At 38.6% G+C, this 72,089-nt stretch overlaps 1 protein-coding gene across 1 annotated transcript; it reads right to left on the bottom strand.

Annotated features, from left to right (window-relative positions):
* Positions 1-34,782: 34,782 nt before the first annotated feature.
* On the bottom strand, positions 34,783-53,083 carry MXRA5 (matrix remodeling associated 5; the record flags this gene model as incomplete). Its single annotated transcript, XM_080613901.1, has 7 exons — positions 34,783-36,694; positions 37,968-38,868; positions 39,488-44,506; positions 46,839-47,229; positions 47,564-47,693; positions 50,160-50,378; positions 52,917-53,083. The coding sequence occupies 7 exons, from the start codon at positions 53,081-53,083 to the stop codon at positions 34,783-34,785; spliced, it is 8,739 nt and encodes a 2,912-aa protein (XP_080470027.1).
* Positions 53,084-72,089: the final 19,006 nt, after the last annotated feature.

Genomic DNA, 72,089 nt, shown 5'->3' with positions numbered 1-72,089 from the left:
AGTCTGGATCAGTCAATGGCAGATAGTAGGCCTGTGTTTCCACCCTGGGACAGTCAGTTCCAAGTGTACTGGATGCCCCTTCAAGTAAAAGCAAACTGTGGTCTGTACTCTGCTGCCAAAGGAATTGAGAAGAATGCATTGGCAATATCAGTCGTGGCATCCCACTTGGCTGCCTTTGACTCCAGTTCACACTGAAGTTCTAGCATGTCTGGTACAGCAGCACTCAGTGGTGGTGTGACTTCATTCAAGCCATGATAGTCTACTGTTAGTCTCCACTCTCCATTAGACTTTCACACTGGTCATATGGGGCTATTAAAAGGTGAGCAGATGCTACTGATCACTCCTTGGCTCTCCAGTCTACGGATCAGCTTATGGATGGGAATAACGGAATCTTGGTTGGTGCGATACTGCCTCCGGTGCACTGTTGTGGTCGTGACTGGCACTTGTTGTTCTTTGACCTTCAGCAACCCCACAACAGAAGGATCCTCTGAGAGACCAGGCAAGGTGGACAGCTGCTTAATTTCCTCCATCTCCAAGGCAACAATACCAAAAGCCCATCGGTACACTTTTGGGTCTTTGAAGTACCCTCTCCTGAGATAGTTTATGTCAAGGATGCATGGAACCTCTGGATCAATCACAATGGGGTGATTTTGCCACTCCTTCTCAGTTAGGCTGATTTCAGCCTCCAGTACAGTCAGCTTTTGGGATCCTCCTGTCACTCCAGAAATATAAATGGGTTCTACCCCTCGATAGCTTAATGGCATCAGGGAGCACTGTGTACTGGTGTCTACTAGAACCTTATACTCCTGTGGGACTGATGTGCCAGGCCATCTGATCCATACAGTCTAGTAAACCTGATTTTCCTGCTCCTCCACCCGGCTGGAGGCAGAGCTCCTCTAATAGAGATTGCAAAATTCTTCACTTATTTCTTGTACAAATGGGTTAGAAATCCTTTTCACAGGAGCTGGAGTAAAATCAGCTCATCCACTTCCTCTGGGAAAATGCTCACCAAAAATGAAGCAGCAACTTTCTTGAGAGGATCCCTACTGACCGTTGTTTTAATTTTCAGTTCAGGCACCTGTTCCTCCAGAGCTGAGGTAGGTTTTCCATTTCACTTTCTCATGTCTTCTCCATGATCCCTCAGGTAAAACCATGATGGAAGGGGCAGGACTGTCTTCAGACTCTTGGAGATGACAACTCACTTCATCCGCTGTTGGTGGTGCTGCCTAACTCTAAGTCATTGATGGCAATGAGTGGGCATATGATGATGGTGCACTCCATGTAAATTTCTGCCACATGGGTCTTGTGCATTCAACTTCATCTGGATCGATGGGTGCATTCCTGGCATCCAACTTAAGACAAATCATCTCTAGAAGAGCTAATTCCTTCAGGTACTTGGTTTCAAGATATGAAATTTAAAAAGCCTAAGCACATAGTAAATTCTTATATTCTTTATATAAAATATATTATGATATGGAGTTTGTATGGCATATATTTGTAATAATTTATGATTTTTTAAAAGCAGTTTTGTGCTCTTTTTTACTTTCCTTGTTTAATTTGTTCATTAGCAGATCTGTCTGTTTTTACAAGGTCTCCTCATTTTGCAGCTGCAACTTAACTTACAGAAGTACTTCCCTAAATTTTAAAGAGAAAAACCCCAAAACACTGCCACAGATTAATTCAGATATGGAATTTTCCAGATGCCAACACCATCTCTTTCACCCCAGTGGCATCTGGGGTTAAATACTTTTGGACAAGAAAACTACCTTGCCTCAGTGTCTTTAATTATAGAGATGATAGGCTAATTTCCTAGTTGAGCAAAGTTTCCAGCAGGTATGCACTCCCAGGCTGGCTATTACAATTACCACCCTCACAATTTTCCTTTCATTACTGCTCTTGTGAACTAAGATCTTGATCAAGATCAACATTGGATATTAAATATCTCATCTGGTCACTGACTGACTGGCTAGTCCAGAGGGCCAGAAAATGAAAACTTTGGTCCCAGATCAACACTTATTACCTGACTTAGAGGCAAATGAAGAAGACACTCAACATCCTTTTGAGATGCGTGTGATGTTTTAGATGGTGTGACTGATGGAACATTTTTTGTACGGCCTCTGCAACTCACTGAAGTAATGCAAAAATATGATCTTTCTGTGCTGTGAGGTATAAATTAGATTAAAACCTTTATGGCAATGCTTCTATGGTAACGAAATTTGCTATTCCATAAAAAGGCATCTGCTGCTAACTAAATTTACTAACGTGCTACTTTATTAATGCACTGGTTATCCTAGTTAAGCATAATTGAAAACTCAGCAATCATCAGCAATCAAAGTATACCTCACGTATGAAGAACCTGGGACAAATATTTAAGAATAACTACTGCTGTTTGTTTGGTTGTTTTTTAGGTTTTTTGTTTTGTGTTGTTTTTTTTTTTTTTAATGCAATTTGTGCCATTCATGATGGTTACGCATTTGTTTTCTATCTCACTGATGCTTGAGCAATTTGCATTTAACGAGGTTGTTTGGAATACTGTGCTCCTTTGAAGCAAATGGGGCAATTAAAGTTGGACTGGTACATTGTTTCCAAACTGGAAATATTCCTGATCATGTAAGACAGTGCACTGTGGTTCTTAAAGTTTCCAAGCAACAAGAAGTAGACTGCCACAGGAATTTTCACTGCAGATGCAGGTCTTCTAAACAGGCAGAGACATGTACAGGACAGTGTAGCATGTACACTCTCAGTACCATGATATATTTTTATGAGGTATGTCCAGTTGCGTAAATATTTGAGTCCCACATACATCCTTTTAAATGAAATCTTATTAGTTTTAATTGTTCAAGTGAACTTCAGTAAAGTACACTGTGAACTTAATTTACTAGCCTTTAATATTTAATTCAATCTGGACTAAAAGTTTACAGTTTCCTGGAGAAAACAGGAATATGTTTTCTTTCAGATAAAACAAATATTTGTTGCAAAACGTTCCATTCAGATGAGAAAAGATTACCCCACGATTTTAGCTGGAAATGAATAATTCATTCCAACAGTGAGGAAAGCCTAGTGTTTCATTTACTACTGGTTTATGGTGATCTAATTTGGGAATTTTATTTTCTAACCCAGATGTTTCCTTTATTACACATCTCCACTTTGTTATGGACGGGGAAAAGCAGATGGGAAGGTGTCGCCCTATGTCCAGCATATGTTCAGAATTTAGTCTCTCTCGTTTGTCCATTGCTTACAGTTTTAAAGTCTCCAGATCTATTGTATATGCTACTAGGTCTCCCTTCCCCCTCTTGTCTTCTTCTCCTCCTACCAAAAGCAGAACCAACTAAGCAAAACCCTTCAAATCCCTATAAGACTATACACACAGTGACATGAAACACCAAGCCCACTTACTTACACAACTTGTGCTAGTGTAGTGTGCTGATGTTTGGGCTCATCTCATCCACATGTAAGTACCTAATGGAAGCACAGACGTTATGAAGTGAATCACCCTTTGCTGTCTCCCTCTCTAGGAGGGAATGAGTGAGGGGGTTTTGGCCCACCAAGATCTGCTTGGAAGAAACTCCTGTGTTGACTGAAGGGTGGTGCTTTGAGGTCTAGCAGGTTGAAGTGAATCTGGTCAGACAACTCTTTTGAGAAAATTTTGGAAAGGAAAGGGCTGCTAATAGTACCTTTCAGCTCTCCTTTCTATTCTCACTATGGTCGTAAATTAATAACTCAACAGAGCAGTGCTTATGTACAGCATAGAAGACAATAGAATGTGGACTTTTACATATGAGCACTTTCACTCGTCAGTATTAACAGATGCAAAGCCATACCTGAGTAAGAATGAGAGAGGCCAGAATTTTAAAATGGAAAAGTCTGGCCTCCTGCATTCTGACAGAAAATCCATCAGTCCTTCTGTTCTTGCAGGCAGGGCAGGGCAGAGCAGAATGAATTAATACCACAAGTCAAGCAATCCATGCCAACTTTTAAAAACATTAAAGAATGAACTTTTAAATTTTTTTATTGATAAAAGTTTCAAAATACTGATAAGGTTTCATTTCAGTATTACAACAAAAAATTTAAATATTTCCCCTCATATCTGATTTCCAGTGGATTAAAATGTCTGGCTGAAAAAGACTGAGAGGAAGAGTTCTTGAACGAAGTTGTGAAAAGGAGATTTAAATTTCACCTTTCAAAAATTTCATCAAAATTAGGACATTTCTCCTTTCATATAGGTATATATAATCTTTAACCTGTTTTCCATAATGAAAAAGGTTGATGGAACGTTATGTGTCCCTGTTTTTTTGAAACTAGATGCACAACAGTAATAGGCTTAGTCTGGGAGCAGTGTGTAGAGTGGAGAGGCATTATGCTGTGCATTAATCTAACTCCTCAATGACATTCCACTGTGCTGCTGCCTGTATTACCTGTTAAGTCTCTTTCTGCACTTCTGAAGACCCCATAGTGATGTTCTGAGATTGCTCTGTGTAACAAACACTACAGAACAAGGTTTTAAAGGGTGATGGATAAAGGAAAGGTTATAGTGCATTTTACAATGCCTTTCTGCTTTTACCCACACTTTTCTTTACATGTATCAGAGTTCTGGTGATAGTATTTCTATAATGGATTTGGGTCTTCCTCGATCAAATTCAAACACTCTTAATCAGGAAATTCAACTTAAACATAGTTTAGTCCAATGAACTAATCAGAAAAACTAATTAAATTTATTAATTTAATTTGTAAACTGTAGTCATTTTAGCTCTATTTTTGATGCTGTTTATGAAAGAAGTGGATTTAATGGGCCTGAAAAGGGGGCAATTTTTCTATACCTGTTTAGTAAAGCATCCACACTATCATCTGATAATGGGAATGTATGCACAGCTTTGTGGGCTCCTTAAGTAGGCTAAGGATGCCTATCATTCCCTGAGACATATTTGTTTGTTAAAGTGATTTGTTGCTGACAGATAGGGACTAAATGTGGCACTTTAGGTTAAAAACTATCTGAGGTTGAAAGTAAGGTACAATTCCTCATAATAGTATAGATTTTCAACCTGAGGACATTAAGGCTGTTCAGATCTGGATCTTTTGTTTTATTTTTCCACAACCCCAGAGGGCTGCTTTACATTAAAAAATAGTATGAAGATGGAAAAATGGCTACTTTTCAGGTGAATATTCTACTTACTTGACCAGGTCTGTGAGTTGGCAAGCAAGGCAGATATTTGATATCACTAAAAATGCTCACCGTGATACTTTAAGGCTGTACATACCTGCCTTCCCATCTTTTCTCCAACACAGAAAGAGAAAGAGATGGAGGAAGCTTCTCTGCCTTTGGGACTGTTACATTCTGGACAGCAAGTGCAGTTCATGGCTCTAGGGTAGGTGTCCAGGATCAGGTTCTAGGGGCATCTTGGACCCTGAAATACTTCAAGAGGTGGCTGGACCATAGGGACTGTAGACCATAAGCCCTAGCATTGTGGTTCTAAGGTAGTGGTGGCACTGAAGAAAGACAGAATTCTGATCCTGAGACTGTTTACCAACATCCAGTGCCACAGAGCACAGAAGATATTTTGGGTTGTAAAAAATGACATCTTCTAGTTGGGATTCACATCTCCAGAATTTGTACAGATGTCTTTGTACTGGCCCAGTCTTTCCTCACAGGCTTATCAAGAATGCAATTGGTGACCACAGCACTGCTTTTTTTGATTCCACACTTTGGAAGTGAGAATGTGGGAGATCCAAATGTGTACCTCCTTCTCTGTTTGGAGTCATCCTGGCACCAAAAAGTAATTTATGATTAGAAATTACCATTATCCCCATCTAGCCTTGAATCACTTCTTGTTAGTATGGATTACACAGATGTTGACTGGATTCAGAAGAAGAGGAGCAGTGAGTTGATGAGCCTGTTATGATGGGTGTCACCCAATAAGGACAGAGCAACGTTTCCGCACTTTCTCCTCTCAACGGATCCACAACTAACTCAGGCGTATTGTCATACACCACACTTTGTTTAATCATGCTTTTTTGAATCTGGTCTCCCAGTTATAGAAGATGGAGGAATGCATAATTTACGAATCTTGATAGAGCTTAGGCCTATTTACTGGGCACTTTTGGAGATATGTCGAGTCAGATACAAAACCATCCCAAAGAACAGATGACAATATGACAGCCTGTAGGCCTTAATCATCTGCTGGGCCAGGCAATCATTACAAGGAAATTTCAAGTATCTACATTCTCAACAGGGTACCCAAAGTAGTGATTGGACCTTTTTTTTTCCCAGTTTCCTTTGCAGTCCTGCCCACACACCATTTATATCTCCAAAAATCACATTGCAAACACTTGTCCTTGCAAACACTTTTGCTGCTGTGATACTGCTTATTTTACTAGCTTATTTAAAAAGCATCCCATTTGACCAAATTACTTGCTTTAACTCCCAAAGAACGACTAATTATTAACTTAATTTTTTCACTGGAAGGAAACCTTTGCTTATAACAAGGAGAGTTTTTCCATTATGTTACATCAACGCACTTAGTCTTGCTATTAGTGGGTAAACAGTTCCTTTTCTCATATGATGCTGGATCATTTCTCCTTTTTCTCTCACATGAGAGTTGTTCATTCCGGTACAAAAAAGAAGTCAGTTACAACTATAACATATATTTCTAATCTGTAATCCATTATCTTAGGCATAGGCGGTAAAGATTGACGTGTATTGTAAAGTTCTGTAGATTACTTTAAAGGAATTTTACCTCTGCTTCCACTACAGCACCAACTTAGTTGCATTTTTAGCATTCTCTTCTTCTAATTACAGCCTTTCATTGTCATAGAGTTAAAAGAAATATTTCACAACTATCTTCAGACGTACAAATTCACCCATCATAGCTGAAGATCCAGATTTATTTTTTGCATACAGTGAATTTGATAGGTCTGTTCAATGATCCATTTGCCTGATGTCATGGTTGGGCTAACTGCTATTGTTCTCAACCTTGCACAATTACAGTAGGTCCATTAAGGGGTCAGTGGACCACTGATATTAGCACAGCTAAGGCCCAGGCCCAGGAAATTTGTGAAGAAGCTATAACCATAACACCATCTTTTTAAAAGAATGAAGATAAATAGGCATGTGAATAATATCCATACGCATATTTTTACTTTATGTGTGTGGTTTTGTGATTAACTCCTCTATCTTAGAATACATGCATGCTATTTCTTTTTACATTAATCTGAAAAGTGATTAAAATTTCTGGCTTGCCATGTAATACACGATGCAGTGACATATGTAATTCATCACTAAATTAATAAACTTATTTTACTTTTCTTTTCAGAGTGATCTGTTTAGCATTTGTGAATTGATAGCACAGAACACTTGCTTTGAAGACATTTTTTGTGAAAAAGTAGTGATCATGTTTCTAGTCTACCAGTTAGCATAAGGAGTCAAACTATACTGACTAATGGTCCTGATCAGGAGTCTGCTGTGGGATTTTTCCTACCATTGGCTTTACTAGTCTTTGGAGCAAATCCATAAGAGTACACATACAAAAGGAAAGAATTTGGCTCAAGACACATAAACTGTTTAGGAACAAACTGTTGCTTTAAAAATTTTGTATTATTATTACTAGTATCGCTTACAGGATTTCTACTTACTTCTGAAAGCATAGTTTACACTTCTTGAGCTCTTGTACTCATTTATCTTTCACATCTGATCTCTTATATTGCTTACATGAGACAATAATTTTCCTGTTTAACTTCTATTAAAGGATAACTAAATCCTGAAGATGTGGTTTAGACTGAAAAACAGAGGGATACAATTAATAACAATTTATTCTTCCCTCCAAAGATATCATGTAAGTGAATGTTAAATAAAACTCTCAAGTCTGCATTTACATGTCATGTGCTTTCTCTCCATTCTAAGCTGTCTTTCTTTTTCTTTCTTTTGGTGCAATTTCTGGATCATTTTAAATGTAGAAACAGAAACATAATATCATAGAAGCATAGAATAGTTTGGGTTGGAATGGATCTTCAAAGGTCATCTAGTCCATCTTCAACTAGGTCAGGTTGCCCAGAACCACAGCCAGCCTGGCCTTGAATGTCTCCAGGGGTGGTGCATTTACTACCTCTCTGGGCAACCTGTGCCAGTGTTTTATCACCCTCATTGTAAAAAATGATTCTGCAAGTATTTCCAGACCAACTGGAGCAAGAAATGCCTAGACATCATCCTCCTCAAGCCCATTGGTTGTGAAATTTTCAGGATAGTTTTGCAGATGCATATGCATGGGTAAAGTAAATATAAATACATCCACATTTTTCCAGTGTCAATGTTTTCAGTTTTTGCAGTGGTGCTCTACTCAGACTGAAAGCCCTTCCCTTCCCCTTAAGCAGGTACTGCTCTCTTTTTGTTGAATATTATTAATGAAATCTGTCTAATGATCTGTAGTGATACTGGAGATATGACGAAAGTTGCTTTAACAAGTTAAAAGAAGGTCAAGAATATTTCAGATCTCTTACATGAAAATCTTGTGCACACCCCCTCTTTCCTTTTAGTTTGGGCACACATACTTTGGCTTTAACACATTGGCAAGTCTGCACTCATTAAATATAAGCATCCTTCAGATACAGCTACCTTTACTCCACAGATTGTCATCTAGACATAACAATTTTGTTGTTTCCCTCACTTTCAAATACAGGACAGACAAATTATAGTGCAGGAAAAATTCAAAGTCAATACCAGTTTTTGGAGTCTATTGCTTAGAAGACTAATATCCATGTGATCACTGATTAATCTATTTTCATTTCTTCCTTTTTGGCTGAGTAATATAAGTTCTTGTGATGAATAGCCATGACATCTGGTTTGAAATAAAACTTTCTAACCCACCTATTCCCCTAACAGTGAAGCTGGCAATAAACCTTAGATTATCATCTATGAATGAACACTGTCATGTTCAATACCCTGGACATAACATCTGAGCTTCCATGCAGCTCTGTGACTGCATGGAAGTGATACTTGTTGAATAGTTTTATTTTTGTGGTACATAAAAACTACCCTGGCAAGGACTGTGTTATGGCAGATGCTGTATACAATATAGGATTATGCTTTGAATATGCCCCTAAGGATCTTCTGTTTAGTATCTGGCCCTTATCCACCCTTAGATGCTTAGCCAACCAGAACCAAATGTAGAATTCATCTCCTTATTACTAAACCTCTCTCAAGTACTGGAATTGGGATGTATGCTTATTCATTGAGCAAAGATGCATGAGAAATGGAGTGCAAAATTAATTAATTAAAGCATGCTGTTGAACATGGAAAAAACCCTCAAACCTTCATAAATCCTCCTGAGGGACTGGAATTTAAAAAAAAAAAAATCTTTCTCAAACCTAATTCTTAACCTCTTAAAAAATAACAACAAGCGTCTATGCCTAAAGCTGTGGTTTGTACTTTAGGCCAATGGGAATATTCTGGATGTACTCAGATCTGAGTACATCTTCTTTAAAATAGATATTCTGGAAATAAAGTGGACTAAAAAAATCTAAAGAGTTAAAATGCATCTTGAGGAGACAAAGGGTGTTTCATTGTTACATATATTTACAGTATTCTTTAAAAATTGAGAATTGCTTGTCTTAAATACTTTTTACATTCCTCATCAAGGAGAAGGAGCATTGAGAAATGTCCTGAAACATGAAGCATAGAATGTATTCATAGAGAATTTTAAAATTTACAATCTGTATAACAATTCAAGCAATCTTGAATATATTTCTTTCTATTTATTGTTGATGTTCTGGCTGTTTTTTAAGGGAAAAAATACCTTTCAACTTGATGCCATCCAGATGTTGATTAAATAAACTCTAATATCTTGTTATTACTTTCATTTTATTTAAATTTACCCTAATTTAAATGACCCTCGGTGATACTGAATGTATGAAGTGCAGGAAATGCTTGCATCTTTTGTTACATGACTTCCAGAATGTAAACTAGCTGATGGAATGTGAAATAATTAATATAGCCAGGAGACTATCTGGGAGAGATATATGTGCTTCCCTTCCATCCTGAATTATCATATAAACCTATGATTCTAAGAATCACATATCTTCTCCTCTTTACATTTGCTTTAGCTAAGCACAGTGATTTGTTTTTATACTTAAACTTGGCAGAAATAAAAAATTAAACTCAAAATGGCTCCAAGGAAGAAACCATTTTAGGATGAAACATTTCAATAAAACACATGATTAAGGAAATACAACAAAAAGAGAGAAAAAATACAATGCGTTGGATTTCCAGTGGTGAAACAGTGTAAAACAAAAATTAAAAACCATTTCAAACTAATTAGATGCTGGGTGTGGCTTCAGCCTGTGCAGAGAGTTTTATTGTTCAGTAACATTTGTGAATAATCTGAGAAAATTTTGTTCCTACGAATGTTTTCAGACAGCAGATTCCAGATCTGTAAGTCATGGTTTTGTCTCAAAATGTGTTCCATTAAACAGGGAACCAAAATTTGCTGTAGATGGAGCATCTGTAGAGCTTGGCTCTACCAGTCAGAGATCCCTATCAAAATCCTGTGGCATGGCACTTGGAAAGCAAATATCAAAGGCCTAACTCAAAGGATGTCTATGTGTAAATTATGAAGTTTTAAGTTCAAACAGACAAGCAAAGATAATAATTGCTCATTAATTTCATTAATTACCTAACTTGTTTATAATAATAATTTCTGATAATTAATGAATTAATGTTAAATGCAAACATCATTGTGCTTATTTTTCTTTTCTCTTAATGTCTAGTCAGTTCAATGCTGCCAAAAGCATAATGCAATCACTGACTAGACTGGTTATCCTGTATATTAAAATCCATATGTCTGCACTTAGAAACATTTCACTTTAGAGTCTTCTGAGAAAATAATCTAAATACAGTTAACATAACCTAAAAAAATTAAAAGAATTTATTATTTAAAAAACATAGAATTGTAAAATGATGCAATGTATTGTTTTTCAAAGTACGCAGACATAAAAGAGTCAAACCATCTAAATTTTGCAAATATATGACCTATAATGCTGCTCATTCACTGCCTTTTGTAGCCCTGAATACTGATGGATATCAAGCAGGGTTCCTAAATAGAAATATCACATATCACCCCGGAGAACTAGCATAGTAGGGGATAACATTCTTAGCAAAAGAAAACAAAGCACATAATCAAAAAAACAAGAAAAAAAACCCAACAAAATATAAATCCACTACATCTGACACTTCAGGTAATTGCAGGTAATTTAATGAATGGGGATACCTAATCTCTCCTTCACCCTCAAGGGTGGAGTTTGCTTGCAGTATATAGCAGAACTGGTGGGGGATGAAATGTCTGAAATGTCTGCACAGTACTGGTCCCTATAGATTTGGATTCAGAGCCGAAACTGGGAATGTCTGAGGAGCTTAAATTGAGGATATCTGTTTTGTAAATGTTCTATTAAACTCAGGGTTTTTCAATTCAAACCATTCAACTGACATTGGGGGTGAGTGTTTCCTGCTCACTCTCATTTCTGAAAAGTTTTCTGTTCCAGTGTTTGCTGTTTTGTTGTTTTTGAAGTCCAGTTTTGTTGGTTTTGAAGCCTAGTTTCCCTCCACTCCTGAGAAAACAGAATTTTTTATTTATTTTTTTTCCCCTCTGTTAGAGAACTCCAACAAAGCTCTGTTAGAGTATCTGTTAGAGGTAAACCCTGCAACTTTGAAGGTAAATTTTGTGTAACCTGCCATACCTTTGGTATCTATTATAGAAATATTTGAAAAGCTGAAAAAAAAAAAAAAGGTCTTTTTTGTGTGTTGGCATTTCTGGACATTGGTGCTCCTTTTCATAAAAGTTCTGGACAAGACCCAGTAAAAGAGCAAACCATCTGTTGCCAGGAAGAGAGGAATTTTCCTTCTTAAAGTGTGATTTAAGAATATCTTGCATTCTAAGTGGTCAGTGATACTCTTCTTGAGCTACTTCCTCAAAAAATAGGGAAGTGGAAGTAAAATCAGAGAGAAGAAACAGACAAGTGATAATCGCCATGAGACGTGGCCTTACAACACCAGCTAAGACTCTCTGTTCAATGTTTACATCAGGCATTCATTCCCTATAAATTATGAAATGGCAGGAACATTTACTGTAATTTTTACTTCTTTTGGCAAGATTTGTTTTGAACAGTGCACACGTATCTTCCTAGCTTATGTGGGAAAAAAAAAGACCTGTGTTTGAAGATAGGTGTAAGCGATGATTCAAAAATAATAGCTATAATGTCTAAAACCTGAGTTTTAAGAAACATTTACTAGTCTGACTTGTGAAATGTGCTTCCATATCTTTCTTTTTTTTTTTTTTCCAGATAGCAACTCAAGTGAAGATAAAGGACAATGGAGACACGGTGATGATATCCATAACAACATTGCAATATAGACATTTTGGTAATAATTAGGGCAATGGAAAGAATTAGGGAATTAAAATTCCACTGGTCTAGTGGAAGGTGTCTCTGCCGATGGCAGGGGGTTGGAATTAGGTGATCTTCCAACTCAGACTATTCTATGATTCTATGAATTTTAGGGATTAATGTGAAATATGTATATAAACCCAAATCTTCTTGCAGTAATACATGGTTTTGTGTCATATCAATGCCATTGCAAGTGACTGACCCTAACTGAATTTATCTTTGGAATAGGAGGAAACTCTTTGTTTGGGTAATGAGGCACATAATAAGTCTTTTAACGTACAGAAAGAGGTTGCAACACTAAATGAGAAAAGTTCATATTTTTTACATCTTTACCACTGGTCATTCTGTTAAAATAAAGCTTATATTTTAAAATTACTGTGTAAATTGCTTCTTTAGGAAAGCAGAAACAAGAAATACTTGACAAATAATGGAAGATAAGCATGATGATAATTTGAAGTTCATGTTGCAGTGTTTACTTCTGTAGAGACTATTTGCTAAAACTGAGCCTGTGGTGAATTTTTTGAGAGAAAATTATTAAGCCCTGAAAACAGTGGTTGGAAATGCACAACAACTGGAAACAGAGAGATCATGACATTAATAACAGAGGAAGATGCACCAATGGAATATATTGTATGTAAAACCCATCAGGAATTGCAGTTCTTCATGGCTACACAGGTAAAGCAACAACTGCTCTGTGGCATGTGCCCAGGAGGTAGCTGCTGCAGGTGACAGGGTGCACGCCTTACAGCTTGTCTAGGGTGGAAGGACTGCTGATCTGAAAATAGGAATAGGACTGTGTCCTTGGGGTCTTGTGACAAGAAAATTCCCAGGAACAGTAAAGTTTGCTTTGGATGTTTATCTGTAGTATCCAGATGATTTTTTTCTCCTGCTGAATCTTGCCACCAGTAGAGTTTCTCTGAAAGACATCCGTGCTTCCTGTCAGACCTAGAAGAGCCGTTCATACAATGTCACATTCCCTGCCTCTTCTTTTCATGTTTTATTCATCTACCAAACCCCACCCTGCCTCTGACATCGTTGTATTGGCTATGACTGGCACTGCTGTGATTGGTGTTGCCTCCTACAGATGGAAATACTTGGTTATGGCCCCACAGCAAATTTCAGAATGAGATAAAGATTTTCTTAGCCATTATGCACAGAATCACAGATGTACCCTTTTCTGCTTACACAGAGGCATGACAAGCTAAGGAAAAGATTAACAGGTCATTTGCCTTAAACATATTACAAATTTATTCCTTTACCTAGTACAACTTCAAGGAAAGCCTATGTTCATATCTTTGCTATACAGTTCTATAGAAGACAAACACTTGATAGACAACAGGAAAACTGTTCATATAAGATTAACCAATCTCTTTTGATTAATAACGTATGTGTCTTTTTAAAGAGAAAGCTTTTAATATATAGCTATGAAAGTTGCATGGTTAGGCTAAATTAACTAAGATTTCTGAGTTTCCTGTCTAAAGGGAGCAGGAAGGCAGCTGGAGCTTTATCTTGGGTTGGATCCAATCTAATTCCCACAGGCAGCCTGGATAAGGGTTTTTGATCTACTGCCTCAGACCATAGCTTCATTTCAGAATTCACTGTAGCACACAAAAGGGCAAGGTCAGTTGAGCTAACTTGATTGGCATGCCACACGCTCAGACTTTGTACCATGTCAATTCAATTAACTGTTCATTCCTATCTAAAGCAAAAACGCAGACAAAAAAAGTCTCTCTTCTGTATTTTAGAAGCATATTGTTTAATTGCTTTTTTCCATTCAGCTTTCAAAATTAGTCAATAGGTTGTAAAATGTTAGCACCTGACTTACAGAAAGAAAATGAAGTAATATTTCTGAGTATCGGGATCGCATATGCACAACTGAGTCCAGAGTTATACTCACAGCATATAAAGCTTTTTGAATCTTTTGCAGAACATAGATATAATCAAAGGAAATAATCAAGTATGAATCAACCACAGTTTTGGAGAAAGGAACTGATAGAGTTGGTGAAAATTTATATAGACATTAAAATAAAATGTGCTTCCACATGGAAGGAAAGAAATGAAACTTTTCAAGACCTGGCAGGTGTTCATCTAAATTTTGGTGGGATTACCTCTAAGAGGTCTTTCTGTCTCTCCAGGTGGATGTGGGCAAGATGCAAGAGGCCTGTTTTGGGTAAAATTCTGCTCTGGGTGGCTCACCCAGCCCTAAAACTTTGCCAGCTGAAATCCACCAATCTGTGACCCTAGAAAAGTGGCAAGCAGTCTGGCTTGTTGTATGACAGCCAGTCCATTGGTGAAGGCCAGACTATGGTGTGACTTCATTAGCTCTTGTAAGGGAAGCAGGGAATTGCCTGATTTACTGCACATACCAAACCTATGATTCATGTAAAAAAAATAAAAATTGTGTAATCACTGTATGATTTTTAAGGAAACCTAAGAAATTCAAATATGTGAGGTGCCAATTACATACAGCTAGGAGAAAAGATACACATGCAGTAAAGAATGTATTCAGTAAGGTCCAATATACGCTGGATATCTGTAAAACATTTTGTCCAAAAGGTTTCAATTCTTAAAGAAAGGGCAATTTATTTTTCTGCGTCCCAAAGCAAAATAAAACTTCTTTGACAAGAAAACCTGCAAAGTGAAGCTGAGGGGAAAGTGTTTTATTTTACTGTAATCTATCAGTGATTTCTGATGATTGCTGAGTAGCTGGGCAAGCCAAATACTTTTGAGATGCATAAACGAGTGAAGACAAGTTCACTATTCTTTGTGTTACTACTTTAGACACTCAGGCCTCCATGCACAAATGAATTTATCCTGGACAGCAGAATTAAAGCCCTGTATGAGGTGACTAGGAACTCTGTATAATACAGAAATTTAATGACCTGATATAGCCAGGAAAAAAACTTTCCTAAAATAACCAACAGATGCTGATGAAAAGAGCTGGGCTTTCTGAACCTCAGTCTGAATATGAAACTTGGTTGTCTCCCTCTATCTTGCCTCCCCCTGAAATATGTCTTGACCCATAATTTGCAGTTAGAGGCTTAACCACTGGAGAGCTAAATACATGGAGGAAGGTATGAAATGCTAGGTCCAGATCTCCCTCACTGCATCTTTACCCACATATACCTTGTTCTGAGAAAGTGCATTAACTCTGAAATAGAGCAGGGTCCACAATGAAGGCACTGGGGCCAAAGACAGAGCAGCTTTTGAATGACATTCATCAGAGCCAGCAGCTGGAAGATCACTGGGAGATGTTTGTGAGAGCCAGCTGTTTCCAGCTGCTGACTGTTGCTGTCTTGCTTCTTGGAAGGCAGTATCTTCTGGTTCCCATAAGCACTGAGAGGAAAAATGCAATGTGCCAAACCACTCTGGGAAGATTGTTGAATTGAGCCAATGTGTTTGAGGGGTAGGGAGAATATTCTTCCATACCGTTGGAGCTGTTCCTTCTTGCATGAATAGACTTGTGCTTCCCAGCCTGTGCCCCCCTGCATCATCCATGGATACAAACGTGATCCAGATCATGCTGTAAGCACATGCCAACATTTCTGTTCTGTTAAATTAGTTGGAGTGCATGATAAAGAGCTCAGGCTGGTTGTATGCTTATGTCCCAGCTTGGCTCCAGGTGTGCTTGACCAGATGGCCCCTGATACAGCTTAAAGCCTCTGAGTGCAAAGTTAGCCTGAACAAATCCAGATCTCCTGGGCATACTTCCCTTGGATCAGTGCTCAGTGCTCTGTGAGTATCCTGTATGACCCAAGCTTACTCATCTAATCAAAGACTGGTCATATAATTGCTGGGTCCTAGAGAAAGTATGCTCATACACTATGTCAGCATAGAAGTCAGGACATTTACTTCAGGGGATAGGGAAAGCAAAGCAAGATGGAAGTACTGCTCTCCAGTTCAAGTAAAACATTTTCGCAAGCAATATTCATAGGTATTTCCCTCCTGCACACAGACAGTGAAAAATAATAAAAGTTTATGTAATATCTGCTTTTGAAGGGGCAAGATGACCTCTGGGTTTTTTTGCTGGTAAATGAATAGTCTATCCCAAAGATGTTTTGTATGATGCAATTTACATGTGGTTTGCAAGCAGTTTATTAGTTTGCCATCTGTTTGAGGGCTCTGTGTTACTTAGAGGGCAAGAGATCCTGCAGCTGAACACATGAGTGAAGCCCTCTGGTTTCACTACTGCTTTGTCATTAATTCCAAAGCTATTCAGACATTAGGACTAGCAGAAGATAAAGACTCAACCAAACTGCCAGCATCCTGAGAGCAGGAAACATAGTTTTATATGTTTTTTTCCCATGATCAAAAAGGTGACAACCAAGAGCAGCAGTGAGGGATTTTGAAGACTAAAGAGACAGCAAAAGGAGCTAGTTGCTGGTTCTGAGCATTTATGAAAACCTTGCAAGCAACATTTGCCTGTTTTGCCTCATTGACAGAGCACATGGAATAAAGACATATGAAAAACAAGACAGAATTGAACGAAATCTGATGAATGAGATGGCCAGGAGGATTTGCAGACATCTCATGAATGAGATGAGCAGGTTTGTTATCTTAACAAGCACAATGACATGTAAGCATGGGACCATCAGGGCACAGGAAGTCATGGTGGAGAACTGTTTGGTAGAAAAGGCCTGGTACACTAATGGAAGATGCAGAGGTAAAGCAGAAAAAGAGGGCACCTGTTGACATATGAAAGCAGCAAGAGCTGTGGCATGAAGATACTAGAGAACAGGCTCCAAGGGGACAGAGACTGATATTTAGGATGTCTTGAGCAAGAACAAGAGACAGCATAATCTTTAACTAGAAGGAAGAAATAGAAGAGAAGAAGGATGTGAAATTTATGCCAAAGCCAGGAAAAGATTACTCACTTTATAGCAATTACCCCCTTTTAGAGAAAAATTGTCAGGGCTTTTGATGAAGGGATAATTATAAAAGAATCAGAGTACATACTATCCTACATAATTTAGGATATACAAGTAAAACCAACAAAATAAGTAGTCAGTGTAGTTTCAGTCCTTATTGAACATAAGCCACAAGAACTTCTCAAAAAAGACAAAAATTTTTTAAAATTACATTCATGCCATGACAATCTCAAATAGGGCTATAAAGAGATAAGATGGAAAAGTACGTAATTGGCTCGAAGCTGTGTAAAACGAAAGCTTGATATTGGAATTTGCTTTATCTCCCCATGGGCTGGAAGTCAATGTGATTGTCAACTATTATTAGAGAAGTACTATTGAGAATTATGTAATTATGGAAAACATAATTTTCTCAGAAGCAAATGACACTAATAATGGTAGGATGTCTGTGACGGGAATAATAAATATCTTCATCAGTTTTACAGCTGGGAAGAAATTAATCTATTTAAGATTTTTGGAAAGTAATGAAGACACCATCTAGAAACTGTATGTATATCCAAGTAATTTTGGATGGGGCCCTAGCAAGCCAATTGAGTATAAATAGATGTCCTGGGTTCAGCAGCAGCAGCCATTTTTCTCCTTCTTAGTAGCTGGTGCAGTGCTGTGTTTTTGACTTTCAGCCTGGGAACAGCGCTGATAACACCGATGTTTTTAGTTGCTGCTTAGCAATGTTTAGTTTGACCAAGGACTTTTCTGAGTCTCATGCTCTGCCAGGGAGGAGGGGAAGCCGGGAGGAAGCAGAGACAGGACACCTGACCCAAACTAACCAAAGAGTTATTCCATACCACAGCACGTCATGTCCAGGATGTAGAACTGGGGGCAGTTACCCGGAAGGGTTAGATCACTGCTCAGTTGAGCTGGGTATCGGTCGGTGGGTGGTGAGCGGTTGTATTTTCTCCCCTCATTATTTCCCTTCTCATTATTATTATTGGTGATAGTAGTAGTGGTTTGTGTTATACCTTGGTTACTGGACTTTTCTTATCTCAACTTGTGGGAGGTATATTCTTTCGATTATCATCCCCATCCCTCTGGGAGTGGAGTGAGGAAGCCGGGGGGGGGGGGGTGGGTGAGAAGTGAGCGAATGGCTGTGTGGTTTCTGAGTTTAAACCATGACAAAAAAAAAAAACAACCCAGAAGCAATTAAACTAAACAAACCATTCCCAACAAATATAATGGTATCTAAGATTCAGTAATTAATATTTAAATGCTTGACATTCAATATTTAAAATAATATAAATATGACATTTTAATGTTTTTTTAAAAAATTAAGCCTTTGTAAACTGCGAGAACTAGTTAATAGAATCAACTAGAACATAAAAATCAGGTGTTTGTATACCAGTGACTTAAAAAAAGAAAAATAACCCCAATTGTTCTATCTAAAGTTGTATTTAAATCACATGAAAACTTTGACAGCAAAGAGCTCTTGACAGAACTGTCTTATAAGCCCACAGAAGAAAGAATTTAGGAATAAAGATCCTATTAAACTGAAGCAAAAAAAAAAAAAAAAAATAGGCAAACTGCTCACGAAAAATAGCTTTTTTTAGGGAAATAAAATTTTAAGGAAATAAAACCATGAAAAATCAAGTTGATTTGGTCTTTTGAAGAAAGATTTGGAGATGAACAAATTTGCATTTTTAATAATTTCTAACATAAAAAAGCGAAGAGCATATGTTGTGGTTTAAACCCAGCCACACAGCTTGTTCACTCACTCCCCCCTCCTTCCTTCCTCCGCTCCCAGAGGGATGGGGAGGAGAATCGAAAGAATGCAACTTCCATGGGTTGAGATAAGGACAGTTTAGTAACTAAAGTATAACATAAATCACTACTGCTACCACCAATAATAATAATGATAAAGAAAATAACAAGGGAAGAGACTACAATACCACCCGTTGAAAAACAGCCTGACAGAGCAGTGACCCAGCCCTTCCAGATAACTCCCAGTTATATCCCGGGCATGACGTGCTGTGGTATGGAATACCTCTTTGGCTAGTTTGGGTCAGGTGTCCTGTCTCTGCTTCCTCCCGGCTTCCCCTCCTCCCTGGCAGAGCATGAGACTCACAAAGTCCTTGGTCAGAGTAAACATTTGATCAGTAACTATAAACATCGGTGTTATCAGCGCTGCTCCCAGGCCAAAAGTCAAAACCACAGCACTGCACCAGCTACTAAGAAGGAGAAAAAATGACTGCTACTGCTGAACCCAGGAGAGTACATTATGCATAAACTCATGAAGAACATGCATTAGGATAAATGTTAGCAGCCATCTATCCATCAGAGGACTGAGATGGCTCCCCACAGGACAACAGGAGTAAAATCCAGCTGAAGATGGAGAGTTGTACAGGTTGTAGGATATAGCACTTAGACCTGTTCTGTCTATAATTACAGAAATATCTAATGTTTTTAATTTGATGTAGCTCTAAGAGGAACACAGAAAGTCACCTTTCTCTAGAAGAGCTGAATCAGAGCACTTCTGTAAAATAAATTTTAAGCATTTTTTTGAAAAAAAGGCAACTGAGCCAAGTGTTGTATTTGTGAGACTGAGAAGTCAGTCTTCATGAATGTATTAATCACAGATGTTTCGGCTAGGGAGTAGAAGGAGGAGAGGGAGAACAGGGAAGATGGATTCAAGAATACTGTGTTAATCTATCTCTCTTAAACTTTGCATAGACAGCGAGTATTTGTTATCAGGGCGAGCATATTGGGCTTTAATGTGGGACTAGGATTGAGACAGACTATAACTGCATACCATTGCTCATGTTGAGTTTTCTCTGAACATAATTTCAGTCAGCTAGGGAAAACTAGTTTCCCAAACATGAATCAGATATGTATTTGGTATCAAATTTTTCATCCTCTCAGATACAGCTTAGCCCTGAAGTAATGTAAAACATGAGTCAGGTCCATGTGCTAAATCCTTCAGTAGATCTAGTTTCCAGTTTAGAGAAAGCTTGCCTTTATAGGTAAAGTTATATCAGCTCATTGAGAATCAAGCTACCTCTGATTTTGTCTGGGTTTAGTTTAGATTTTTTTTCTCTTTTAAGTAAAAAAAAATGTCTGGTATCCTTCACCAAATCTGCTTTTTATTTTGGAGTGGTAGGAAACAAAGCTCAAAGAAGTACTGCAGGCTTGTTAAAACCATTGGACTGGTTGATCCACAAAATGATAACAAAACCTGACACAAACCAAACAAAAAAGTTTTGGTGAGTGTGTTAGTTTTCCTGTGAGAGATTCACAGAAGTAAGAACCAAAAAGTCTGACTTTCTGCCAAGAAAACCTGGAAAGGGGGGAAATTTTTCCAAGTCAGGAAAAGATAACTCAGTGTAGGAAGGCTATCACATTCACAGTGCACTAAACACAGTCTTAGCAGATGGCTTGAGAAACACCGAAGGCCCCAAACCAGCAACACCCTTAATTGTGTGGGTACCCTGTATGACAATGGTTGACTAGAAACTTACTTAAAGTTATGAATCAATAACTTGAATGTGTTTCCCAAGAACAATAAGCTGAAAATTTTTCCCAGAACGAGAATGAAGACAAAAGCCTAGAAAACTGAGGAAAGGACCCTTCCTTACTTCTGTGGCTGGACAACAAATGTTCTAACTACATTACTTCATGGTATCATTTAAAACCCTACAATCATAGAATCACAGAATGGTTTGGGTTGGAAGAAGGGACCTTAAAGATCATCTAGTTCCAACCCCTCTGCTATAGTCAGGGATACCTTCCACTAGACCAGGTTGCTCAAAGCCCTGTCCAGCCTGGGATCCATCCACTGCCAGGGGCGGGGCATCCACAACCTCTTTGGTCAATCTGTTCCAGTGCCTCACCACCCTCACAGAAAAGAAATTTTTCCTAATATCTAATGTAAATCTACCTTCTTGTACAGAGCAGAAGAAAACATACCAATAGCTATACTGTTATTAAAAATCTTTTTTATGCTGTGAAAAGGGCAAAAAGTTTTGTAAAAAAGAAATACATCAACCTCATATATAATGTCAGAGACATTTTTATAGTTGTAAATAAAAACACTGGCTACCAAATGTGACACCAGTGTCAGCAGATACAGTAGGAGTTTACAGTACAGTAAACAGAACAAGTTTAAATGAAAGTTACAAGGATTCTTTCAACTGAAAATAAATGGAGGAATAGCACACAGTGCATAAAAAAACACTTCAAAACTGCTGGCAGCAGGACTGGACTGCTAAGGTGGGAAAAGCTCAGGAAGCTATACAATATGAACAAAATGCATGTTTTAAGTATCCAAGTGAGACCACACTTTGAGAGAAACAACATGTAATTTCAACTTTGGCTGCCACTGTCTAGTATTGTTTCAGTTTGACTGAATGCCACTATGTAAACCACACAAAGAATAAGGACACTATTATGAGATTGTATTCTTTTAAGTTTTTAGTTTCTGGTATGTCCATCTGCTTATTTAGATACAGAACTGGGCATACAACATGCACCTATCTTTTACACCTTTAGTAAATGGCAGCTAAATTCCAGCTAGGTTTCACTGCAAAAAATCTTGAAAGAAAGGAAATTAAATATATGGCTACTACTGTAGTCATCACCTAGTGAACTTAATCTTTTGAAGCAGGTATCCTTCCTGCCCTACCGTGTTTGCCTGTCAGCTAGGCAGGCCCTATTTAAAGCAAGAAAGAAAAAAAAGGATCTGGAAAGTTTCTAAAGCAACAATATTTTCTTCTTAGTCTGTTTGACAACAAACACATTTGTTTACATTACTGAGCCCAGGAAAGGTCCCAAATTCACAGTATCTGTATTCATATTTAGGCAATATATTGGCATGTCAGCCACCTTTCTGCTCCATATTCAAGGTTTTTTTATAAAAAAGAGGCCTAAGCATGTGAGCTTGCAAGGATCCCTGACATGCTCAGATAGACGGCTAAATTGGAAGACCAGGAGGCTGGAACCTCAGTTTTCACTGCAGTGAATCCCAGCAGGTAAGTCTAGACAATGTGTTTCCTTTTAAATTTCACGTTGTATTATAAAGCAGGAGGGATTTGATCACTCTAACAGTTCTGCTTCATTTCCAGACCCTCTGTCTCACTGGAAATCAAAGCATTGCAGAGGGGGAAGATCTTGATTGCCATATATTTGGTTGTATTTTTCTAAAAGTAGAATCATCCAAAAGAGCTCTTCTACCAGGATAATTATTTCTCAAATTTCTGAAAAAAATTAATAAGCTCTCTAGGCATATCGTGATTACCCAGAATTTTGCAACATGGCAATATGGGTTTATGACTAATTAACACACTATTGAGGAACTTGAGGCCTCCATTTCATCTTCTTGCTATCCCAGGTTAAGGTTCCCAGAACAACTATAAGTAAAATTATTGAATCACATGTATCTTCATTTCTATGTAGATGTGGAACACTTTTTGGAAGTCTATGGTATTCTGATATTTGCCTATCTTTATGTTTTACTTATATCATATATTTGTTTGATTTTTTTCATGGTGACCACTTAACCAACAGTGTATGAGATATTGATTTCAATATTACTATGTTCATCAAAGTCAAGTAACTTAAAAACTACTTTCCTGTGGTATCATGGATTCATCTTGATTTCCCTTAAAAAATTTTTGGTAGTGGTGGTGGGTTTTTTCCCTTTCCTTAAAATCTAGTTCAGCATTTTCAAATTTAGCCATCCTTTGTAAGCAGATAAAATCATTATTCAATGTAACTTAAGGTTTACTCAGGCACAGTGAAGAAGCCCAGCCTATTCTGAAAGATGCTGAACATCTGTACATGTGGCAACTTAATTTTAGGTTCTTGTTCTGCAAGTTGGAATCTGGAATCCTTACAGGATGTCAGGGCACCACCAAGAATTTAGTCAGAGCATTTGGGGTAAGAAGAAGCTGACTGAGATTGGAATGTAAAACTGAACACACACACACACACACACACACACACACACACCCCCACACCCACACACACCCCTCTTTGATCATAGAATTATGTTCTATAATTAACATATTAAGACATCATAGTTTTCACCAATGACTTCAATGAAATAGTTGGAAAATGTTTGCAATATTGGCTGAAGTTTTTTCCTTAACTTCATTTTTCAGAAACAACTGAGACATTTTCAATAATAACCTTTAAGAATTACAAAGAAACAAAATAAAAACATGAATCCTGATTCAGAAGCAAAGGACAAGTACAGAAAATTCCAATCCAAACAACTAGTTTAGCAAAGCTATAAATATCTGCAAACTGTGGCTTTCAGTGTTTCCACTGAGTTAGGCACTCTTAATTTAGATATTAATGCTTCCTATGCCTATAAAACAATCTCTCCATTCCCTCCTTCTAACGAAAAGGCCAAAGTTACTGAATTACTTAGTTAATGGTTCCATACTTAAACTCTTTCAGAGTATTTCTGCAGCTAATATAGAAATAAGACTCAGTGTCTTGGTGTTGTTCTAATCTAATAGACACATGAAATAATCAGATGCTAGCAAGTTCAGGCAGTTTAGGCAGTCCGCTTTGAACTACTGTTCAAATAAATCTTTTAAAGTTTAATTTGATTTAAACAATCCAGTAGTTTCTGATGCTATTCTTGTTCCCCTTGTATGTTCACTTTTCTTTCTCTTATAATTATTTCCAACATTTTCAGTGTTTGTTTTCAACATACTATTCTTACACAAAGATCTGCCAGCTACTGTCCTGTGATTTGAAAATTGGTGCCAAACATAATAAGTGCTTTATAAGTTTCTTGAGCTAAAAACTAGCAGGATAGTCTCAATGCCATAATAATCATAGGAAAAAGTAAACTCCCTCCCCAGAAAAGGATCTTGCTGTCTGAGAGTCCTTTGATTTCTGTGTCCTCTTAATTTTTCTTCACCAAAGAGTCATTGTCAAAATTTGTTTATGCATCAGATGAGACCACAGGCTAAAATCTTTCCTAATATTCAACCATTTGATCTCAAAAAACCCAATAGGATTACACCAACACAAAACAAAGTAGTGTTTATTCAACACAAAACAAAGCAGGTTTTATGCACTTACCTCTATTCTCTATCAGCCTGTTATAACAGCAATAATTCTTTTGCTGACTTCTGCATGTCTTGCCTGTTGTATCTTGCAATCTTGCTTATTATCTTTCTCAGCATGCCTTACAGATCAGTACAAAAGTAGAGGGAAAGGTTAATTAGGAAGTGCTGTATAAATATCCACCACCAGCCAAGTATGCTTATGTTCAGCAGGCACTGTTTCTCCTTGCTGTGATAGATACAGATTTTGACAGTCTTGAAAATGGGGAGCTTTACACTTCTACGAGAAATGAGCAATACCAAGAAAACAATCAATTACAACTTTCATCAACACCCTTTTAAAATATGTATTTTCAAATGTACAGTGTGTCCCTCCCCAAGTCATTTGTATTATAAGCCAAAGAAAATAATGATGGATTTTTAAAAATCTGTTTTCTTTATGTAGATTGGAAATCCCATTCATTTATGTAGATTGTAAATCTTGTTCATTCATTAGCAGGTGTCATTTATTGCCAGCTACTGCTAGTGTCTTCTCTGGATCATGCTGGGAGAATATAAGGTAAAAGACTTCTAGAGCTGAGAGTTTTCCTGAGATGATCAAAGCATTGTAAAATTTGCTGTTTCACTGTAGCTTCTGCAGCTGGGTTATCAATTTCCAAAACATCTCATGCTGGCTAAGAGGAATGAAGAGAAACTATTCAAAGATGTGCTGGAAGATACTCCTTTGCCAGGAAAATCAATAACTGAGACCAAGTGACATGGAATATCTAGGTACTTCCAAAAGAACGAAAAACAGCCTCTTGACTAACATAAAGCAAGTGTGGCATTCCAACATGTTGGAGCACTGGCTGGTCTTCCTCAAATCTGAGATTTCATTCTGCAGGACTGTACCGTACTTCATGCTTTGCAGTCAAGGAAAAGGACATGGTTTTTGTTATCAGGTCAAATAAGTTTGGATAAACTTTATTTTAATTTGTTCAGTGTATCTTTACTATTGACCTTCTTCATGTATCCGTAAAGAAATTGCAGAGTGTATATATAAAAAAAAAATGAACATATGCACATCTATATATATGTACATGCAAAGAGAATATGTATATAAAACCATATAAACCCATATAAAATATACACATGAACAAAGACATATACACACATATCTATCTAAAGAAAGAGAGAGTCATAAATACATGTACACAAGCCAGGATCTGCGTCTTTGGTGAAAACAGAAGCAAGCGCAGAATGTTACCCTTAATTTATAACTAACTTGCTATAGTGGTTTAATCCTGATATTTTGATCTGGGCATTTAGTTTGGGTAAACACTGAAAGGAGATTATGATACAGCCAGCCATACTGCATAGCATGATGTAGGATTACTTTTTAAATCATTACAACCCAGGCTATTAGAAACTGGCCATAAACAACAGCTTCTCACTTTTTTTTTACAGGACAGCTGTAACAATGGGGATAGCAAAATCCATTTGGATCTTGCTGAATTGGAGACAGACTTTAGCCATTTTGTTTGCCCATATTCAGAATCAGATTTTCATGTTTCAGTCTATATTTAGTAATATCTTGCTGTGCATGTAGGTTTATCAACTTCAATTGAATTTTACAAAAAGGTCATAGCAAGGGTGGCAAAGCTAAGACATTGTCTATGTGACTCAGTACAAGAAATTACTCTGAGCTATATTTTTCTCTCAGGAGATGTGGTCTGACATCTCTAATTACTGCTAATTTTTGTTTTCCTCAGTTTGGTGAAAACCCATACAGTGTCAGGAAGCACAGTTCTGGTCTTCAGTAACTGAATTTGGCCAATGGGCTATATTAGCCAGCAGGAAGAAACTTCTAATGAAGAAAGTCTCAAGCCAGTCTTTGCTGAGTAAGTCTTCATAATCAAGTAATTTTCCTTCCTATATTTTTTATGCTACATATGCATGTGTTGCCCTGTTTTATGAGACATTAATCAGAAAGGAAAAAACAAAAAGGTCTTCTGATCACCTTAACTATTAAATATTAAGCCTTTCAACATTTGCTCTGTGTGATTATGCAAAAAGAGCCTGTTTCTTATTTGTTCTGGTTTTTATGAACTGGGAATCTCCCCCAGAATCACTGACATGTTGCATGAATCACCAGTATTATTTTTATTCTAATAATAGTCTTTTCTAAAAGTTGAACTGGACAAGCTTAAAACTCTGAAACATTGTCCAGCAGTTTAAGAATGGAACTGAAAGTTGTAAGAGGAAACCGTAACAGGATATATTTTGTTTTAAAGGCTTGGCATCACATAACCCAAATACACTCAAAATTAAGTCTGAAATACCAAAAAAAGTCAGAGTGAAGAAAACTCAAAATTCAGTCCCCCAGACCTTTTACTGCAGATAAATTTGATGCTGTGGGTCATGTATGCAAAGACTTTTCTCATGTCTCCTCTCCGTTTAACCCTTTACATGGATTTCTCTCAGCAGAGAAAGAAATCATTTATGAGTCAAAACACCATGATCAATGGAACAGCATGACATATAGCCAAGTAAGTTCAGGGGCCAAGCAGACCTTTGTCGTAAGTCTGTGCCTTACAGTGCTTCCCAGGCTATGCAAAATGTTCTTTAATGAGAGGAAAATGAATTTTCTTGAGACACTTGCTTTTCTTGTAATTGTTAGCTTAGTGGCCGTTATTAAGCATAATTATGTGTTTAATGTGCTGAGGTGAGTAGTGAATAAATTAATGTTTCTTTTGCTGCCCAAGGTTATGAGAAATGCTGGAATATGGTCTGTTTGAGGGAAAGTCTTCAAGTCATCCAGAATACAGGGAAAGATCTATGTAAATTCCTCTGGCCTTAGAACGCTGCTACAAATTCAGTTCAAAGAGCTCCTCCTTTAGAGAATGTACAATTCAGTCAGTTTGTGAAAAACAGTGAAAACTATAGTAAAAGAGAATTTGCCCAAGTATTCTCTTTCTTACCAACTCTGCCTTTTATAAAGATAACAATTCTTCACTAGAATGATTATTAGACTGTACAGTTTTCATGTTATCAAGAGGAATAAATACACTGTGCTTTGCACCAAGAGGTACTGGTTCATTATGACCCTAGTAAGAAAGGCAGCCTGTAAAGCCTGTCTTGAAATGGTATTTATAAGAGCTAGCACTAAAAGGAAAGAGAGGGTTGTATAGATAACCTTGCTTGCCTTCAGGTGCTGGAAACCCTGAGTTGTGCAGTACCAAATGGGACTCTAATCAGGATGCAGCATACTGTGAAGAGCCCATCCATCGTAGGGTTACCCCAGTTTGTTCATTTGAGCTATATTTTAAAATAAGATAACTCTATTCGTCATTTCTACTGTCAAACAAAGAAGATATGCACATGTGGACTTGTTGCTGCACTGTTGGATAAAGGCAAGGCCAGGCAGGTGGTGTAATCACCAGTACAGAGTGGGGAGTGGGAGCTGCCTGCAAGCTCTTCTGTTACAATTACTGGCCAAGTTTATCCTACAGCTGATGGATGTAAGCAGCACAAGGTGGGTCTGAAGGCCATGCTATACATGCAGTGTGACACTGCACAGGCCTCTATCTGTTCTGGTTAGCTGTAATGTGGGACACTGACTCCTCCACCTGCAGTAGTCTTCAGGTCAGCATCACTACATAGGGTTATAAATGTACACTTCATATGCTTCAGGAAAGCATTCACAAGACCATACAGAAGAATGTATATCAAAGAGTTTAGGTGTAATACAAAAATCTCATTATAATCTAAGAGATTATTTATCTCAGTTACTCACAGGGTAAAGTCAGATGAAATGTCAGGGCAAGCTTAATAGTTTACTGCTGTTGGAAGAGGTACTCCTACTTGCCTTCATTTCATTCCAGACCACTGCATATTTGTTTTCTCATGTGTGGGCCTTTCACTAGTTGCTTGTACGAGCCAGTTCAGCACACTAACCAGGCATAAAACTATACACTTCACAGCCCACACATCCATCCCAACTAGTCTTTTAGCAAATTAATGGGTTGGTTGAGCTGGCTGAGACGAAGCCCAAACTAACCAAAAACCTGGTGTAAGGGATCAGTTTGGAGTCCAGGTACTTTTCTATTGATTTCAGCAGGATGTTTTACTTGCTAGCTCTACAGGAGCTGATGCTTTTGTCATCCCTGATTACTAGTCCTTTTTCCCCAGGTTAGTAAATATGAAAATGTTATTCATTTGGTATGTTATTGTAACATTCCAGACAATAAAGCTCATAAAAGCTTTTCTTATTAGGCAAGTATAGCGGCTTAGCCCATTGACCATTTCTGGTAGAAACAAGGAAAAAAATCTAGTTTTGAGTCAGAGCCTTAATCTTTTTGTAACTAACACTGGGAGTAAAGGTAACTGTGAAGCCCATGCATGTGTTATTAATTCATGGCTTATGGAACATGTGCATGATGTCAGGTGTGCTTTGAGTACTACAGAGCACCACAGGAGGTAATTAGGTGTGACAGAACCACTTATTCTTTTAATTTTATAATCTGACTATCTATCTCATGTCATTCCACCCCCACACCTGTCACAACTCGCACTGCTGGCTGCCATCTCTGGTCCCCAGCAGCTGGAAGACATCATGTATTTATGCCTCTTTCGGACTCCCTGATCTAGCACATCAGACATGGCCAATCTGTGAATTCTTTGATATTATGGCCAGCTGTGCTTGACGAATGGGGTCAGGGAGCAGGGAAGAAGCCATACTGCAGTACCACTGCCAACATGCATTTCCCCTTATGGAGGCCCCACATTCAAAAAAGTTCTTAGTAGGTGGTACACAGCTGCAGTCCAATGTCATAGCATCTTCCCTGTTGCATTACCCCAGGTATCAGATGCATCATTCTCACTATAGGAAGAGTATCAGAGGTCTTGCCTATAAGAAGGAAAGAAATATGAAAGGTTTACCTCCCAGGCAACAAAAAGTTTACTTACTCAAAAGAAAGAGTAAGCAGATGGTCAGTAACTCACATGTGCAAGAGACTGTTGAAAAATAGGAATGGGATCAATTACTGTCACACTGTCTCTCTATTGATTGCACTCTCATTCCCTCACTATTACCTCATTGCCCACAAAACTCAATTCCAAAGAAAGAGGTCAGGATGCTCACAGAATGGGTGAATATTTTGGGTGGCTTTTCAGCCAGGCTCAGACAGTTCAAGGCACGTGAGATTCTAACCCAGATATTTACCCAAGTTGCTACTGTTTATTCTAATTAACTGATCAGTGCTGGTGTTACCGGTCTGAACCAGCAGGAAAAGGGAATAAAAGTACAAGCCATACATATGCTTGTACAACTTTTAGGATATTTTCATGTTAGCTGGCTACACTCTAAGATGGTGAATGCTCATTTGAAAACATATGGGTAAATAATACCCAAGTTGGGTAAAATAAATGCCTAAAGTCCTTGCAGTTCTCTATTTCTGCTCTATGCAACTCTGAATGGTATGGTGTCAGATGTCTTTGTAGACTAAACTCTCTGAATGATAAAGACAGAGAATGAACTAGGTTGGAAAAGAGCTTTAAGATCATCAAGTCCAACCATTAACACAGGACTGCCAAGTCCACCACTTACCCATGTCACGTGGCATAGCTGCTTCTAGCAATCCCTGAATGAGATTTCTACCATAAAGATGCAACAGTGGGCATGTTCGTCATGTGCCCGTATTTGTCATGTACTAAACAGTTAAGAATTCTTCATAGATTATCATGAAGATTAAATAAATAAAAATCACAAGCATAGACTAAGATTAACAAATCTTTCTTTTACTGGTGTGTAAAATTAGTATCTACCATAGCCCTAGGAAAATCCAGGAAAGATAGGAACATAGATGTTGAAGGAACCCACAAGAGTTCTCACTTTCTTCGACAAGGATCTTGACAACCTCTGACAGTTATCAGACTAAACTGTTTTTAACTGTCTCCAAAGATGAGAATTACAAAATGTTCTCAAGAAAAGTACTACAACTGCTCTTACAGTTAAAATATTTTCTTAGTACCAGAGATAGATGCCCCATCCCTGGCAGTGTTCAAGACCAGGCTGGATGGGGCTCTGAGCAACCTGGTCTAGTGGAAAGTGTCCCTGCCCATGCTAGGGGGGTTGGAACTAGATGATCTCTAAGGTTGCTTCCAACCCAAACCTCTCTATAATTCTATGATTCTATGATCTGGCCTACATCTTGCAGTAAGTTAACACTATTATTTCTCATACTAATCTCAATGAACCTGAAAATCAACTGACCACTGTCTCTATAGGGATTTCTTACACATTTGATTACATTTTGTATGTAGTATTTGGTCTTTTTTTCCTTTGGCAGAACAAAGTAATCTAATTTCAACTTACAGGTTTTCTTTCCTAAAACACTTTCTTGGACTCTTTCCAATTCCTTTGAATTTTGGCCTGGCTGAAATGATGGTAGTTATCTCCACTATCTCCATTATGCTGCTTCACACAGCCCTCATGAAGAGATTTCAAAGTGGCTATGTTTTGTTTGAAATGCAATCATGTTTACTTGTACAACTCCTGCTCCTTCTTCACTAATTTATTGCTGTATGCACATTCAGTTTCCTCCTTTTAAGTACAATTCTTGCATATTTTTACTGAATATATTTAATTTTCAATCATTTCACCAATCTAGAAAGATCACTCTGAATTGCAATTTAGTCTTATGTGCTTTAATCTCTTTCAGTATCATAATATTCACATATTTGCAGTGTCTTTTCTATACCTGATAGCATTATTGAAAATGTGCAAAGGTATTAGATCTAAGCTGGATTCAGTTGACGTGTCCTCCTAACTGACAACCAGCTACTCATGAATTCTCTTTAAATGTTTTGAAAACATCTATTCTTGCACTTTATAACAGATAAATTGTGTTTAATTTAGACATGAGACATCCCATATGACTACACAAAAAAGTCTTTTAAAGATGTGCCATACCAATTCTCTCTTCCCATACTCTGGATTAATTACTTTCATGAGAAGGTAACTAGTTTGCTATTGTATGATTTGCTGTGGTGGAAACTTCCAGAGCAACTGTTTCTTATCACTGTGTTATTCTACAGATGCCCTTAGATTGATAGTTTAGTAATGTATTAAACAAAGTACCTCTCTTGATACCAGAGTTTGGCTGGTTTATGTTTTTTCAACTACAGATTTTTCATTTTTTTCAGTCTTCTTGTACCTCAATTTGCCTTCATGAGCTTTTGAGGATAATCACTAAAGTGTATAAGTGAACTGGCTAGTATTTTAGGAATTTTATCGGATCTTGATGACACAAATAGTCTGTTTAATTCCCATGGCTTTTGCTGTTCTGGCCTACCTCCAATTTTATTATAAGTTTTTAGTTATATTAGGGATATGTGAACCTCTTTTTGTGAAGGCTAAAAAAAAAATTATATGCAACTCCAGCATTTGCAATCTATGCAGTTGTAATGACACCTTGTATTTCTCCTCCAAGAAAGATGTCAAACAAACCTTTTTTCTCTCTTTTCAAAGCAATAAGCAAGGAATGGCAAGTTTTTCTTTCCATGGAAACTACCCAGAACCTGCTTTGATTGATCAAGTGAAAATTACGAAACCTTCTCAAACCAAGAGCAAGCACTTAAGTTCCTAGCACTTTTCAAAATCAGAATAGGAACAAGCTCCATTCTCTTTGAATGCATGACTTGAAAAACAAATGAAGACTTCTGAAAAAAATGAAAATTAATGAAGTCCTTGAAGAAATGTGAATTTGTCATTGATTTATTCAACACAGCTTGCAGGTAATTACATGGAAATAAAGGAAGAAGTTATGAATTAAATTCAATGTCCTACAACTGCCTTCATGTGATGGATGGCTCGCCACATGGAGTGACATGTAGATTCAGAACAGAAGATCCAGAATTCAGATCCAAGAATAGAAGTCCTGGAACAGACTTGGTTCCCCTGTGAACGTCTTTATTTCTACAAAAGGAACTCAAGATTAATATCCTGAACAACTGGTATCTCAGCAAAGAAAGAATATGACAGACAGAACATAAGGTCAAACACTGCCTTAGTGTAAAAAGCGTCCATATAATATTTGTTAAGCTGCAGTTATATTTATTTTAGAAGAAAATTATAATTAATAGGTCTCTCATTGGGAGTATGCTTTCATGAAAGGGGTAAAGGCAAACATCACAGAAATGATAACACATAAAAAAGGTAAATCCAACTTTGAGAAAATTTTGCAAGTTTCCAGTGGCAGCAGTGGAAACTTTGGACTGATGAATAAACCATGATCAGATGCTTTGTTTCATCCCAACAGATCCAATGCCTCATTTTTGGATTCTAGTTTCTTCCCTTAACATGTTAATTCTGCTTAATGGAAATATATAGAATTCAGTATCCAAGAATAAATCTAAATTCACGTAAGTGTTAGTTGAAAACTGGACGGACAAATTTATAAAGGTGCTTGACTCCTACTCCAATGCTAAAATGCTGGCTTCAGACTATTTTAAAAGACGTATTATTATTAAAAGATTTATTACCATTTTCCAAGAACCACTATAAAATAAAAAAAGTGCTAAAATTATTTAAAGGAACTAATGACATATCTAATCTATGACATGTTCAAGGAAAATAGACAGATTAGGAAAGACCATGTGAGCAATCTAGTTAAAAATCTTGACTACTTGTTCCTTCTTCATTAACTACTCTCATAACCAACTACATCCCTGCCGGATATTTAGGCACATAGTTCATCTTGAGCACTGATTTTCTGATTAAGGGCCCAAGAATTTAAACCATAAAAGAGAAACTAAGACATAATTGTTATTTAATTAGCCCAGGAACATAACTGTAACTTTAATAAATGCTTGTGTACAAACAACAGTTTAGACTTTACTGACTTCTTATAAAATAAGTTTCATGAAATACCCTATAACATAAATTTTGCCCCTTGTATCTTCAGCAATGTCCTTGTCATTCAGCATTCTTGTTCGAATTGAATACTTTTTACCTGTAGTATTTCAGTTCTGTTTATTATGATGATAAATATGAATTTTGCAACAGCTTACAACTTTCCTACAGGGGGCAGATTTGTGGGCCAAGAAAATCTTTGTTAACCGTTTTTAACAAATGTATATATTAGAAGAACACTTTACATTACTTTCTGCCATGTTTTTATCAATAGAGAAAATAAAGCTTTTATCGTAGTTATATTCTAAAACATGAGAATAAGTTTTACAAACAATCAGAACTTTAAGAATTGGTAATATCTTCTGAACCCGTACGTTTTAAGGTTGAGTTAACGTTTGTAAAATTCCAGTTGGAGTAGTTTGTTAAAACACAGCATATTCAGCATCTTGTAGCAATTATTTCTATGCATAACTGATAAATCTTCTTAAAATTATGTATATTATCCAATAAACCATCCTTGATTGCAGAAAAATATTGAAATTGTAAATATATCCTGAAATATGCATAACAGGAGTATTAAGTTTTTTATTAGGAAGTCACATATAAAAAAATAAAGAGTATGTATAACACTGCATGACTTCTGTTTTTTGACTGAACTTCATATTCTTACTGTTTGGAGTTCCCTATTTTCTCAGAACAAAATGAAAACCACAGTGAATACCTTTTTTGGAAAACATTTTTTATTATAAAATGTACAGTATATTGACCTTAATATTATAAAACACTGTAATGTATCAGAGTCTTGTAAAGACCAATAATTTATAAAATGAGACCAAGTTCATTGTTACTCTTTCTAGTCTCATAGTCTGATTTAAAAACATATATATAAAATATATAATGAATGATTTGATTGTAGCATCCTTAGTAGCTGGACAAGGTTTGTTCATATGTTCATATGTAACTAATGTCTGCATTTATTTTTATTAAAATAGATCACTCTTATTTGCTAAGTTAGCCTTTGATCTTGAAGAGCTGATAGAAGAATGAACAGAAAGGTTAGTAATCATATTCTATAAGGCTAGATTATGTAAAAGAGCTGCAGAGTATAAAGAAAATTATGTTTTACTAAAGCACTTCTATCACTGCAGCTCATTTATTAACAGTTAATACTTCTTTGGTACTTTTAAGGTGCTTGTTAGAAAAAGAAATAGCTTTGGACTACTGACAAGAATAGAGTACTTTAGGTCTCAGATCCTATTGGATAACATGAAAAAACCACACTTCTCTGTCTTAACAATTTAAAGACCTTTTCCAATGTATTAGTCTCCTCAGTTTCAGTATGTCTACTGCCTCCTTTTATTGCAGGGACTTACTACCACACTGAGTACAAAAGCAATGCACTTTCCATGAAAATTCCTGGTTTTTTCTGCCCTCAGCCTTCCTGGCTTTGTTGCAAGCAGTACTTTCCTTGTTGCGCTTGCTTGGCAGTGACTTGAACACTAGTATCCAGCCAGAGGAACTTGTTTTAGTGTTAGAATATGTGTATGTAGGTTGTTTTCGAATCACTGCCTAATATATTTTTAGCAGTGCATTTATAGAAGCCCGCATCCCTTTGAGTAGACTGCTGGATGACTAATGACCCCTGAGGGTGGAGAAATTTGTTTCCATACAGACGGGATTGAGCTCCTGTCACCAGATGTGATTTGTCTGGAAGCTCCCATGTTATTTCTGCTTTAGGAATCCCAATGGCCATGCAGTTCAGTTTTACTGAATTTCCAGGCCTGGCATAAATGACAGGTGCTGGCTCACTGGTGATCCGGGGAGGATAGGCTATCACAATGACAGGCACGTTCATAACAGAAGTGCCATACTCCGTGGACACCTTGCACAGGTAAGTTCCCCTGTCAAACACAGAAGCCTCACGCACTGTCAATGAGCCATTCTCAAGCAGGGAAAAGCGACCCACAGCTTGGGGGGCATCCAGAACCATCCCATTGGGCAGCGTCCAGGAGATCTGTGCCCGCTGATTTGGCTGGGTGACACAATGGAGCTGCAGGGTTTCTCCATTGATGATGCTCACGAGGTTGTTGTACTGATTGCTGATTTCTGGCCTGAGTCCCACCTTCAGGAAGACTACCCGTTCTGTGTAACCTCCTGGGTTTCTGGCTGTGCAGCGGTAAGTCCCAGCATCCCCAGAGGAGAGGCTGCTGATGTGTAAGATCCCATCCCTCTTATGGTAAAATCTGTGCAGACGGCTGCCACTCAGCACTTCCGTGCCATTGGGAAGGATCCAGCTTGTGCTGGGCTTGGGGTTCCCCTGAACTGAACAGTTCAGATTGATACTGTGTCCAGCAATTGCAGTGATCCTTTCATTCACAGGGTCTCTGAAGGAGGGTTTCTCCAAATGGTTGGTAACAAGGAGCTGCACAATCAGTCTTGCTTCCCCTCCTTCATTCCGTCCAATGCATATGAGCTGCACCGCATCTGTCTGCCTCACCCCTCTGATGTCCAGTGTACCATTGCGATGCACAGTGATCCTGTTCCCATAGTAGGGAGCTGGCAAGATTACTCCTTCTGGAAAAGCCCATAAGACCCGTGGAGCAGGTATACCTTCAGCTTTGCAGTCAATAAGTTTTCGGCTGTCCCTGATGGCTGTCTCCCTCACAGATGTTATTGCACTGACATGACCATTGATTCTGGGAGGCTGAACATTAACCTGGATCCAGATGATTTTCCGATCTTCTCCAGCGCTGTTCCGCACCACGCAAGTATAGTTACCACTGTCAGATCTTTGAGCTTTTTGGATGAGGAGGGTGCCATCCCTATATATCTGATATTTTTCAGATAAGGCAGGAATAGGCCGGTTTGTTGGGGAGAGCCAGGTCACTTTGGGAGTGGGCTCTCCTTTGGCTTCACATGCTACTGTGACAACATCACCATAGGGTACATTAATGACAACATAGGTTTTGTTCCTGATGGTTGCAGGCTCCGCCACTACTTTGACTCGCACTTTCATCTCATCCTTCCCAATCTGGTTCTCAGCATAGCAGGTGTAGTCCCCTTCCTCTCTCAGTCCAACGTCATTGAAATACAGGGTTCCATTATTGAACACCACATATCGCTTTGTCCGGCTGCCACTGTCATCTGACTGCATGAAAGTATTGATCATGCTGCCATCTGGGAGACCCCAGGAGATCTCTGGATTTGGCAGACCTGTGGCTACACAGTCAACTTTCAGGTCACCTCCATACTTGACCTTGTGGTTACTCTCGTTCTTGTGTTCTATTTTTGCTGGTTTCATCATCACATTCACTTTGAGGACCACATAGTCATCTCCTATCTTATTGCGAGCCACACACAAATAGTCTCCCGCATCTTTATCTGTGACTGATTGGACAACCAAAGTCCCATTGCTGAATACTTTGATTCTAGTCTCCAAGGTACTGTAAGAAAACAAAAAAGCAGAACATGAGCTGCAAAATCACATTTTAGGCATTAATTATTGAATGAAATCTGGGTAAAAATGTGCAACAATTCAACAATACTGAAAAAAGGAAAAAGGCATTGCTATTATTAGATAATTAGATGGCCTGAAATGTCCAAGATATTCCACCACCTAAAAGCAAATGGAAAATCAAAATAATACTACTCACTTGTAACCAAGCAATTTGGTTCGATGCAATGGCCTTAACAGTGGTTTTGACCATTAAACAACCATGAAATACCAAATGATGGTATCTTTAACTCTTCTGACTGCATGTACTGTGTTCTGTAACATTCAAATTTGAAAAACTGCCCAAATAAAAATCATGAGGGGAAAAAAAAAAACCAAAACAAACCCAAAAAACCCAAACCCATACACACACACACACACACACACACACACACACACCAGTATTTTCCTGCTATCACAATGAGGCATAAAATAACTTCTGGACTTCTGGATTTGGTGCTATCTACAGGCTACCTAAATAACTTTTTTGTCAATATGAAAGAAATTATGACTACATTCAGCTATTAAGTTATTGACAATTATGCATTTTAATTTCAGTACATACAGTGCTCAAAGAGTAAGCAATGAGTAATTTGTAGAGCAGAAATTGTGTTTTCAGAAAAGTCTTAGGAGAGTTACTGTAGGTTTGGAGAAGCGGTATTTTAGTTGATAAGGCAAACAATTGGAGAAAATACTGTTTTAGGCATTTATATGCAGCTGGGTTTGCACAGAACTTGCTGCAAGGTAATGTTTGTTTATAAAACAATGTTAAAATGATCATGCTTACTTAAATAACTATAACATGATTTTCTCCTCCTATGTGTACTGTGTATGATGATTTGTACAATAGATAAACAAAAATCAGTGATCCCATTTCTCCTGGAGAAAAGCAGACACCTATGCAACTCTATGCAGACTAAGCACACGGTAACAAGCAGTACACAAGCTATGCATCTTAACTTTTGTCATTTACAAGTGGCTGTAAAAGACAAATAGTGACAGCTTATATTTAACACCTGAAGCTGACTTTTCAAGACTATTATTTTCAACAAAATTATGCTAAGTTATGACTTAGCTATCTTTTGATGTAATTTCAAATTCTTCCTTAATGATTGGAGGCCTCATTCAAAACTCACAAATGAAACTTATACAGATATGAATGGTCTTTTCTCTAAGTTAATCTAAAATGTAATTTAGCTGCAACACCTCAAATAGCAATTTACCTGTGTAGGGAATCAATCATCCTTTTGGAAGGCAACCTCCATAATATCCGAGGCCAGGGGTCACCAGAAGCACTACAGTCCAAACGCAGGATGCTGCCATAGGTTACATCTGTTCTCTGAGGAGAGCTCCCAGTGATCTTAGCGTTAGATGCATGCTTCTTCACATGGAGTTGTATTGTTCTCCTGGCAGCTCCCACCATGTTAGCAGCAATGCACTCGTAGGTCCCACTGTCCTTGGGGGAGACATTGCGAATATAAAGAGTTCCATTGGGAAAAACAAATAAATTCCCATTGACAAACTGAGAAGGTCGGATCTGTGTGCCATCAAAGACCACCCAGCGAATGCTGGGAGAAGGTGCTGCTTTGGCAGTGCAGTGGATGTTAATACTGCTACCAAGAGTCAAGGAAATGTTCTCTTGCTTATCCTGCTGGATGATGGGGGGTAAGGCTGCAATGTGCAGCCTCACTGCAATGCTGTCAGCTCCTGCAGCATTGCTTGCTATGCATTTGTAAACTCCTCGGTCTGAAAAAGTTGCTTGCTTGATAGACAAAGTTCGATTTTCATGAAGCATTATCCTGCTTTCTGTTGTTGTGACTGTCTGCAAAATCTTCCTGTCTGGGAAAATCCATGAAATATGTGGGCTTGGAGTCCCACTAGCCTGACATTCCATTGCTATGGTCTCTCCAAAATAGACTGTGACATCTCGATAGCGGGAAAGTAAAATTTTGGGTTGGTGAGCTACAACTGTGAGCGCAATGATCATTTTATCTATGCCATGCAGGTTCTGAGCTGTGCACAAATACTGTCCACGATCCTGAAGTTGAACATTTCGGATAAGAAGGGTACCATTTTTCCAGACTTCAAACCTTTGTAGTCTGGTGTTGGCTGTCATTAGAGCTCCTGGGAAGGTGAGAGGAAAGAAAGAAATATAAAGTCAATGGGTTTATGACATACATCGTTGCATTGAAAAAGTCTTACGGTTTAGATTTGCTTAACATCAATTACAACTTCAGCTGGATCACATGACATCTGTCACACTCCATAGCTCAAATTAGTCTTTGTTTCCATTGCAGAACCATACTAGCTTACAAGCATGTACAGTGTGGGCTTTTTAAGGCTTTATGCTTTAGGATTCCTCTTAAATTTTTACATAATTTATCTTTTGCTTTTGGAGATGACACACACATCGATATCTAAGGCAGCAATGTTAACAAGCTCACACTCACTAGTGTCGTCATAAATTCTAACTGCTGTGAATAGAGTTGGCTGATATCCCCTCTTCAAAAAATAAACTTATAAAATGCTAGGGGTTTTCTTTCACTACAAGAAATACTGCAAGGTTATTTTTAGCTGTAATGATTAGTTGCGACTAGTCATATTTTATCTATAATAATTAAAAGACAGAAATTATTCTTCAGTGTTTTGGACTATTCCTGCAGTCATGTTGCATGTCTATGCAACAACCCAAGTATTTGTACCCTTTAAAAAAAGTGGAAGAACACAATTTTCTCTGTCTTACCTGTAGAGACTTTTGTCCAAGTAATAAAAGGCTTGGGTTCCCCTAGTGCATCACAAGGGATAAAAACATCTGTTTCAGCAAGGATGGATATGCTCTGAGACCCTTTTGTGCTAATCTTAGGTCTTTCTCCATGTATCCTGAAATTAGTGGAAGACTGAATTCCAGATGAATTGTGAGGCATTATGCCTCCTACATAAGGCACAGATGGAACCTTTTGATGACGATGATAGCCATTTTTAAAAGGATGAACTGTCGTAGATGTCTGTGGTTTTGTGGGCTCAGAAAGAAAGCTTGGAGGTGTAATCTTCAAAATCACTGGTGGTGGTGATGTGGTGGTTGTGGTATACGGCACTGGAGGCAGTGGAAGAGCTGTAGCTTTCTGCACTGTAATCCTAGTAGGCAAGACCTGGGCAACCTTATCATTTGTGTCTTTTAGAACTAGTTGACTAGGGACCAGTGGTTTAGGATGCATACTTAAGTGAGGGAATATCATTGTTCTGTTGGAAAGGAATGGCATTCTGGAACTGGGATAATAAGGGATCCCTTGACTTGGCAGTTTCCCTGCTGTGCCTCTGTTATCTGGAACATAGTTACTCCCAAAAAATTTTGAATTAATAATGTATCTGTTCTGACCTGGATTACCAGGCTTGCTTGCCGTGAATGGATTTTGTTTGTGAAATGGAGAGGCTTGTGTTGGGGTAGCTGTTTCTCTCTGAGAGACCAAAGATTTTTTATCCTGGATGGTATGTGCTGCATATGCTGTTATCTCTGGTTTATTTGTATAGTGAAGAGGCTGATGTGTTATAAAATAGCGAAATGAACCTTGTGTTACAATATATGGAGGCTTCACTGTACCTCTTACTGGGACATGCTTTGGAGGCACAACAGGCAGTCTTTGGTTTAGGCTTGGTATCATTCCAGCGGGTGGATGGGGAAGGTTTGGATTTAGCAGTAAGCTGTTGTTCGACTTGCTACTATACAACTCTTTGAATTGCTCCTCTTTTAACTGTAAGCTAATCCTGTTTTGGCTAGAGGAAGGAGTAGGGTGTACATTCCATCTTGAGCTCACCACCATTTTATCACCATCTGCTTCGACTTGTTTTGCTTCTTGATTGAAGACATTACTTTCTTCAGTTGTGGAATGAAAAGAAGGACTTGAAGTGCTTGAAATGGAAGAGGGAATAATGGTAAGTGTTATAAATGGAATAAAGGCAGTGGATGTAGTCTGAGGCTTTTCAGTCGTCTGCAAAGTGGGATCATTATGAAATACATGTGACATAACTTCCTTTTTATCCAAAGAAAATGGCTTTGTTCCAGTCCGGAAAGCATCAGATTTCTTTGTTTCTTTAAGTGGAAAAGTCTGAGTTTCTGTCGTGCTGAAGGAGGAGGGCAAAGTAAAAACCTCTTGTTGCTGAGGTGACTGAGTTATTGCTGGTGTTTCTAAAGATACTGTGGGCTTCCATGGCTCCTTTGAAACTGAGAGGTCCTGAAAAACTTTCACTGTGCCAAAAGGAATACTTGAGTCAGTTACAGTGGGGTATATCAGCTGGAATGTTCCTGAGGTTGCTTCATTAACTGCAACTTTTGAGTCTAATAGGATATGCTCTTCTTGAGATGCTTGTTTTGTAGGCAGTATTAAGCTGTTTATATACTCAGGAAAAGTTGTTGTGCTTGTCTGTTCTGCATTTCTATCCATAGTTTTAGAATCTACTTTAACGCCATTCTCCTCTGATATATTGTCTAATGAGTGGTATGTTGGCACTTCACTTTGCTTTGGTTTCAGAGGTGCACTTGACTCTCTTGTAGGAACTGTGTCATGTACAACATACGATGACAAAATGGTGATAGGTGCAGTCACTGGAAGTGCCAAGGTTTCAGGAACAGAAGAGAGTGTCACAAGTTTTTCTTCAGATGGAGAAGTAGTAGGCCTGAAGAAGGAAGTTGTGACTACCTCTCTGATTTTGGTGATTTTCTCTAAGACAACTGGATCAGTAACTGATGAAGGAATAAATTCCATATGCACCTTTTCCTTAGTGTGTATTTTGATATTGTTTTTAAGATCACGACTTTCAAGACTTGCAGAAGAAGTTCTGGTCACAGCTTCAACTTCAGGTGTCCTTGGAACAACAGGCATTGCCTCTGTGGTTAAAACAACACGGGGGAAAGGCTTCGGTCTTTGCCGGATTCTGTTCGGCTTCAGCTTCCTCCTCCCATAAGTCCTTTTTCTAGCATGCTGAGTAATAACTGAAGGCATGGTCCTTCTATAGGGAGTTGTTGTTGTGGCCACAGTGGTCAATTCATTGGTAGAAGAAGCAGTTTTTATCTCCTCTTCTGTTTTATGAGGAGCATCAGTACTATGCAAAATTAATGTGGGATCTAGTTTTGGAGTAGCCAGGTTTGTATGCTCTCCTCCCTGAAAATTCTCTGTGTAACTGTTGGGCATGCTTTTTTGAGTCACTGTATTCATATGGGTCTCAGGTTCTTCTTTACTCTGAACCTTGATGGGTGTGACAGCTGGAAAACTTGTACTTAAGTCTGCCATTTTTGTCTGACCTGTGGATACTTGTTTGTGCTGGTGTATCAAGTCATTGCTCTTTGCTGTAAATGAAGAAATGGATGGAGAAATGGATGAAGAAATGGTAGCAGTGACTACAGAATCTGTTGGGATGACCTCATCCAGCTGAGAAGGTGTTAAAATTATGGTGTCAACATGCATTGGCTCCGCTTCATTTAACTTCACGCTTGTGTCCAAGACACTGTGAAGATCCACAGCTTGAGATTCAGCTAGAACAGTAGCATCAAGTGGTAGCTCAGCAAAAGCAGAATTTTCCTCTGATGCAGAAGATATAGTTCTGTCTACGTTTTCCTCTGTGTACGAACTGCTTTGAATATTGGGAATGTTTGTTTCAATTTGTCTGGTTAGAGGTTCTTCAGTGAGAGCATAGATATTTTCTTTGACTACCACTGAATCAGCAGTCCTGAAGTCAAGACGCTGCTGGCCTTGGTGTTGCACAGCTGCAGAAACAGGAGTCAAATATGGATCTGATTTAGCGATTTCTACAGAATATATACTTGTAGGTGTTTGTAAAGCCCTGTGGTCAGAAAAGGGTTCAGTTTCTGAACTCATTAATATAGACTGGGCTGGAAATGCCTCAGTGTTGTGGGAAATAGTGACTGAGGATGGCTCATCTTCACCCACAGGTGATGCATCAGCAGAGGAATCCACCACATCAGTTGCTGTCTCTGAAGATGGAGGACTGGCTACTGGATAAGGGACTAGAGTAGTTTTCTGCATGACTGATGGCAGTGCAGTTGTTAAAGAAATGGTCATGGCTGTAGTTGCTCTAGGAATATTCTTCCCACGGACCTTTGCCAAAATGTCAGCCCAGTGCTCTGGATTAATCTGCTTGCTTGCCACATTAATTCTCCTTCGAGATTCAAATACTCTCCTGCCTTCTGCAACATTGCTGTCTTGGGTTCTATCAGGACTTTTCCAGATTTTCATTTTCCTTCTGCCCTTCTTCCCCTTTTTAATTTGAGTCTCTGACACTTGGTCACTTTTTTGTTTGAATGGTATTTCCCAGTCTTTAAGGTGGTTCTTCTTTCGTGGGAACTCCTCCACCCCTCCTGCCCCTGATCCCTCTCCATCACCTGTGACTCGCCCTCTTGATTTTGACAGATTTTTTGAGCCCAGGCGCTTTTTTATTTTTATCCTTTTAAATGACCTGTCAGACACCATTTTATTTACTGTGACCCTTACAACCAACTGATCTGACCCCTGCTGATTGACAGCCACACATCTGTAATGGCCACTATCACTGACATGGCTTTTTGGAATAAGCAAAGTACCATTGTCCAACATATATCCCTTTGAAGAGTTTGCTAAAACGTTAAATACCTGGCTGTTTGGAAGAATCCAGCTCAACTGTGGCTCTGGGATGGCAACTGCATTGCATGGCAAAACTATTGGATCTCCTACATTTTTTTCAACTCTCACTACATCTGAATCAGCTACCTGAATAGCTGGAGGCTGCACTACAAGTCTGTAAGTCATTATGTCCATATCATCTGTCACTTGGGCAATGCAGTGGTACAAACCACCATCAGTGTAACTCACTCCTTTGATTATTAACTGACCGCTACTGAGAATGGAAAACCTACTGTCTTTCTGATTAAATGGTGCCTGCAGCTTAGTTCCATCTGGAAAAAGCCATTGAATGGAGGGACTCTCAGAAGCTTTCACACTGCAGCTCAGCTGACACTCTGACCCTTCCATCACACTCTGTGCTGTCCTTGTGCTCTGGTTTTGCTCTATCATTACCCATCTTCTTTGCTGCCTGGTGTCTTTGGTATGAATTGTCTGAGAAAACACAGTAAAAAAAGATAGCACCACTTTCTTCCCTGTACTCTGTCGTCTGTTTAACTGGATATTTATAAGGGGTTGCATCACCCAGGAAGGCTCAGACAGTATTTGAGCTTTTACACCTGTGTAGTAAAGAGCATCATAATCTGAGCCTTGCCTGTACTGGTAGATCATTTTAGGCTCTTTGCTGAGCATAAGTTCCCTCTCTAATTTGACAGGTACTTCACTGTAATAAGCTATAAGCTTCCACAGTTTTTCATAGTTTTCTCGATTCATTGGACATTCAAAATCCAGTGAAATTGTTGCATTTATATCAATCTCCTGAGTCTGGATTTGATTCCACTGAATTTTGGTAGAGCCTGTTGGTTTTTTGATTTCACAGTTCAGGTGGACTACATTGCCATGCTCATCAGTCATATTCAGAGTAATGTTCCATGGAGAGGACTGCAGCTCTTCCAGAGGGATCTCATAACTGTCACCATCTTCCTCATCCTGAGTGCTGCTATTCTGCCTCAGTGAGGACTGAATGATAGGTTTCTTACAGGAAATATCATTCAAGTTTTGAATATCTTCTTTCTGCAGCTGCTTTGGGCTGTTGCACTTAGGACAGAGCTGTCCTCCTTCATAGGCTTTGTCTTTTTTGCATTTTAAAACACCTGCAAGAAAAAAAAGAAAGAAAAAACAAAGGTGGGGTACAAAAGACAGGCAAGTTGAAGAACTCTGTCCTAGAGTTAGACAGCTCTCAAAACTAAGAAACGGACTGCATGAGGAACACATTATGGCACATGAAATATCAGGCAAGGCTTTTAAAATGGTATCTCTTTGGTTTACAGTTAAATGGGTGCCTGATTCTCAAACTGACCACAATTTCTTCTGACTTTAATGAGAGGACTGAATACTCAGTCCTTCTGAAAACTAGATTCACTGCCTCTGAATAAATACCTAAAAACTGAAGTATTCAGAGCAACATTTTAGAATTCAGTAAAAATCTACACTATGTCAAAAGGTCTGCATCTGTACAGCAACAGCCTAACCCACCTAACTTCTGGATGTAAGGTGAAGAGGAGAGCTCAAAAATGCAGCATTTAACTGAGAAATGCTGGACTTCCTCATTAAATAATACATGAAGCTTTTTTGTTTTCTCTATTCATTAACAAAACATTCTAGTGTAGCTACCAGACTCTCCTAACTAGTTCCTGCACTTACAAGCTATACATCATCAGCAAAAACACCAGGAAAGTACCACTTCTTCGCTGACCTCTGAAATAACTGTAAACTCTGTAATGACAAAAAATAAAAAATAAACCAGAGGAGGAGTGCTAAACCTAGAAGTTATAGCCTTGACTCCTCTCTTCTGTCAATGCCAGAAAGCCTCTTGTCTATGCCTTGCCAGTCTGACAAATAGATTTTCTTGAGAAGATCTTACAAATAAAATATTTAACTGAATCAGTCTATCACTTGCAGATCCAAATATGATGTTTCAGAGATAAGGAAACATGACAGAAGTGGCCCACAGTCAACTTGACAGTCAGTGGCCACACTGGTCTGAAGAACTTTAATAACTCTATCTGGAAATAATTAGCACAGAAGTTAATGTTATATAGATATAAAATCTGTCATGCATGAAAACTGCATGGATAAATTATTTTTCTTTCTAATTATCTCTGCTGTTGTAGTGTAAAAAGGGAACCTAATTGAATAAAAATGCTAACAAGCCAACACTGCACAAGGAAAGTTAATTTAACATTCCATTGTTATAACTTACAGTGCAACTTAAGTACACGTAACACAAATATTCATTTGAATCAAGGAGAGTATATAAGAACATTAAAATATAAGTGTATATCAAAGTTAGATGACTCAAGTATCAGTTCAGGCAGGAACACTTACATTACACATTCAAGTATCACACATTCTTAAAAGAATTGTCCTATAGCTAAGTGCAAAACTTAGTGGTTTTTATTGTGGTGAATTACATATTATAAGATGACAAGACCCATCATCACCCACCATACATGCTCCAAATCATTATATAAGCTTTGTGACTCCAGTACTCATTTGAGACATCTTCAATTGCAATTAAATGACAGCCCCCTCTAAATATTTTAGCAGCAGCCCTGGTGTAACACCAGTCTCTCTGGCCTACTATGGTAAGCACTTAGACACCTGAGATTGACATTGGTGAACTGAGATGCCCAAAACAAAAACTGACATTCAAAAAACTACTCATTTAGTGTATTCCAGACATAAAGGCATTATAAAAGGGCTCTGGGTTTATGGTTTTGTTTTTGGTTTTATGTTTGTTTTTCTTCTGCCCATGACCAGAAGTATTCCAGCAGTGTGATACTTATCTCACATTTAAGCTGGAAAAAAGATAGACCAGTTATTCTAGGAAAATAATGGAGGATTGTAGATGTTCTCTGAAAATACTTAAAATAGATTTGCTCTATCATAAAAGGAAGCTGTGGTCACGAAGGATGCATATTACATAACAGCCTTAACATTAACAACACCAAAAGTTAAAGGACTCATCCAGAAATTTGTAAACCTGACTTCTATTCCTTCCTTAGCCAAACAAGTTCAACTTTAATGTTCCCACTTCCCATGAGAGCACATAGTTACTAGCTTTGTTCATTGAGGACAATTGCCAGCCCTTAGTCAAAGGGGTACCGCTGTGCAAAAGAACACACTAACAGGTTATAACCTATCTTCTCCTTTCAATTGTAAACTTCACTATCACTTTTTCCATTTGAATGTAATACCTAATTGTTGTTGAATACAGATTTTTAGCCAGTGATATATAAGACTGTTTCTTCTTTGTACTGTTTTTAAATACATTCATTTATTGAATGGCAACAGAACATAACAGTGCACATAGGCATCATGTAAGTAACAAAACTCAGGAAATAACAAAACTATCCACATGCAGAACACGAGAAAAATATCTAGTATTATAGGTTAAAGAAGAGTTGGTATTTTTGTTCTTACCTCCAGAAACTTCATTCCATTCAAGAAGCCACTTTAAACTGCAGTCACAGGCCCATGGATTCCCATGAAGGTAAAGATTTTCCAGCAGTGTCATGCCTTGAAATATCCCTGCAGGCAAGGTCCTAAGAGCATTTTCAGATAGGTAGAGATGTCTTACTGTTGACAGTTTGAAATAATCAAGGACCATAAACGTTGAAAAAGTGTCAGAGTGAAGCTGCTGAAGCAAATTTCCTTCTAAGTGGACCAGTCTCAGAGAAGTTAATCCATTAAAAGCGTTTGGATGAATAAATTCAATTCTGTTGTGGTCCATGTGAAGTCTCATTAAGCTTGAAAGCCCTTGGAGAGTCTGGTCAGTTATGACTTTCAATTTATTGTAACTAATTTTGAAAACCTAAAAATTAATTATAATAAAAAAAGAATAAAAGAGATTAATTTTTGAATTTGATCTAAATCCAGACAGAATAGTAAGGAAGCAAAAGCTTTACGCCTACATTCAAATATACTTTGCACCACTGAAAAATCACATGCTGGTCAAGGGAGAATACAACTGAATATTAGTTGGCATTATCAAGTATGACACAGGCATAGTTAAGAGATCTCAAATGTATTTGAGGAGGAAATGGTATCTTAATCCTAAGAAAGGAATTACAAAAAAATGCTTACTTTTGTCTTCTATTATTCATGTATGTTAGAATTCATGAAATTCAGGAAGATCTGAGCATTACCTGTAGAGACACGAGATCTTTCAAAGCACCATTAGGTATATTCTGAATGTCATTTCCATGTATCATGAGCAATTCCAGTTTTGTAAGTCCTCTAAAGGAGTTTTCATATATAGACTGTATACTGTTAAACCTGGAAAAAAAATCACATGTGCAGTTACATTTTATGCACTGGCTGCCACAGACTGCAAATGTAAAATTAGTATAACCTAACTTTCATGAAAAATTGGAGGGATCTCAATGCATTGTCAAAGAGCCAGAAATTACTGAAACATTTTTACAAGGCCAAGTATACTTAGTTCATGTTTACATTAAGATTCCTTTTGACTAAATTTGTGGCACTTTAGCTGTAATTTATGAGTAAGAGTAATAAATAGGTATTTAAGTTCTAATAGTTGTCAGTATGTTTTTCCGTGCAACTCAGTTTATGGAATGGTAATAAATCAATGGCATGTAGCCAACCAATGATGCTATGGACCCTGGCAAACTTGACAGGCTGCAGTGTTGCCAAGACAGCATCTAACAATAAATGAAGAAAGATTTGGAGAAAGGACATTAAAAATGGATATCTTCCAAGAGCACAAGAAGCAGGAAATCACATCCTGCTTCGCTTACTGTTACAACATGTAACTGGCTACATCAACTAATTACATAAGATCTAACAATTGACCTTCCAATTATACGATGTGAGCCTTGAAACTCCTTTTGGAGAAGGAATACAGAAAATCTACTTTTTGAAAATAATTCAATTTCACTTTGAACAAATAAATCAGGTTTTATTGGCCAATATGGAAGCCTTAAGTTTGATGGCCTAGCTCTGCATTTGGGTTTTCTGTATGTACACATAAAATTAAAAGTATGAGCTAATCTTGGCACAAAATCTCCAAACAAAGCATAGAATTTAAAGTATTTTTCCTACTTTTAACACTTTCTAAAAAGGAAGGGAAAAGAGAGCAAGAAAATAATTTGAATACAAAGGAAATACTTTTAGATCCTCACTTTGTTATCTATATGAAGATTCTGGATTTGTTTTGATATTTTTAGTTCACCACTTGCTGACTGATACCTCCTACAGATCTATTAAGCTTAGAGCAGTCATCCTATGAAAATTCCTTATTTCAACATCAACTTCTAAAAAATATGAACTCTCTAAAAAAAAAATAAATCCTAAATTATTTCTAGTAAGGAAAATAACCTTTACCTCTGAAATATAAAGCAGCTTAAAATAGAGCTATGGTGAAAGCTCTTTTCCAAAATGAAAGAAATGCAACAACAGACAGTTAAGACTTTTTCCATTCCTGGGAAAGGACACAGCTCAGAAAATGCCATTTGTAGTGATGAAATGCAAAGATAGGAAAAGGCTTTTACACTAGCCATATCAAATACTGTACTTTTATGAAAAAACAGCAAAAACACCTAAATAACTTGGAAGCCTATGTCCCATTTTCAAAAGCAATTTAGGGATAGAATTTGCCATAGAATTTTTATGCACAGGGTGGACTAGGCTGTGAATATGTGTAGTTTTGAATGTCAGTGAAGAAGGTGACATTTCTGACTCAAAATTGGCATGAAAGTACAGACTGCTGTAATATACAGTTATGGAGTACAAGGGTATTTTGAGATTAAAATTAGGCTTTAGGTGGATAAAGTGCTGGTGGACAGAGATTTTAACTATGGAGAAGCAAATAAAAAAATCAAGGTCCCTACTATCAGTCACTGCATGATCAGTTGCAACTTACAAGCCTTGAGGTGGTCAGGGTGAGTTCATACCAGGTAGTGAGACAACATAAGAGAACTGTGATTCTTGCATCATGTCATGTCACATAATGACCCTACAGCACTTTTGTGATAGGCAGCCTACCAACTATCCCTGCCTTCTTGTCTCACAATTTGACAGATAGATTTGAGTTGGCAATACCCTGGCAGAGGAAAATGAGTTGGAGCCTGAGCAATCCCTTTCCAAAGCATTGATGTCTGCTTACACTGTGCTCAAGTTCCTTGGGGGGAAAAAGAACCAAACAAAACAAAACCAAAACTATCCCCCGAAAACAACAAAAAAACTAAACAAACAAAATCAACTGCAAAAAGAAACAAGCCAACCAAACAGATCCCAAAATACACAACTCCAAAGGCAATGGAGTAATTTTGTTTCTGCTGCACTGCATTAAGATATGCTATATTTCATTGTACTCCAAAATGCTACCTGGCTACCTTACAGAATTTTACTCCTAATATATCTTTTCTACATCAGGTATAAAATTCAACATTTAGCAGAAATCCCACAATAGGTTTAATTCACCACATTTTTTTATACACTATAAAAGACGACATGTCCTATTTGCCAAGGACTGACACCATGATATAAATACTTATTTAAAAAAAATACTAACTTTTCTTGGAAAGATAAGGGCTGCACTAAAACTTTCTCCACCCCAGTAATTGCAGTGTTTGAAATACAGTGCCTGCAAGTAACCTCCCATCTCTGCAGTTCTACTTAGTAAGTACACACAGAGATCCCAATCTGCCACACGTATGTGAAGCATTCCAGGATTCTGCAGCAGGAATGTTGAAACTGTTTGCTATGAACTGCCATACAAACCCAAAATTGATTCTTTCCACGTGTCTGGAGATCCTCGCCGGCACAGTGGCCAAGGAGCGGAAGGTGCAGTGGACCTCAGTGGGAACGTAGCAGGCGCAGGGCTGGGGGCAGGCGTGGACTCCCGGCGGCAGCCCCAGCCCCAGCATCAGCACCAGGGACAGCGCCCACGCCACTGCCGCCCGCTTCCCCATCATGTCGCCTTCCCTCGCCGGCCTCTTCCTGGGTCGTCCGGGGATAAAGGGAGGGAAAAAACAACAGAGAGAAGAAACAATGAGGTTTTCAGTACTTTAAAAAAGCTTTATAATACCTAGCAGTGATTAGCTGTGTCTCAGAAGGTCTGTAGGCAAGGCACAGTTCATCTGGAAAAAGGTTTTCTGTCATCCACATCATTTGCTACATCAAAGTTAACGTTTCGCCCATCCTTCACTCCTACTGTTTTACTAAATACCCATTCCACTAAAGTAATGCTGTCTCCCTATGGTAACAAATTCTGTCGGCTTGCTCTATATGCCAAGGGTAGTACTCATCTCATCTAAAAATTAGAAAACTTCAAGGTAAGCATCAAGTTCAAGAAAATCACCATGGCTCCCTCTACAGACAATGAAAAGAAAAATGGCTACCTATATTCTCTTGAAAATGGATTATCATCAGGTATCTACCTGATTGGATACCTAGAAATAGCAAAACTCAGCTCTAGTACAAGAGATCTGACAAGGGGAAATGGCTTTAAACTGAAAGAGGATAGATTTAGGCTAGGTATTAGGAAAAAGCTCATTACTCTGAGAGCAGTGAGGCATTGGCACAGGTTGCCCAGAGAAGTTGTGGCTGCCCCATCAATGGAAGCATTTGAGGCCAGGTTGGATTAGGCTTTGAGCAACCTGGTCTAGTGGAAAGTGTCCCTGCCTGTGGCAGGGGGGCTGGAACTGGATGATCTTTAAATCCCTCCCAACCCAACCCATTCTATGATTCTATACAATTCTATGTAGTACAATAGCACAATTAGGCCTCTAACTAGCTAAGTCACATAGCCTAGCTGCACAATTTTTAGACAGCCTATTGCAGTTACTGACGGAGGGTAAAATGTGACTGAATGAATCCCATGCATAATGCCTATGGGAAACAGTATGACTGAGAGAGATTGTGAAAGAAATGCTGGCCACAGATCTAGACTCTGACATCCTTTCCCCTGCATTACTGTGTGATGTTAGATGTGCTCTTACACTACAGTCTGAAACAAAAAGTAGCTAGGAATGATCAGTTGATTAAACTCAACAAATTATTTAGAAGCCTAAGCACAGACCTCAAAGGAAACCTAAGCAGGAAAGTTCGTATTTATAATCTTGTCTTGTCTATCAACACTCAAATTCAGATTGTCAGAACTGTGTCCCTAAATCTGGATAGCTGGACACATGGAGAGTCATTTATAGACACACACTGTGCTAGACAAGTGTGTGTCTGTATGTGTGTCTGTTTTGTGACAAGAAAACACATCTGTTACTGACCTTATACACTAATCATTTCTGAAAATACAATAATTTATATAGATGTCTAAAACAGAATAAGCAGCCTGACTTTGAAGAAACAAGTTTGAAGCATCCCTATTCTCATCCCTACCACCAAAAGAATTTGAAAGCTTTTCAGGTTACAGCCACACAAGAGTGAAGGCTACAATTAGTAACAGAAATTTTATATTCCTGCTCTTGTACAACAATGTAACAATGATGGAAAGGCATTCAGCGTTACTAGCTCTATTATTAGTTCCATTAGTTATTGCTTTTAGTACAAAAGTCAGATTTTCTCAGATCTGATAGCAGCAAGACAGACTTCTTTTTCCTCAGAGCATCATGTGCAAACCATTACGGCTCATGGGGATGAAGAGGTGCTCACATATCTGTGGTCAAGTTACTGAGATGTTTAGCATTCCTCACAAGACAAATAGCTTTTAATTTGGGTGAGAATATTCAGGTGTTGATTTCCCTAATGTTCTTTTTAACGAAAACTCCTTTAAAAAAAATCCTGCCCATCTCACCTCCTTTTGGGAGGGGCACTGCACTTCTTCATGGGAGGCGCTCGCTGAGGTCAAGACAGATTGCAGAGGGGGAGTTGAAGAACAGAGGGACAAATGCGCTTCCCATTACTTCGCCCGGGTGGGAAGCAACGGGGGCCTCCAGCATTCACCCACAGCCGCTCCTGTACCCCGCCGCCAGGGGGCGCCCAAGAGCACCCCGTCTGCCATTGGCAGCCGCATCTCCGCCGGCAGCCCAGCAGCTAATGGGCTGCTGCTCCGCCTCAGCCGTTTGTGCGCGGCGGCGTAGGAGCGGTGGGACGGGGGGCGGGGCTTGGGGGCTTCGTGCACGGCGCTGACCTCTCGGCTCCAACGGGAACCGCGCCTGCCCCGGGGGGAGGTTTTCGGGGGCGGTGGGTATCGGCGGGTGGTTCGCGGCTTTGCCCCTCCCTCCAGGCCGGGCCTTGCAATGCTGGAGGGGGCTGTCAGCGAGGTGCGGTTCCCCCCGCCCCGTGTTTCTCTTTACCGTACCGAGGGCAGATGCTTCGCATTAGAGAAGAATGTCCCCGCCTGGCTGAGCAACGGGAGCGGATGGGCTGAGGCCGGGCGGCGACACTCGGCGGCATACTCCGCACGGTGCCCCCTCTGGTCCTCCTTCTCTGCGCAGTCCCGCCGGGGAGAACCCCCCTTCCCAGCCACTCCCCTCCAACCGCGCACCGGCAGCCACGACTGGCCCTGAGCTAGCCCCTTACCTGCAGCCGGGCGCGGCAGTCTCAGCAGTCGCTGCCCGCCGCTCCCATGCCCCCGGAGGGCTGCGGGTGGCGGCTACCTGGCTGCTGGCCTCCCCTCCAGCACCGGCCGGCCGAGGCCCATCGCAGCCCGCGGCGGCTAGCCTCGACGCTATCTTAGGACTCCTCATCGCCTGTCATCCTGCGGGATCTGCCGCCCTGCCTGGGTCCCCCCGAATGAGCATAAGCGGTGCGCGGCAGCTGAGCAGGATACCGTCGCGGGGGGCGGTGTTTTAATTACTGTTGTTCTCCCCTGCTGCTCCCCTCTCCCGGTGCCCCGCGTCCCCGCGGTTAGTCGGGACGCCGCAGTCCGTCAGCCCCACCAGGAGCTGAGCGCGTCGCTTCGGGCGCTGCGGAATCTCCGAGGGCGAGCGGGCTGGCGGGCGATGCCCGTGGCTCCGTGCCGCTTGACGGGCTGCCCGGGGGTGCAGCTCCGGCGGCGGCTGCAGCGTCCCGCCGCCAGCCGCGGCATGGGCACTGGGGACGAGGGGTGCGGGGTACTGGGGCGCCGCTCTCCGCTGTTCCTCCCGCCCCCGGGCTCTGTGCAGGGGGAAGGCGCGGCGGAGCTGCTCTTCTTGCCGGGTGGGCGGCCCCTCCGCGAGGGGGGGAGCTGCGGGCGGGACTGCGGCTGGGGGATGGCAACGGGAGAAGGAGGAGGGCGACGGAGCCGCGGCTGCAGCGGGAAAGGCGAGCCCCAACCTGGGTCCGCTGTCTGTAGTTCCCGGAAAGTTTGTGTCTGGGACCTGGGCGGATCGAGCGTTTTTGAAACGCTCAGATGTGCAGCTGCTTGCGTTGTCTACGCATACACGTACAGTCCAGAATATAACCCCAAAACTAGACCAGTCAGTCTGGATTTCCTTCTCTTCTCATAGTGCTGTAGGTGTCCCACAACAACGAGAAGAGCCAGCCTCACCAGGATCCTTGTGTGAATACCAGCACGATACAGCTGCAAAAGTCTGTGTGCAGTCCATGTGAGCAAGTTTGATTTCCTCCATCATACTCGAGGAGAGCCACCAAAATAAATGCATGTGAACAGAAAAACGTCAAAATTGGAGTGGAGAGCCAAAGACAACGGTACAGGAAAAGGCATCAACGAGTAACAAAATTAACCAGACTGAATGCAGACTCAGTCATGAATTACCTTGAACCTTTTAAATCCACCAGAGAAGCAAACTTCAGTTAAGAATTATTAAAACATTAACATCCCTCTCCTCAATTTCCCTCCTGTATTAGAGCTTTTTTTTCAGTATACAAAAGCAAGCCTAGTTCTGGCCCAATGAAAAATGCGTCAGATGTACCACAGAAAACCATGCACTATCACCTACTCAATTCCACTGCATGGTTTTAGATACACACAATTTTCTGTTCTCTAGATGGCCGATGTGGCAGTTGCCTTCATCTGTGCTAGTAAAACAGATTTTCAAGACACAAAAGAGTTGCAGAAATCAATGTACATGCATCTTAAGCTATAAGAATCATAGAATCATAGAATACTTAGGGTTGGAAAGGACCTTAAGATCATCTAGTTCCAACCCCCCTGCCATGGGCAGGGACACCTTCCACTAAACCATGTCATCCAAGGCTCTGTCCAAGCTGGCCTTGAACATCGCCAGGGATGAAGTATTCACAACTTCCTCGGGCAACTTCTTCCAGCCCTCTGAGTTTTGGCATGGAACTTTCAAATTCCATCTCCAAGGTAAATAAATATAGTGAAAGGCATTACATTCTAGATTGTAATTCTGTGGCAAGTGTATCACTACCAAATTAATAGAAAGAATCAGAATCTGAGTTAATGAACTGGTTTTGGTTTTACAGCCTTTAAGAGATGTGATCAACAGATATATTAGCAGGGAGAAACCTCTCCAGCTGTTGACGATAGGTAAGCTGTTGTCACCATCAGAATCTGGACAAGTCATGACTTCCAAATGCGCTAATCAAGATTCACTTTCAGTAAAAAGGCTCATTATCCATGCTTTTAGCTGCAGAATGTCTTTTGTGTCACGGTTCAGTCCTGATGGGCAGCTTAGCACCGCACAGCTGCTCGCTCACTCCCCGCCTGGTGTGATGTGGGGAAAAGAATCAGAAGTATAGAGGTTAGAAAACTCATGAGTTCATATATAGACAGTTTAATAGGTGAAGCAGAAGCCATGCACACAAGCAAAGCAAACCAAGGAATTCCTTCAATGCTTCCCATGGACGGGCAGGTGTTCAGCCATCGCCAGGAAAGCAGGGCTACATCATGTGTAATTGTTACTTGGAAGGACAAATGCCATCACTTAGAATACCCTCACTGTCCTTCTCCCTCCCAGGTTTATATACTGAGCGTGATTTTGCTCAAACACAGAAGTTTGGAAAATGAAGAAAACATTCATTTTTCTTAATTCATAGTTAATAATATCTTACTCACATGTTTTATCAAGCTTAAACTAGTGTGTGAAGAGTGTATTAGTATTGCATGAGAACTGGAAAAAAAAAAAAAAAGATGCAGAAAGCCACATTGCTAGCTTTATGCAGCAAATTCTTTGTTGCTTGGAGTTTGAAATTTGACAAGAGATTTCATTCAAAAAGCTGTGCTAAAGTTTGAGAGCAAGTTGGGTTTTTTTGGCTATGTTATAAATAAATATAAGAATAAAATATTACATTTAAAAATAACATCACTAACATAATGTTATCTTTAATGTAAATAATTTTTCAGACAAACAAATGTCAATACCAGACCATATTGTTGCATCAACTGCGTATTAACAGTAAACACATCAACAGTTTGCAAGCTAAAACCACACTAGTTTGACAACAAATCACATCTATCTTATTGTGTAAGTTTACATTATTGCAGGTGGGTTTTTTTGTTGGTTTTTTTTGGTTTTTTGAATGGAATACATTAGAATCCAGTTAGAAAATTAAGGGAATTAAGCATATTAAGGTCAGGATTTATTTTAATTGCTATGTAGCAGATACAATAAAGCAGTAAGCAGTCAAATTTTGTCCATGATCAAGAACTTGTAGATGCTATGTAGGCCTGGGTAGCCCTGTGGTCAGAGTATTTTTTGTAGTGTGAGGTTTCTGTTGTACTTCAACAACAGACATTTACTGGTATCTAGATTGACAGCTGCTGTATATCTGTATATTTTCTCTGATGTCGATCAAGTGATGCTAGGTTGCCTGGTAGCTGTTGCAGTAAAGAGGTGGAAAACCTCTTTAGAAATTCTAGTTCTGTTGGTTAAAGGTTTTACACAGTGGTTGATGGTAATCATCCATGTCACTGATATGTGCCATATCACCTGCAGTACCTGCTGCTTACACAGTTTTTACAAAGCAGTGGGAAAATGCCTCAAAGGAACAAGGGAAACAAAGTGAAAATACGAGGGGACAGTAGGGAGCACCAAGTGAGTTTCTGATACAGCCATTTCTGAAAGACAGCCTGAAGGTAGAAAGCTGTTCACATGAGCAAGAACTGGAGTGTTCTAGGAGGGTGGTGGCAGCAAACTGATGACATGTTTTTTTGACAAGACTGGCAGCAGTGGAGGGTAAATTAAGGATGGCAGTTTGAGAAAGAGATCTAACAGATCTAACTTTCTTATTTTCACTGTCCTTCAATAACTGTGAAATGCCTTGATTTTGTTCAAATTGGCAGTGTTTCAGGGAAACTGCCATCATTATCACCAGCCTTGTGGTTGTTTAGCTCACAGCCTTAGAATTTACTTTCTCCTCTCAATTAGATGCAGTGTCAAGTTTTGGCAACTTACTGTAGCACTGCTGCTCCCTCAAGAATGAAGTTTTAGTCTTTCTAGGAACAAATTATCTTGCTTAAGTTCTCTTGCCTAAATATTTTTGACAGTTTGGATCGAGGAGCCAAAATGAAGGACTGAAACAAAGTATAGCAGGCTATGCAACAGTAATTTGTAGGAAGTGCATCTACACTGTGAGGCAATTGTGGTCTGCAGACATGAGGTCTGAACATTTGGATAGAGGGTGGAGTGGGATGAGTTTCTTAGGATTTTGTAGAATCGTTTCTCTGTTTAGAAAAAAAAAAAAAAGCTGTATTTAAATTTTAATAAACTCACTGCTACTTTTGTAATAGCTGAGGATAAGTAGGGAAATGCAGTATTATTCAGATTGTACAAATTTCAATATAATCTAGTTTTCAGAATAATGGGCATTTACTTAAGTTGTAGTCTTACAAATCTTATCAGTCAAGTACAGCATTTTACAAGGTAGTATAGTATTAAAAGCCCATAACTGATATAGGAAAGGGAGCACTTGAATTGATGACTGTAAACAAGTAAAAATCAGCAGGCTTTCCTAGTCTGATATCTGAGAACTGAGCACCATAGTAAATTAGGACTTTGCTTAACAAGTAATTGTAAAAAAAGTTTGTTCTCTTCTAGGCTGGTATAGATCAGTACATCCAGATAATAATAAAAAAAAAAAAAAAAAAAAAAAAAAAAAAAAAAAAAAAAAAAAAAAAGAAGAAGAATCTTGGGAATTTTCAAGGCTTTTTTGCCTGAGTTGAGAGATAAATGCTGCTGCTGGTTTCCCAAGCCCCCGTCATTACTGATTTATACTATATAAAATGTGTGGTTGAGAGTGCCGAAGGGGGGAGATGGTGTCCATACATCCATGTAAGTTTGTTTACATAGGAAGTTTTGTGTCTTTTTTCCTACATGATCTCATGGTTCACTGACTGATCTTTATTCTCTGAATCGCCCAGGACAGGATCTGTTTCTGCACTCTACTTGCAGCTTCAATTCCAGTGTATCACTGCCCTCAACAAATACTATTCTCTATAACCTTCTTCAGACAACTTATCTCCTCCTTGCCTTCCTGTTTGGGGTTGTTTTTTCAGCTACTGTTCTTCTTGCCCAGGCTTCTGCTTCCTGATATATCAAAGTGTACTGCTCTATCCCATGGTCCTTGCTTAAATAATAGGTGCATGCAGCACTGAGTTTTCAGCCTTCCTTTCTTACCTGTTAGCTCCATCCAAAGCTGTCCTCACAGCAATAAGCTGGGCTTTTCTCTTGGCTCCCCTTGTCAAGCAGCTTCATGGAAGAAAGAGGGAGAGCTTCTGTTTGTTAAACGGGACAGATTTTTTTAAGCTGAAGCCAAATTCTTTTGTTTTCTATGGGTCAACGAAGAGAGGAATAGGCCATCACAGTTCCACTGATGAACAGGCTGGCTTTGCCAGCTGTCTCCTAAAGAGCAGAAGGATGCAGCCCAGAAGACTGAAATCCAATTGGTGGTACACATGTGAAAAATCATCAGGTTTTAAATGCTTTCTGTTGGAGCTGGTAATAAATTAACCCTTGCTTTTACCACTTGGCAGGTAATTGGGAATAAATTTCTTCAGATGAATTAGGACCTTGTTTAACTTCCAGCAGAAAAATGAGGAGGTCTAGAAAAGTTGATGGACTACATTCAATTATATGATGCAGAAAAACAAACTGTTAAGTTACAGAAATAATACCCATGCACTGTCGTGACTTGTTCTCTGCTTGTCCTCAGGCACTGAATATTTGTACTGGGAGAGCATGCTGACTCCAGTGCGAGTTTCCTTTATTTGCTTTTGACATTTCACATGTTTGTACTGTAATGCCTGACAAATTATATCACAAGACAATTGGAGTAAATGCTGATTAACAAGAAATGAAGAAAAATGAAGTTCAGCAGTGTGGGAAGGAAAGCAATGGTAGGCCAAGACTCACTGAGGTATAGAGAAAACAGGCAAAGAGGGGAGGCAGGGATTTAGTAATAGATCGTGTTACGGGTCCGGCGGAGTTGGTGGGCCCTCAGCTGTCATCAGCAAAACAGAACTATTCTTGTGCCAGTGCAAACAAAGATGTCACACGACTGTCCTTGCTTCCAGTGCCTTTGGGTATGTCTGGTGGGTGGCTAGAGCCCACTGGCTGTGGTTGCAAGCCAGCTCCAGACAGGGATTCTGTAGCTGTGTTTGCTTGATCCTATGTCTGCCTTTCCACAGAGTTTGTTTGCTTGAGCACAAGGCTGCACTAACACTTCTGCCCATCACGTACCTCCAGACTGACTTGCATCCGGAGACCTTTGAGCACAGGACAGACAAGTGTTATCTACACCGTCGCAGCCAAACAAAGCTTTTTGGTTTCCTCCAAACCAGTGCAGCCTATTTGTACCTGGTTTATCTAAGGGGTGATCTGTATGAAAATCTGGGAGACATGCTCATTCCTCTTGTTCCTCTGAGAGAGACAGTGCTGCTTTACCTTTGTGCTCTAAATAACAAAGCAAAAGGGCAGTAAATTATGTGGTACCTGAAAGTACTAACAAGGGAAGGTATTTAAAGATGAACTGTGATGAACAGGATGAATGAAAGAATCTGTTGCAATCTATAATGGCAGATCCCACTAAAACATGTAGGTTTAGTTTCCTCTGGCTGTATGCTGTTATGTCCTTTTCCTCTCATTTTATTTCTATTTTCCCAGTGAAAAGGTGTGAAGAGGAAGTTTTTCTTTCAACTGCATAGAATACTTCTATCAGACTGTTAATAACCTGGGAGTAATAACATGGAAACTGCTGTTGGGTGTTTTCTATGCTGCTTTCACATCTATGAAATGAAATGTAACAGAGATACATTTTCTTCTTTATGTTATGAGCTAAAGAATTAACCAAGGGAAGAAAAGCATTACTGTCTTTTCAAAATAAAAGCTGAAGTGAAAGAGGTGATGAGAAAGTCAGTTAATTTGCTTTTCCTTTTTAGCCAAGAATTTAAGCTTATTAAGGTATTGAAAATAAAAAAAAAAAAAAAAAAAAAAAAAAGAAGAATGCAAGAAAGAGCTGTAGTAGTGTACAGTAAATGTGACTGTGGTTTGCACTGTATTATTTGGCATTGCAGATTATGAAATTGCCACCACTTCCTCATTTTTAACTTTCTCACCCACTATTGTTTATTTTATACTGAAGAGCAACATTTCAAATTGAAGACCAATTTCTGTCCTGTCTGCTGCCAATCCATTGCTCAGCTCTGCAAGTTCCTTCTGCCAATGAAATGTAGACCAAATACTCAGCTTTTAACAGTGAGCTTCCCTTTAAGATCCAAGTCTTGATGACAAGTCTTGATGTCTGTTTGAAACATTGCAATCTGCAGTCACTTCTTGTTACTTCACTAGCAAGCACATATGACTCTTAGACTAATGACCTTAGCATCCTATTAACACAAGCTATCCTGATGTTCAACCATTTTCTGAAACTTAACATGGCTCTTTCCAAAACTAATCAGAGATCTTTCTCATCTTGATTCCATTGGACAGCCGTTTCAGTATGTTGACTTAGAAAATATTTTTCAGCTCCCAACTTTTATCCATCCCTTTTTTTGCAGACTCCCTCAATTTAAACAAGTGCCTCTCCTACCACTCTTTGTATTCTCACACAGATATTTCTGCATCAAAGGCTAACAAAAAACCACTTCAGAGTCACTGGAGTTTACATGCCTGAAGGCAAGCCTGAAATCCTGAAGTAGATGCCCGGATGCATTGCTGCTGAATATATTGCAGCACTGAAGAGCTGCCATACTGAAATAAGCTTTGAACAGTTGGCGCCAGGTTATTAATGACATTCTAGTGATTACAAACCCTGGAGAAGTGACTCTTTTAGAATTATGAGGTATGTCTTGCTCCATCTCTAAAGATCCCTATAGGCCATAGACATCTTTATGACTTCCATAAGAACTGAACTGAAGATAGCAAGTCAGTGTTTAGTTTTAAGGTTAGAGGGTTTTAGCAATCAACAGCTTTTTTTTATTTATTGACGTATAGCCTTACAGAATGAACAGTTGTAATTATTTTGTATGTGGGCTGTGTAAGTAGCATAGCAGCATATGAAAAAAGAGAAAAGATGTTTTCCTAATGCTCAGCATGTCATGGCAGAAAAGTGCAGATTTAGATTATGTTTTACTGTATCTTATTCAGTTTTATGATGTTTGTAATAATGAAGCATTAGACAAATCTGCGTGATATGAATGGTTGAAAGAAATCCAGTGGACTAGAACATTAGAAATCAGAGTTTCTATATACTATGTGACTTGCATATCTTTAGAGCACACATCACAAGCACATATTTAGTACTACCAGGCCACAAGCAAATTGTTTTTATGAGCATGGAACAAGAAGTAAAGTGAGTGGCCACTTTGCTATCTGACTTCACTTTTCTTATCCACTACTTTAGTTGTAAGATGCTGTTATAAGAGCAGTCCGAATTCAAGCAGGATGCAGATCATATGCTATACCAATCCTATGCAGTATACAACCTAATGGTCCTAGGAAAGTCCCCATGTTTGACTTGTCTTCTTACTGGTACAAGAGAAGCATACAAAGTATACAGCTGCTGTAATAAGCAGACATAGAAAAGTCCAGGCTCTCTCCTACAGGATAGCCCAAATTAAATTTAGAGGGCATATTTAGGAGTAGGGTTAAATCTATCAGCACAGATGTAGAGTTGCGTTGAAAGCAATATTTAAGAAATATATTGTGAAAAATAAGATACCTCTTTTTCTACAGAAAAGGCAGATAGCTTTTTAAAATATTTCTTGCTTATTACTATCTCTTTCTTTTCTTTTCTTTAAGGAAAGATTGTATACCCCGACTGTATACCCTACAGAGTTCTATAATATTTATTTGTACAGACTTGCATGTAGATGTAGAGCATCCAAGCCTTACGGTGCTCCCATTGAATCCAGGCGCAGGGATTTGGCCTTGCTTTTGTAATTGTTTCCATTCTAAACCCCTATTTCAGAGTTCAGAATCTGGCTATAAAAAATGCCTCCAGAATACAATTTAGCATCTAAAATATCAATCAAGGAGCATTTATTACTAGTTTGATTTCAGTGCGGCTTTTTGAACTTACAGTTTGTCCTGAGAGTTTTATCCATGCTTTTGGATATTTTAAAGATTTAAAATACCTTTGACTAGCAAATGGAAACCATCACACTGTGATGTGGAATGATAGCAGCTAAAGATGACATAAAAACTCTAAGTGGTCACTTGGGTGTTTTTCTATAAAGTAAAAGAAGTTACCTCATAAGGGGCTGGCACTAAGGGTAGCCAGCCTCACAAAGCTTCAGTAAACATTTTTTCCCCTAAAGGGAAGAGTACTCAGCTTCCTTAAACATACTAGCTATGCTACAAATAGTTAATGAGATAAGCTGCTGATTCCAGCTATAGGGTGGAATATTGGCTTCTGTCTTTTTGGGTTCACTACAGATAAACTAAGCCAACCCCAGCAGGCTTCTCTTGTGTCAGCTTGTTTGAAGACTGCATGGGAGAACAACTTCCTCTCATTCAACTGGGGAATGTGAAAACTTTGTCAAAAACTCTGTCCAAGATCGTAAAGCCTAAGCAACCCAGGGGCATTGCACTGGCTCTTTGACAAGGGTACAGAATTAACCCTACACGCAATGAAGACAGGTCTGTTTAATCAAAATTACTCCTCTTTACAGTGGTAAAGGCTGCCAAGTCTGTCACTAAACCATGTTACTAAAGGACTTATATACATAGTTTCTGAGCACTTCCAGGGATGGTGATTCCACCACTACCCTGGGCAGCCTGTTCCAATGCCTGACCACTCTCTCAGTGAAGAATTTTTTCCTAGTATATGATCTAAACCTTCCCTGGTGCAGCTTGAAGTCATTACCTTTTGTCCTATCACTTGTTACTTGTGAGAAGAGGTCAACCCCTACCTCACTACAACAGCATTTGCTCTCTGTTGGCTTTTGCCTTGATTGTTTCTAGTTGACATGATCATCTGTAACAGGCAGGAATTAACACAATGGTTTGCCTGTAGGCTTGATGAGTTTTAGCTGTGAAGAAAGACGACTTCACACATAGTGGGTATTAAGTATAGAAGTCATTTATGAAGAGCACTCATTGCCAAACAGGCTCATAGTATTTAGTTTTTTTCATAAGAACTGCTTCTTTTTAATGAATGTCTTCTTCAAGGAAGAACTGATAAAGAGTTAATGGACTTTGACCTGATATCAAAGCTTCTTGCTTCAATCCGGGGTGGCTAGTCCAATTTGTGTGACTGAAAGAAGTACCATGATGCATCCCAGGGATCAGATGGTCTCTGGAAATTAAAATATATGAAAAGTTAGGTGTCCTATGGTGTCTCCACAAGGGAAAATAAATTGTCCAAAGCTTTTAAGTCACATATAGGTGTTCAGATAAATGTTAAACCCAGTTTTCTAAGGTTCGTTTCCACTTTGAACTAAGGAAATTTTTGGTCTTTAGCATTTTTGAAAACCAAATACACAGCATTCTAGATCTGGTGCTTTACAGCATCGATTTTTGAAAGTCTGGGTTTTCTTTCATAACTATTTTTTTAGGTTCAAGGTTGTCTTTGATCATAACAAGAATGCAATTTCTAAGATGTAGGTATTCAACCATCTTCTCTAAGCTTGTAAACTAACTGAGGCTGTCTGAATGAAGCTGTCTGTGAATTAATTAACACATTATTATTCCTTCTGTTCAGAGTTTTTAAACATTTTCTTGTTCTGAAATTGTGACAATTTTCTCATGGACATTTTGAGAGTTAGAAAGCAATTTTGGCCAACCAGCAATAGATTTGCTGTTTGTAAATAGCTTTCATAGCAGAAATTTAGACACCTCCATAGTTTCATGAAACACAGGATGCAAACCAATAACATAGTTATCATGAAAAATGAAATAATAACATTTAAAATCTATTACTTTTCACCCATAAATATGGATTATATACTGCTTCTCATCCATAAATCTGAAAGCTCTTTATAAAGTTTCTGATATTTCCATTTTACAGACGTTCAATGTCTAAGGTACCTGTCAGCCAGTGGCAGTATAGAGAAATGAATGTGATCTCTTGAATGCTAGCTTAGCTGAACATCCATTAGACTATCTTGCAAGTCTACTTAATACCGCAGGTATTTTCATACATTACCATGAATGTAAAGGAAATACTGTGAGAAAGTACTGTACTACGGATATTGAAACTGAGAACTTTACTAGAACATGACCAAAATTCCAAGTTTTTAGATTTTTTTCAGGCAAAACTCTAGATTGAAGAGGTTGGTAAGAGAGGGAGTGAAGAGTCAAACACAGAATAAGCAGAGTATAAAACCTGAGTACATTTCTTTATGATTCTAAACTCAGCAAATGGGAAAAGAGCATAGGAAGGCAGGAGAAAAAGGTGTACAAAGGCAGACACTGAGTGTCCATATGCTTTTATATTGTAGCATGGAGGCAGCATTCAGACAGACTGCAATTTATTTTTTTTCTTATGGAACATTGCTTCACTGGAGAACATTGATTTTCTGAAACTGTTTGCAAGAATATAGACATGTCTGATGCTGATGGATAAAATCTCCTTCCTTGGCTCCTTAGCAGAGCCTCGTCTTCAAGCTGCAGGATCATCATCAGACCACCTGGAGGTATATTTCTGAGCCAAAGAGATGGAAGCCTTGAGAGGCCTGATCTTCCCAACCTTGGCTTCTTGCAGCTCATTTGATAATGTGTCAGGTTTTTTGATCCTAGGGCAAGACTCCTCAGGACTAAAAAAGCTATTAAAAAACCCTCAATATTTTTCTTGGACTTGGAAGTCTCTTTCCCTGCCACGTCGAGTATTACTTTTTCATTCCACAGATATGGTTTTATTCTTATAATACCAGTGTTTTCATGTTGTGGAAGTGCAAGTTTAAACTTCTCTGTAGGGTGCCTGTTGAGTGACTCTTAATTCTGAAATAAGACTAAAACTTTCAGTTCGGAAGAATAAGTTTAGTGCTATTTAGTGAATTATAAAAGAGAATTGAAAAGGCAGGCTGTATAATATTTATTGTCATGACATATTATGTCATCAAACATTTTTGAGATATGGAAAAGATCACTCATTCCCTATTTCCAGTTCCTTATCCTGTGAGGGAGATGTTTGCACCCGTTACTACTGCAGCTAAAAGTTTTGATGGGGGGAAAAAAAGAAAATCAAAACCATAACCCAATTAATTAAGAACATCATAAAAATCTTTTAAATTAAACAGTCTTCATTGTGGATTCAAACAAACACTGCATCTTAGAAAGACAAATTTGATTAGCATCACGGCTTGCTCTTATTTGTTGCTCATAATGTAAGAAGCTTGAATTCTTGATTTTTTTAAAAAAACTGTCACAGATTTCTGAACATTTGTTGGTGAAATCTTGTCCCCATTAAAATTAAAAAAAAATAATAATTATAACTTCAATACATTCAGAATCGCTCCGTCTTCAGTAAGGATTTGTGGCTAGTGTGACAGAATAGCTGCCACCTTCTTTTTTGTCATGTTTTCTTCTTTCAAAAAGGAGCATGGTTCAGGTCTAATTGGCAAGATTAAGCTTGTCAACAGACCCATGTTTGTGATATATCTGTTCAATGATCTTCTCCCTCTGGATCTATTTTATTGCTTAATGATGCAGTGTTCTCACATGTGTAATGTATTCAGTGATTAAATTCAGCATTTAATACAGATCTGTATGATATGAGTGATCAGATGGATCCAGTCCAGCCTTCCCCTTTTACCTTTTTCTCTTTAGTTAGGTGTAGATTCATCTTTTTAGGAACTCTATGTTATCTGAGAAGAAATATGGGGATAGGGAAGTGCAGGGAGGAAGGTGCTTTCAAACACATACACAGGAAAAAGTCAAATGACAGAAGTGCAGCAGTGATTTTTTAACATTTAATGCTTTATGTCAAGGGAATAGCAGCCTAGGAAAGATGAATAGTCCATAAATTTAGCGTAAACCAAATACAAGCTGAGTTTTGTGAATTGTGAAGTTTAAGGATGTCATTGTGTATTTATTGAACATTGCTGAAACCTGTGGAAGAACTGAATCAGCTTTTGACATATATCAAGTGGTTACTTTCTCATGGTTTCCTGTTGGATGATATGACACCGGAATTTTGTATTCTTCCACTCCTACCAGCATTTGGACAATGCTGTAACACGTTTATTTCTTTTCCAATCTAGACTCACCTTCCTTGTGATATTTACATGCAAGCACATGTTCATTCCTCAGCTTAGATTGTTCTCCAGTGCAGTGCTGACCAGGGGTGAGGACAGCCTCTCCTGTGGCCTATGCATACTCGGCACCTCAGGAGGTAAATCAAACTTTTGCTACTGTGCTGCGAGTACAGTGGATCTGGGAACATTGGCCATACAATAGTGCATTACGCTAACAGATTTCCAAGGGTCACGTTTTCCTGTGCACAATATGGGTGCTCTGAGCCCCATGTGTAGTGAAGCATCAGCTAAACATGTGTTTGGAAATGAATGGTCTTAACATAGTTATCCTTGATCTGAAAACTTCTTTTCATCTAACCATATAGATCAAGCCTTGGGGTTCCACTGCAATTGGATACTAGCTGTGGCAAGAATCTACATTATATGTAAAGTAAGACGCTCCATTTTTATTTAAACAAATGAGCCACCTCTCACCTCTGTATGCCCTGTTTTAGATCAAGGCTGTCCTTAAAAATGTCACAGAACTGCATGGAAGATAAAGAAAAAACATCCCACAGAATGGGACAGAGGAATGTAATGTAATACTACATTGGAGTAATGGCTTAAAATCCATTTCAATAAAATATTTTTTTCACTCAAGTATCTAGAGCTAATATAACAGAAATTAAATACTTATAAAGCAAACAACCATCTTAGTGATTTATGGTCTCATTCCTTGATCATCAGATGAAGAGTTAAATTATCTAGAAGGAATACAAAGGGTTGTGGAATTGCACATTGCTTTCTTCCAAGATATATGAACTCCATGTGTTATAACTTCCTTGAGGACTGCATTGTGGTTAGGCCATTTTCTGGTTGCTTTTTTTTTAAGTTTTCTTGGGAAGAAAGACTAGTCTCACAAAGAAAAAGCAGAATACAGTAGAAATATATATAAAAGTAGAATAAAGTCCAGATTATATTAGGCACACATTACTACTGTTTCCTGATGTTGTTACTCTTGCCGTATAACTTTTGCATCCATTTATAAGAAATAGTGTGACACAGCATCCCACAATGCCCTCAGAACAAATTTATAGATGGCATTACAGACATACATACTTCAAATGCTGTAAGTACATAAGAAAACGCATGTAAATAAAGACCTGGCCTTCTAGCCACTCAGGTTAATGGCACAATTATCAACCACTTAAGTAAGTCAGATTCATAAGCATGATTGGCAATTATTATATTTTTTTCCACAAAACTGTATATCACATGAAGGAAATTAAGAAGCAATTTAGGTTTTACAGTAGATAGAAGGTAGAAGGTATACCCTGATAATGTCTTAAATAGACATCTAATATAGCTAACATTAAAGAACAGAGTATGTCTTGTCTAGCCTTGCCCTGCCTTGCTTTGCTTTGCCTTGCCTTCCCTACCCTGCCCAGTCCTGTCCTACACCACTCTTCCTCCTGTGTAGACTTCAAAGTTTACTTTACTTTTCAGTTTAGCCAGTGCTGTCAGTGGCATGTTTTTTCTAGCTGCTATTTTGGAACAAGGAGCATCACAAACCAGTGGTTATCTTGCAAAGCTAGATGCTGTCAAAAGCACAATGTGAAAATAAAATGAAAACTAGAAAGAACCAGATTTTTTTATTCTTAGTTATGTTAAGCACACAGTGATGACTTTTCTTCCAAAAGTCTTTCTAGAAGAAAGAGTGAGACTGAGATGAAAATCCAGAATGTGCGCCTAGATCAAACATTAAAACTTATCTGTCCAGCATATAGGTTTTTGGAAGACAGGAAAGATGGGGATATTTTAAATATATTGATCTATTTGACTAAGAATGGTAGAAACAGGCAGCATGAAATATTGCGTGGTTTTAATGAGAAGCAGATTTTGGTGGCATCACCTCTTTGGGGCTTGGGTCTATGGAAACACTGGCTCCCTTGAGGCTTCTGGTCTTAGCCTGATGTGTGAATTTTTATTGGCCAGACTGATGACCTGGCTAAGTAGCTATTTAGAAATAGGGGTCTGCCAATCAAAGCAAATTGGTTACGGCCACATTTTGCTGCATAGAGTGTGCTCTTCTCCTTTTTTTCTCCTTCTCACTGAAATGTATTTATTCACACATAGGTTATGTACCTGGGCAGCTGAAGGCAGTTATGCCTCTGTTTCACTCATGCTCTAGGACAACCAGCTGTGAACCTGATTTTAAAAGCCAGTGTACATGTTAGCTCATGCCCGGAACTATGCTAATACAGTTACTTTCGAAATCTGTATAGCCATGTTAAAGACTGGGCAGCCTGGGCACATGTTCCCCAGGGAGGCAGACTTGTGGCCTTCACAACATAATTTACATTTATCCTCTAGGGATCTCAAACAGGATTACTTTGTTAGAGAGGGAACTCATGTTAACTTTGATCTATTTTATGGGCATAAAGAGGCAGGCCTATAAGTGCTGTTTTCCCCTTTGCTTTTCAATTTTTACTTATGCTTCTTTTAAGCTGTGACCTTAGTTCACTTCAGGACAGTTTTCATCAAGCAAAAGGACATGTTGCTGAAGTGGTTTATAGCTTTTTGACCTAGCTAGAAGGAAAGGAACCCTGGGCCCCACACAATAGAACATACTTTGAGAGATACTTTGGCATGCTGATTATACAAATGTTATTACTTAATTAAACAAAGTTAACGTTCATGACCTATAGAAGATTTTGTGCCATTTAAAATAATCCAGATGCATACTAACTCAGAAATTTTGAGTACTTTATTTACAGTATCTTAGAGTAATCTTATCACTTGGCCTGAAGATTATTATATTTAGGAAAACAAATAATTGCAGTGCAATTTCTAAACAGAATTATAACTTTATTATAAATTTGCTATAAATTCCTGATAATAAGGTCTGTGGAAATGGAAACCATGACACAAACTTTTCCATCTTTTCATAACTCACTAAAGCTCATTTTGGATTAGCCAGAACTGGCACAGAACAAATAAGCCTAATAAAAATGCTGTTAGATTTATTTGTGTTACTTGCTGTTCATTTAACGTATTACAACTACCAGGTTGAAAGGTTCTTTGTTTCTAATACAGCTGCTGAAATGGGCTGGACAACTCAGTCAAAAATTTATAAAAAAAATTATCATTTTCAGTTAGAGATTGAAAAGGGACAGGTTAAAGGCAAAAAATGAATATTAGCAAAAAATGAGTTCTCTCAGAACACTCACATTGTGTGTCACAGGTCAGTTACATTTTTTAGACATGAAGACAGCTTCAGTAGTTTCTGATATTTAACTGCTAAAACCAGCAGTGTCTCAGCACTTTGTATGTTTTTTTGTTTTGTCTTTTTCTAAACAATGGTTTCTAACGTGGTACAGATTGTAGAATTAGCAGCCTCCAGCAAAGAAACCTCCATTGCAAAACTGTATTACTCTAAGCGTTAAAATCTTAGCTGCTGTATGTCTGCTTGCATTAATTCAGAGCAGCACCTGAAACCTTTTCCTTTCCTTCTCTCTCTCTGTAAATATACATCTACTTATATGTATATACGTATTTATATGTTTGTATATGAAAGTGTATATGTTTCACATATTGTGGAAAATATGTGATTTTCAACAAAATGCAGTGAAAAATGCATCATGTGAACCAAGACTGCAAAACAGGCAATGTAAATATTTTCACGAAAGGCAGAGTGAGTAGGAGTATGAAGGGAATATCATTCATATGTATTTTCCCTAAGGCAACTGTAACTAACAACTCTGCATTCTCTTTAAAATGACTTTCACAACATAGCAATATTTACTTAAGTTAGATAACCTGTCAAATGAATCATCACATCATGATCTGTATCTCAAGTTGTTTCTTGGTATTCATTGTTGCAACTTGATTTTCATTTTGCACCCTTGATCTAATCAAGATTATAAATTTTTTATGCGTTTGTGAAATACACAGGCAGCTGGAGACACAATTTAGGTGCAAAACATGCTGACAATGACAGCACTGCTTAGAATTTGAAGCACTTGACAAATATATTCGTGGAAGTTATTTACATCAGATGGTAATATAACTTCTGTCCTTATCCTCTTCCCTTTTATCTGTAATTTTGTGCTTTTATCACAATTATTATTATTATTATTTTTATCTGCCTGTCTTGGTTCTGTTTTATTTTGTTAGAGTAGAAGCACTGAAGGTGTTGAATGTCTCATATGAGAGTTAAGCAAAGACTCAAAATTCAGAAATTTATATTTTTAAACCATATGAAGGCAATAAAGAAGATTCAGTTCTTCTCCCCTGAAAAAAGTAACATATACAGTAAGATACATTGCTTCAGGATGTGGAATGGGGTATCTATTACCAAAAGCTTTTGAAACTAATTCAACCTTTTTTTTTTTTTTTTTTTTTTTTTTTTGTAAGATTTAAGTGTATTTTGCTTAGATTTGGGTTGTGGAATGAATGAAAATCTCTCTAAAGGTCTTTTCTAGCTTTATTTTCTCTGTTCTTTATTTCTGGAAGAGTTTGTCTTCTATTCTAGAAGTAAAGAATGGAGTTAGATGATTTGGCTGTTAGAACTTTAGCAGCCTTATACCTAGGCACTGATGATTGCACACAGTATCCACTTTGCTTCACAGAACTGAATGTAGAATTGTATGAATAAATCAACATTTACGATCACTGAAAAAGATAAGCTACTGATACATTTTTTTATCTGGTCATTTCTATACAGTAGGAAAAGGGTGTTTCTTCATCTTACATGAAATGGTTGTCCCTTATATCATAGCCTATCCACTGGTAAGGGGGAATCCAATCATGCAACACTGGAAATAAACCAAAAAAAGTATTGTTCCCAATCTTTAAACCATTCTTAAAAGTAAATGTGATCAAGCCAGTCTAATTATAAAACCCCCAACAAACCACAAAATAACAAACAGCAAAAACTATTCTCCAATGACTGCTTGAGAAGCAGAACTAAGGAAACCTTAGAGGTCCCTGAGGGACCTCTTACTAGCCCTTCTCTTCTCCTAGAGCTTGCAACACAAAGTCACACATCCTCATATGTTCCCAGCAGCCACCCCTACAATACTTTCAGCTTTGTACCATAACCCCTAAGAACAATATTCTTGCTCTCTAGCTGAGCAAGAGGCAGAGTGCCAAGTTCCTCGACACACGTTTGTGACTGGCCTACCAGCCACTACCTCTTTGTTGCACCTCCCCTTTTCCCTTAGTGGGGAACCTAGATGGGGATCTCTAACTTCCTACCATTATTTTCATAGCAAATACAAGAACTTTGATTTCTTTATTTTTGGATTCTTTACCTGTCTCTAAGGTATTTTTTAAATAGCTTAAGAATTTCAGAGGTTACTAGAGAAGGTGAGAAGGTGAGAAGGTAAGAAAACAGAAAGACAAGGCAAAGTCAGATGGACATGCAGATGGGGATTATAGAGATCTTTCTTAGAGAACTAGGTTGAGGAAATCAGTTATGATCATTTCCATTTAGCTGGATAAGAAAAGGTAATAGAAGCAATTTAGCATTTTTCAAGAGAAAAAAGAAAGTCTATTTTTGTTTTCTTTTGGAAAGATCATTCTTCTCATTTTACAATTTAAAAAGAAAACGTTCAGAATAAGTCGTCTGGTCTCTTATTCATTGTTACTGTTCAAAGGGTTCCTTGGTGCATAAAATCTGTGATCCTTTGTGACAAAGCCAAGTATGAAAACAAAGGGAGAGAAAGTCCATGGTAACCAAGCTTAGGCATAATAGAGAAAACCTCTTTAAGGACTTTGGCATTATAGAGAAAATTTGCTCAATAAAAATAACCCAAACCAGAAAAGTTGGTGTATTTATTCTTTCATGCAAAGTAACAGTCTATAAACACCAAACAAATAAGCTATTCCCTCCCTCAAAACAACAACAACAACAACAATAACCCAAGCACAACAATGTCCCAGTCTTGCTCTCCTTCTACTTACAGCATTTTTTAGTGTTTAAGGTTTACTGGGCTCAGCTGAACCTAGTAGCATCAGTGTCAGGTGACAGAGCTCTAGTTATGAACTCTAAGAATACTCTGGCATTGGCACTGAAAAGCAGTGTCAGCCTTTTGAAAGCTCATGTCTTTGTTCCATTGCTAAAGCAGAAAGTATTATTTTTAGAGGGTCTCAGCCACTGGGAACTGTGG

This window comes from Psittacula echo (genome assembly GCF_963264785.1).
Source record: "Psittacula echo genome assembly, chromosome: 3".
Lineage (NCBI taxonomy): Eukaryota > Metazoa > Chordata > Aves > Psittaciformes > Psittacidae > Psittacula > Psittacula echo.
The sequence above is the reverse complement of the archived record's forward strand: the minus strand, read 5'-3'. Positions and strand labels throughout refer to the sequence as shown.